Here is a 66043-nt window from a genome sequence, read left to right as displayed (position 1 = left end):
GCAATGTCAGGACCATGCGGCCTGCTAGGGTGACCAGACAGCAAGTGTGAAAAATCAGGACGGGGGGGTGGGGGGTAATAGGAGCCTATATAAGAAAAAGCCCCAAATATCGGGACTGTCCCTGTAAAATCGGGACATCTGGTCACCCTATGGCCTGCGGACAGAGGAGCATTTTGACACGGGAGGGCGACCGTTTGCGGTTTAACGGTTATGCCGCTTTAAACGTGTCGATCGTCAGCGTCTACTGTTGTAAAATAATTCTCATCTGGCCACCCCCCGCCCCCCGAACTGCCCCACGACTTCCCCCTACTCAGAAGATTTCAATCAATACAAATGGAAACGCAATGGTGAAACCCCATCACGGTGACAATTTAAATGGCTAGAAATAGATTTTAAAAAATGCTTAAAACTCGTGACTGGATGTGACAGTGAAAATTTAAATGGATAAAAACTGGGGGGGGGGGAATGTTTGAACCCCATAATTTTGTGCAGCTGTGAAAATGTCAATGGATACAAGTAGAAAAAAAATCCTTAATATTTGTGCAGCTGTGAACGTCTAAATCGGGGTGGCCAACCTGAGCCCAAGAAAGAGCCAGAATTTACCAATGTACATTGCCAAAGAGCCCCAGTAATACGTCAGCAGCCCCCCCATCAGCTCCCCCCTGGCTCCCAGCGCCTCCCACCCACCGGCAGCCCCGTGGATCAGCGCCTCCCCCTCCCTCCCCACACCTCTCGATCAGCTGTTTCGTGGGGTGCAGGAGGCTCTGGGGGGAGGGTACCGCAGGCTCAGGGGAGGGGGCAGGAAGGGGTGGAGGGGGGACAGGGCCTGCCGCAGAGCCAGGGGTTGAGCAGTGACCCCCCCCCCCGGCCCATTGGAAAGTTGGCGCCTGTAGCTCCAGCCCCGGAGTCGGTGCCTAGACAAGGAGCCGCAGATTAACTTCTGAAGAGCCGCATGCGGCCACCCCTGGGCTAAATGGATAAAAATTAGGGGAAATGCATAAAACGGTTTTGCACAAATGTCAAAAGTTCAATGCCTAGAAATAGAAAAAAGGCTCAAACCCCCGAATTTCGTGCAGCTGGGCAAAATTAAACGGATACACGTTGGACCCCCAAAATGCGTCAAACTCATCGTTTTGAGCAGCTCAAAACGTCAATGGACAAACGGGCAAAAAATGCTTGAAACAATTTTGTGCCACTGTGAACATTTAAATGGCTAGAAACAGAAAAAAATGCAAACCCCCAGTTTTGTGCACCTTTGAATATCTAAGTGTAGGAAAAATTCTTAACACAGTTTTGCCCAACTATCAACATTTAAATGGATCGAACGAGAAAAAAGGCTTAAAACCCAGAATTTTGTGCAACTGGGAACATTTAAATGGATAAACGGGGGGGGGGGGAGGGGAGGTTTAAAACCCATAATTTTGCACAACTGTGCGAATGTAAAGGGGTTTTTTAAAAAATCAGAAAAAAGTGCAAGATAAACCGTGCTCGGACCCGTCGAAAGTATAAAACCCCCTAAACACTGGTGTCTGCCAAGCCTAGTTTTGCTGGTTATCAAACGTCGCCGTGTGACAATCAGAGGCTCCTGTCGTTAAATAATTGTCCACCCCCCACTAAAAACCCTACAACTGCAGAAATGGCCCCCGTTAAAACGGGAACGAAATGCCTGAAGCCCCCATCCCCCACCCCGGTGGGAAGTGGGAGGTCTGGGGCGGTGGGGGGGTCACTCACAGTTGGCCAGGCTGTAGCCCATGTAGCCGTCCAGGCCCAGCTGCTGCAGCGTCTGGGCGAGTTGGCAGCGGCCGTAGTACATGCTCAGGCTACCCGGCACCAGGCAGGCCAGCAGGGCGAACAGCGCAAGAGCCTTCATCTCCGCAGGGCGAGGGGAAGCTGAGCAGTGGGGACTGGGCACCGGGCGCCCCGGCTTTATATAGCCCCGGGCGCTGCCCACGCCCCTGGTCAAGGTCACACCCCCCCAGCGCCGAGAACAACAAGGGCATCTCGGGTATGGCCAGGAGCCAGGACTCCTGGGTTCTCTCCCCAGCTCTGGGAGGGGAGTGGGGGCTGGTGGTTAGAGCGGGGGGGGCTGGGAGCCAGGACTCCTGGGTTCTCTCCCCAGCTCTGGGAGGGGAGTGGGGGCTGGTGGGTTAGAGCAGGGGGACTGGGAGCCAGGACTCCTGGGTTCTCTCCCCACTCTGGGCGGGGAGTGGGGGCTGGTGGGTTAGAGCAGGGGGGGCTGGGAGCCAGGACTCCTGGGTTCTATCCAGAATATGCCATTTCCTTTCTGGGACTCGCAGGCTGGGTCCCCCGTCCGTCCTCCTGGAGCTGGACGCATGCTCCAAGCCTCAGTTTCCCCAGAGAGAGGGGCTGCAGGGATGGATAAAAAAGGGGGGAAGCTGCAGGGACGGCGGCTCTGGTGCCTGCACAGAAGCAGCCATTGCTGGGGAGGAGCAGAGGGGGTCCTGAGCCCCCACAGCCCTCCGTCCCGGCAGGTGGGAGCGTTCCTGGCCGTTCTCCAGTCAACGCAAACAGGCTCTTATCTCGCCCAGGCACCGCGGGCCCCGGCCCAGCTAATCGGAGTCCGGAGGCCGAGCGCCTGGTGCCGTGTTTACAGGACACCTTGTGCCACTGCCGAGATTGGCACGCTGGGTGGAAACAGCATCAGGGGAGATCGGGGCCCCGTCGCGCCAGGCGCTGCACGGACCCACCCAAGGCCCCCGAGGCAGAGCCCCAGAGCACAGGGCAAAGGGGTGCGACGAGGGATCAAAGCAGGGCCAGGGATCGGGGCCGCAGGCAGCCAGGGAGAGCAAAGAGCAGCCGGGGTCCCCAGGATCCCGCCACACCGCTGCTAATCCACTGCCAGGGCGCGACCCCTGGCCGCATGCCGGACCCCCAGGGGTGACGCTGTGCCGGGGGGCCCCATGACTCCAGGATTGAGCCACCGGGCCCCAGCGCCTCTCCGGGAGCTCCCGCAGCGAGGCCAAGCCAGGTCCAACTTCACCATCGGTGCCAGAATTCGGGAACACCACAGGGCGGTGCTGGTCCAGAACCAGACAGGGGCCTGGCTGTTAGGGGAAACCTCGGGGCGGCCATTCCAGCGCCGGGGGGGGGGATGCCAGCCATGGGGCAAGGCCGGGGTTGGACCCACCTGCGCCCTGTCCGGGTTAAGGTCGGGAGCTCTGCTGCGCCCCCCGGGGGGTTACACCAGCAGAGATCGGGCTGCTCTGGAGGGAGGGGGCCAGGCCCAGCTGTTGGTTCGGTTCTGGGGAGCTGCCGCCAGTAAAACTCCAGCTGCAACATAGTCCCTGGGCCGGAGACAACAGAGCCAGGGCAGCCTTCAGCCTGGGGGGTGGGAGCTGGGGAGGTGTGGGTGGGTGGCCCCTGTCCCGGGGCCGATGGGAGCCGGTGCCCCCTAGAGGGGACAGGCCCCAGTCCCATTCCCCACCCCCCTAAGTCAGCCAGTCCCTGCCCTGGGGCTGGATAGAAGCTGGTGCCCCTAGAGGGGACAGGCCCCATTCCCCGTCCCTTGTTGGCTGTGTGCATGTTCTCTCCAGGCGCTGCACCGGCTCTGCACAGACCAGCGGCTCCGTTCAGCAGGGAAGGGGCCCGGCCAGCTGTACTGGCCCAGTCAGAGCGCCCCATAACAGGGACACTCAGACACGCAAGCCCCATGACAACGGACCAGCTCAGTGACTTTCCGTCCATCCCCCCCCAGCCAGATGACCCCTCGGCAACCCCTCTTTTATGCACCGATACGAACAAGTTACGTACTGCCGGGGTCAGTCACCACCCTGTGCCTTGTACCTGGCGGGTCGATCCAAACATCTCATCCGCCCCCCGGAGCTTATCTTTCCAAGGGCGCAGGGGGCGTTCACACCGTAGCTCGGTAGCGGGAGGGTCCTGGCACGATCCCTCCGGGGCGTGTTTACACCAGCGGCCGGTGCCTGGCCCCTTTTAGGAGCGTTTGTGGTTTTGCAGCCCCCGGTCTCACCAAGATCACGTCCCGGCCAGCGAACACGCGGGCAGGGCCTGACTGCGGCCCATAGGCCCTACGCCAGCCCTTCCCGACCAGGCCTCATATCGCAGGGTCCCTCTGCTAACCCCCTGGCTCCCAACCCACAGCCCCCGGCGCAGCTAATCGGAGGCCGAAGGGCTGGTGCTGCGGCTGGAGACACCCTGGGAATGCAGAGACACAGAGATCAAGATGTTAAACAGAGCCGGGCCGAGACGCTCCCCGCTGGAAACCCGCCCGTGGATGCCGAGGCCCCAGCTGCAGCGGCGTTTGGAGGCCGAGCCGTCGGCCACTTTGGAATAAACTCAACAGTCGCCGGGTTCGTTTTCAGTCAGTCGGGTTTTTTAATGACACTCAGCTGGAGGGACCGGCGAGCCCCCGGGTCACAGCTGGCATCAAACGCACGGGGACGGACTCCAAGGGGGCCAGCCCCGCGGGCTACCAAGGGGCTTTTCCTTTGCCAATCAGGGGCTCGTCTTCGGGACAGACGAGGGGCCGGGATCACGCCTGGCCCAACGGTCCGAGTGTCCCCAGGGGAAACCAGCGGCCGAGCGCGGCCATGGCGGGGGGGAAGGGACTATCCCGAGCCGAGACGCTGGGGTCAATCGAGGCAACGACTGGTCTTCAGAGCCTGCCACCGGGGCTAAGGAACCAGCAGCTGCTGGGGGGCAAACGCCCGTCGCCCCAGGGCCGAGGGGCAGGCGGGGGACAGCGTGGGGGGCGGGTGAAGTGGGCTGGGGGTGATCGGATGGGGCACCCAACCTGCAGCCTGCCCAGGGCTTAAATTAATCTGGGCTCCCCCCAGCTCCCTCCCCCCCTGCCTCGGGTTGAGTCCTGCTGCCCAGTTTGGATCCACCTCCCCCACCCCCCGCTCCCACACTGGTACCTCCAGGCCAGGAAGCCGGAGCCCCAGCCAGCTCCCCGAAACCCCAACTCTGTGCCACGCTGGATGGGAACTGACAGGAGTCCTGGCTCCCAGGATCCCTCTGCTCTAACCACCAGCCCCCACTCCCCTCCCAGAGCTGGGGAGAGAACCCAGGAGTCCTGGCTCCCAGCCCCCCCCTGCTCTAACCCACCAGCCCCCACTCCCCTCCCAGAGCTGGGGGGAGAACCCAGGCGTCCTGGCTCCCAGCAACTCCCACTCAAACCCACTGGACTCCACTCCCCTCCCAGAAACAGGAGAGAACCCCAAAGCCCCCCCGACTCCATTTCCTACCGCATGGCGGCCCCCAGTGTCCAGCCTTGACTGCCAGGGGAGAGCGCCCCCGGCCCAGCCCCCTGCCCCACTCCCCGCAGCACGGCGCCCCCCAGCGCCCGGGGGTCTCACTACAGATCCGGGCCCCCTGGTGCCTCCTCAGAGGCAGCGTCCGCGGCATTGAAGATCTTGGCCAGCAAGGAGCGGCTGGTCTGGGATTTCAACTGGATCTCCCGGGCCTTGGCCAGCTGCCCACGGAGCCGGCGCCCGCCCGCGCCTGCCTTGCGCCACTGGATCTCCTCCTCCGTGGGGCGCTGGACGAAGCCCCAGCTCTTCTCCTCGGCACCGGCAGGGGCGGCAGCGGCCCGGCGGGCGAAGCGCTGGCTGGTCTCCACACTGCGCAGGTAGAAGCTGGTCTCGCGCTTGGCCTGGGAGATCTCAGCCCGCAGGCGCTGCTGCCGGACCTGCCGCTCGTAGGCCAGGCGCTCGCTCAGGTGCGGCCACCTGAACCGGTGCAGGTACTGCGGGGACAGACGGACCCTCACTGCCTCTGACCGGCTGGACCCCGCTCCCCTCCCAGAGCCGGGGAGCAAACCCAGGAGTCCTGGCTCCCAGCCCCCCCAGCTCTAACCATTAGCCCCCACTCCCCTCCCCGAGCCAGGGAGAGAACCCAGGAGTCCTGGCTCCCAGCTCCCCCGCTCTAACCACCAGCCCCCACTCCCCTCCCCGAGCCAGAGAGAGAACCCAGGAGTCCTGGCTCCCAGCTCCCCAGCTCTAACCATTAGCCCCCACTCCCCTCCCCGAGCCAGGGAGAGAACCCAGGAGTCCTGGCTCCCAGCTCCCCCGCTCTAACCACCAGCCCCCACTCCCCTCCCCGAGCCAGAGAGAGAACCCAGGAGTCCTGGCTCCCAGCTCCCCAGCTCTAACCACTAGCCCCCACTCCCCTCCCAGAGCCGGGGAGAGAACCCAGGAGTCCTGGCTCCCAGCCCCCCCAGCTCTAACCACTAGCCCCCACTCCCCTCCCCGAGCCAGGGAGAGAACCCAGGAGTCCTGGCTCCCAGCCCCCAGCGCTCCAGCCACTAGACCCCACTCCCCTCCCAGAGCCAGGGAGAGAACCCAGGAGTCCTGGCTCCCAGCTCCCCAGCTCTAACCACTAGACCCCACTCCCCTCCCAGAGCCAGGGAGAGAACCCAGGAGTCCTGGCTCCCAGCTCCCCAGCTCTAACCACTAGACCCCACTCCCCTCCCCGAGCCAGGGAGAGAACCGAGGAGTCCTGGCTCCCAGCCCCCCCTGCTCTAACCACTAGACCCCAATCCCCTCCCAGAGCCAGGGAGAGAACCCACGAGTCCTAGCTCCCAGCCCCCCCCGCTCTAACCACTACACCCCACTCCCCTCCCAGAGCCAGGAAGAGAACCCAGGAGTCCTGGCTCCCAGCCCCCCCTGCTCTAACCACTAGACCCCACTCCTCTCCCCGAGCCAGGGAGAGAACCCAGGAGTCCTGGCTCCCAGCCCCGCCACCCTAACCACTAGACCCCACTCCCCTCCCAGAGCCGGTACCTTGATGTTCCACAGGTCGTAGTGGAAGCGGCTGCGCCGGCGGGTGCCCATAGGCGTGTTGTGCAGACTGGCGGCCACGAGCTTCGCCACGCGCTTGTCCCTGAACTCGACCCAGCCCTCCGTGTAGTTCTTGGCCTTGGCGCCAGCTTTCTTCTTCCTCTGCCGGACGAACCGCTCTGGGGGGACAGAGAGATCAGCCCCTGCCATACCCCCCGCAAGGCCCTTCCAGCCACAGGCCCGCCCGGCGCAGAGATGCAGCCACCTCTGGGGCGGGGAGGCCGGGGAATAGCCGCACATAACGCCGCGATATATTTTCACCCAGGCAGAGAAGGGGAGTCCGATATGCAGCCGGAGCCAGCGATTCCAGCTGAAGACGGGATTTTGCCAGGACGCCTGGGTTCGCGCCCCAAATATTGGGTGAAAACCAGCAAGGGAGATTTAGTGACTGAAAAGGGTCAGGGCATGTCTGGGTAACCGACATCCCCCTGTGCCCCTTCAAGTGCCCGGCCCTGACTGCCAGGGGAGAGCACCCCTGCCCAGCCCCCCACACTGCTCCCTGCCCCACGGTGCCCCCCCCCCAGAGCCCGGCCCTGACTGCCAGGGGAGAGCACCCCTTGCCCAGCCCCCCGCCCTGCTCCCCACGGCACAGTGCCCCCCAGTGCCCAGCCCCCCACACACTCTGTGGACTCACCCTCGGGCTGCAGGAAGATGCGTCCGACCTCCCCGTGGACGCTGAGTAGGTTTCGGACGTGCCGGGGCCGGAAGCGGGGCGGGATGTGCCCTAGGTACACGATGCCCGGCACGATCTTCTTACCCTGGGGAGGGTCGGGGGTTCCAGGTGGGGGGCTCCCCTCCTCGCCCACCTCCTGCCCGGCCCCCAGGAGGCTTCCGTCCTCGCCCACCTCCTGCGGCTCCTCCAGCATCCCGGGCGCTGCCCCCTGCCAAGAGGGAGGGGTTAGATCCAGCCTCAGGCCACCCCGACCTCCGTGCTGCCCCCACAGCCGCCCCACATTGCCCAGCTCCACAGCCCTCCATATGTCCCACCCCCACAGCCCTTTACCTGCCCACCCCATTCCCCACTCCCTAGCCCCCCATATCTCCCCCACATGTCCCTGTGTCCATATCTCCCCACTCCTCCACCCCATTCCCCACCCCTACAGCCCCCCATATTTCCCACCCTCCATTAGGGTGACCAGATGTCCTGATTTAATAGGGACAGTCCCGATTTTGGGGTCTTTTTCTTATCTAGGCTCCTATTACCCCCCACCCCCTGTCCCGATTTTTCACATTTGCTGTCTGGTCACCCTACCCTCCATATGCCCTGTCCCCGCCCATGCCCCAGCCTACAGATCCTCCCAGACCCCATGGGCTCTGCTGTCCTCCCCCCGCCCTCCCCCCGCCCCACATGCTCCAGCACCCCCAGCTCTGCCCCATCCACTCCCCCTTCCTCCCCACCCATCCTCTCTCCCGCATCCCCCGGCCCCCCGCCTCTAGGTCCCACAAGTCCCCCCCCCTCCGCCACCTGATCTCATGCCCCCCCAGACGTCCCCCTCCGCCCTACAGATCTCTCCCTCCCCCAGGCCCCCATCTCCCACGTGACCCCCAGCCCCTGCCGCCCTTCCCCCAACATCCCCTTCCCTCCGCCAGTCCCCTCCAGCCCCACGTGCTCCTATATCCCCCCCCCCCCCCCCGCCGCCGCCGCCGCCGCCGGCTGTTCCCAAATACCGCCCAGCCCCCCACGCCTCCATTACGTGACCCCAGCTCTGCCCCTCGCCCCCATCTCACTCACTCGTTCGCTCCCCGCTGGCCTCACTTTACGGCCCGGGAGCCGTGCGTGGGGCGACCGACCCGGAAACCAACGGCAGAGGGGGCGTGGTCAGAACGTTCAGGAGGAAATAGGGGAGGAGCCAGGGCGGGGAAAGGGGCGGGATCGGAAGGCCCAGAAGGAAACGGAGGCGGAGCCAGAACGTCCAGGGGGAAGCGGGGGCGGAGCCGGGGCGGGGTGAGAACGCCCAGGAGGAAGCGGGGGCGGAGCCAGAACGTCCAGGAGGAAGTGGGGGCGGAGCCAGGGCGGGGTTAGAACCCCCAGGAGGAAGCGGGGGCGGAGCCAGGGCTGTGAGGGGCGTGGCTGGAGGGAAGGAAGTTGGGGGCCGAAGGAGGACAGCACTTGGGGGGGTGGAGGAATAACCGAGGGGGTCGGGCCAGGGTAACGTGAACGCAGCCCTCCCCTGGCACCTGTGAGCCCTGACCTCTCCCTGCCTCAGTTTCCCCATCTGCCCAAGGCGAGGGGAGGGGGGAAGCGGTCACAGCCTCGCCCTACCTCCCGGGGCAGTGGGAGGATACAGACTGTGAGGGACTCAGCCATGGGGGGTGGACCCAGATCCTAGAGGGCTCTTAAGCAGGCCCTGATCCAGCGGCTGGCCGTGGCAGCTGGACGGGCGGGGAGTGGAAATGGGGGTGCGGCGTGTCCCAGGGAGGGGGATGAATCAGGGGACGGGAGGGTTCGCCCTTTAATTAGACCAAGGCACGTCAGCCCTCGGGAGACGCAGCGGCTGGAGAGGAGGCGAGACCGAATGCGTGTGGCAGGAACTGAGGTGACAGCAGGTGCCCCCCAACTCCCTGCTGACCTGATCTGGGGGATACGGTCCCTGCCCCAGCTGAGATCGGCGCTGCCCAGACACACAGCGAGAGACAGGCCCTGCCCCAGCTGGGATCAGGGCCCCGTCGTGCCGGGCGCTGCCCAGACACACGGCGAGAGACAGGCCCTGCCCCAGCTGAGATCAGGGCCCCGTCATGCCAGGCACTGCCCAGACACACAGCGAGAGACAGGCCCTGCCCCAGCTGGGATCAGGGCCCCGTCGTGCCGGGCGCTGCCCAGACACACGGCGAGAGACAGGCCCTGCCCCAGCTGGGATCAGGGCCCTGCCCCAGCTGGGATCAGGGCCCTGCCCCAGTTGGGATCAGGGCCCCGTCGTGCCAGGCACTGCCCAGACACACAGCGAGAGACAGACCCTGCCCCAGTTGGGATCAGGGCCCCGTCGTGCCAGGCACTGCCCAGACACACAGCGAGAGACAGGCCCTGCCCCAGCTGAGATCAGGGCCCCGTCGTGCCGGGCGCTGCCCAGACACACAGCGAGAGACAGACCCTGCCCCAGCTGGGATCAGGGCCCCGTCGTGCCGGGCGCTGCCCAGACACACGGCGAGAGACAGGCCCTGCCCCAGCTGGGATCAGGGCCCCGTCGTGCCGGGCGCTGCCCAGACACACAGCAAGAGACAGGCCCTGCCCCAGCTGGGATCAGGGCCCCGTCGTGCCGGGCGCTGCCCAGACACACGGCGAGAGACAGGCCCTGCCCCAGCTGAGATCAGGGCCCCGTCATGCCAGGCACTGCCCAGACACACAGCGAGAGACAGGCCCTGCCCCAGTCCTTCCATGTTGATTGGCATTAATTACATCCCCCTCCGTTCGTTCTTTATTAACCGAGTCCCATGCCGGCCGTTCCATTATCTTGCCGCGTGTCCGGAGAACGGGCCTGTAATTACCCGTGTCGTCCCATTCACCCCTTTTAAACACTGGCCAGACATTAGCTGTCTTCTGGGCCTTCCCCAGATGGCTGGGCTCCAGGACGTGTTGAAAATCAACGCCAGCGGTCCAAGCCCCTCCTCCTCCCATGCCTGTAGAGCCATATGGCGGATGGCTGGCCAGTCGACATCTGCCCCATCCACCCCACGGCCAGACGCCAGGACTCTCTGCCCCCCTTTTCCAAAGGACCTGGAGAGGCTGCTGAGAAGAGATAGCTCAGTGGTTTGAGCATTGGCCTCCTAACCCAGGGTTGTGAGCTCAATCCTTGAGGGGGCCATTTAGGGATCTGGGGCAAAAATCTGTCTGGGGATTGGTCCTGCTTTGAGCAGTGGGTTGGACTAGATACCGCCTGAGGTCCCTTCCAACCCTGGTAGTCTCTGATTAAGAGTCACAGAAACGGTCCTAGGGCTGGAGAAGATACTTGAGTGGGGAGATCGAAGGAGCACGGGCTGTTTTGTTTGGGAGATCGGGCGCAAGGTGGGTGGATAGCGGCACCTGAGCGGGGAAATCCCTGGTGCCAACTGGTCTTTAATCTAGAGGAGAAAGTCAGAGCGAGATCCAATGCCTGGGAGGTAAAGCCAGACAAATTCCAGTTGCAAACAAGGCGTTAAGAACCTAAGCGTGGCCGTGGTGAGTCACATCATGATCCGTCTAGCCCAGCTTCCCATCCCCGACAGCGGCTCGTGCCAGAGCTTCAAGGGGAGAGTACAGAACAGGGCAATTCTGGAGAGATCCATGCCCGGCTTCTGCCCGTCAGAGATTTACTGTCATCCGGAGCATGGGGTGGCTTCCTTGAGCATCTTGGCTGACAGCCATGGATGGATTTATCCTCCAGGAACTTCTCCAGTTCCTTTTTGAACCCCGCTATCCTTCTGGCCATCGCGACATCCCCCAGCAGTGAGTTCCACAGGTTACTTGTGCATTGTGTGAAGAATTCTCTATTCGCTTTTTCCACACACATCTACACCTCTCTCCTACCCCCCCCCCAAGTCATCGCTTTTCAAAGCTAAACAGCCCTGATCTTTTTAGTCTCTCCTTCTTTGAACGCCAGCCCCTCTGTCACCTTTGCTGCCCTTCTCTGAGCCTTTTCCACTTCCACTGGGCCCTTTCTGAGACGGGGTGACCAGAACTGGACCCAGTCCCCACGATGTGGGCGGCCCACGGATTCATACAGTGACATTATATTTTCTGTCGTGTTTCTGATCCCTTTCCCACTAGTCTCTGAGCCTTTTTTGACCGCTGCTGCATGTAGGGCTGGCGTTCTCCAAGAATCGGTCCACAGGGAGGCCAGGATGGTGTTCACGAGTGGCGGCGGCGGCTAATTTTGACCCCCTTGAATTATTTCAACGTTGCTCTTCCGAACCTTGAGTTTAATCCACCGCTGTGTGGCCTGGTTTGAGGCGATCCCCTTGTAGCTCTTCGCAGTCAGCTTTGGGCCTAACGCTAATAATCTCGGTGGTTGCCCCGGGCCTGGGGATGGGAACAAACTTCCTGGGGAAGTGGTGGATTTCCCGGCTGACCCAGGCTGGGAGAGCAGCGCCGAGCTAGTCTGAGAGAGGCGAGAGGTTCGGGGCCGGCTGGGAGGAGCTCCCCCAGACGGGGGGTCCCCAAGCTCGTGGGACCCTGTTGGAGAAGGTGGGCCAGTGCCAGGGGTGATGGGGCACTCACCACCCATCCCCAGGGGGAGCACAGAGCAGCAGTTTGCAGCTTTCACCAGTAGATGGTGCCCTGGCACCGCTGGCATCACCCATCCTTCCCAGACCCAGGCCAAGGACATGGCTACATGAACCAGAACTGGGGGTGGGGGCGTATCCCAGTTCAAAATATCAGGCTGGGAGCCAGGACTCCTGGGTTCTATCTCTGGCTCTGGGAGGGGGGTGGGGTCTGGTGGTTAGAGCAGGGGGGGCTGGGAGCCAGGACTCCTGGGTTCTCTCCCCGGCTCTGAGAGGGGAGTGGGGTCTGGTGGTTAGAGCAGGGGGGGCTGGGAGCCAGGACTCCTGGGTTCTCTCCCGGCTCTGGGAGGGGAGTGGGGTCTGGTGGTTAGAGCAGGAAGGGCTGGGAGCCAGGACTCCTGGGTTCTCTCCCGGCTCTCGGAGGGGAGTGGGGTCTAGTGGTTACAGCAGGCAGGCTGGGAGTCATGATTCTCGGGTTGATTGCCTCCCTGCCTGCCCTCAGTTTCCCTGTGGCTCTGCTGGGGAGCGAGGGCAGGAGGGCTGGGGAAGAGGCCGGCTAGCTCGGGCTGGGGACGAGCAACAGGATTACGCTGAGTGGGATTTCTCCTTCAGCCTGCATGGGGCTATAATCCCCTGGGCCATCCTGGCGGGAGATGGAGGAGATTATCTGGGTGGGGGTGCACGGCGGCTCCGGCCTGGCACAGAGACACCCGCAGAGGACTGGGCTGGGCTGGGCTGGCCTAAAAGCCATCGTGGGGGGACGGGGTGAGATAGCGAAGTGAAGGATGAGACTGAACCGGCCGGGGGTCCCCCGAGGCTGGGAATGACGCGGATGATGGGCTGGGCGAGCGGGGCTGGGCCTCCGTTGTCCATCCACTCCTATGGCCCGATGGTCCCACGGAGCATCGTCTGCCCCCTGCCTGCAGCCCTGGGGGCCCGGCAAGCCCGGTTCCCCTCCCCCGGGCCCTGGACTGGATCCAGGGGCCCATGCAACCTGGTACCAGAGAGCGAGAGGGGGGTGTATGGAGAGAGAGAGAGAGACAGAGGGTTGTGTATGGGATAGATAGATAGATAGATAGATAGATAGATAGATAGATAGATAGATAGATAGATAGAGGGTGTGTGGGGGGATAGATAGATAGATAGATAGATAGATAGATAGATAGATAGATAGATAGATAGATAGATAGATAGAGGGGGTGGATGGGGATAGATAGATAGATGAGGTGGATGGGATAGATAGACAGATAAGCAGGGCTGCGTGGGGATGGATGGGGAGCTGGATCCCGGAGCGGTGCATATGACACGGGCCAGCCGGCAGAGCAGCGATCCGGAGGGCAGATATAAATGTCTCGGGGGTTTAGCAGCCGATCCTGTTTAATAAGGACTAATGGCTGCTGGAATTAGGCCTGTGATTAGGATGGGGGGGGGGGGGGGATCATTTCCCTTCTACTCTTGCTCCTAATTCCCATCTCTCTCCTGTAATCCGGACCCCCCCGGGTGGCCCAGCCGGGCAGCTGTCTCCTTCCCCTGCTAATACAGCCAAATCCCTGCCAAGGCTGGCCTGTGCCCAAAGCCGGGCCCCCACCAGCAGCTGCAGAGCGCTCGGCCTTTTATTGTAATTAAGAGGGATGATTTAATTGCGAGCTGGAGGGGAGAGACGATGGGGGGAGGGGCAGGGGGCTACAGGGATGCACAGGGGTGGGGTTAGCAGCAGGGAAACTGGAGTGTTGGGTAAATTAATGGGGGCCAGACCCCAGCTGGGGTCCATGGCCTGTAGCTCCATTGGAGTCAATGGGGCAGATCCCAGCTGGGGTCAATGGGCCGTAGCTCCATTGGAGTCAATGGGGCAGATCCCAGGTGGAGTCAATGGTACGTGGCTCCATTGGAGTCAATGGGCCAGATCCCAGCTGGGGTCAATGGGCCGTAGCTCCATTGAAGTCAATGGGGCAGATCCCAGCTGGGGTCAATGGGCCGTAGCTCCATTGGAGTCAATGGGGCAGGTCCCAGCTGGGGTCCATGGGCCATAGCTCCATTGGAGTCAATGGGGCAGATCCCAGCTGGGGTCCATGGGCCGTAGCTCCATTGGAGTCAATGGGGCAGATCCCAGCTGGGGTCAATGGGCCATAGTTCCATTGGAGTCAATGGGCCAGATCCCAGCTGGGGTCCATGGGCCGTAGCTCCATTGAAGTCAATGGGGCAGATCCCAGCTGGGGTCAATGGGCCGTAGCTCCATTGAAGTCAATGGGGCCAGACCCCAGCTGGGGTCAATGGGCCGTAGCTCCATTGAAGTCAATGGGCCAGATCCCAGCTGGTGTCAATGGGCTGTAGCTCCATTGAAGTCAATGGGGCCAGACCCCAGCTGGGGTCCATGGGCCGTAGCTCCATTGGAGTCAATGGGGCCAGATCCCAGCTGGGGTCAATGGGCCGTAGCTCCATTGGAGTCAATGGGGCAGATCCCAGCTGGGGTCCATGGGCCGTAGCTCCATTGAAGTCAATGGGGCCAGACCCCAGCTGGGGTCAATGGGCCGTAGCTCCATTGAAGTCAATGGGGCAGATCCCAGCTGGGGTCCATGGGCCGTAGCTCCATTGGAGTCAATGGGGCCAGATCCCAGCTGGTGTCAATGGGCCGTAGCTCCATTGGAGTCAATGGGGCAGATCCCAGCTAGGGTCCATGGGCCGTAGCTCCATTGGAGTCAATGGGGCAGATCCCAGCTGGGGACCATGGGCCGTAGCTCCATTGGAGTCAACGGGGCCAGATCTATCTATTCCCCTACACATGCCTCTATCTAGAACAGGGATACAAAAAAAACCCTAGATAAGTTCATGGAGGATCGGTCCATCAATGGCTATTAGCCAGGCTGGGCAGGGATGGTGTCCCTAGCCTCTGTTTGCCAGAAGCTGGGAATGGGCGACAGAGGATGGATCACTTGATGATTCCCTGTTCTGTTCATTCCCTCTGGGGCACCTGGCACTGGCCACTGTCAGTGGACAGGACACTGGGCTAGATGGACCCTTGGTCTGACCCAGTGTGGCCATTGTTATGTTCATCAATTAATAGGGAGGGATTGTGTGGGGATAGATAGATAGATAGATAGATAGATAGATAGATAGATAGATAGATAGATAGATAGATAGATAGATAGATAGATAGAGGGTGGATGGGGATAGATAGATAGATAGATAGATAGATAGATAGATAGATAGATAGATAGATAGATAGATAGATAGATGCTGGGGGGTGCAGGAGGACGGTTCGATGGATTCCCCGGATTAGGGGCTGGGGCTGGCAGCGGCCCCCGGGCGGATGAGCGGTGGCTCTCCCTGCTTTAAGTGATGAATTAATGCAATTGCTTTTTTTCTCTCTGAGTGCCCGTCCCGAACAGCTGGTGTTTGTGAAGTGCTGTGTGCAGGGCAGGGAGGGGGGCGGGAGCCACCACCATTCATCAGGCCTCCGGGCCCAGCCAGTCCAATATCCCGCCCCCGATCCCGGTAGCCCCCCCGCCCCTGCCCCAGACCAATGGCTCGGAAATGGAGCGAGCTCAGAGTCCTCTGGCAAAGTGGTTTCTCTCTTTCTTTCTTTCTATGAAAGGAGCCTCCCAGACTCCCCCCTCCCAGCCCAGAACAGCCCCCAGGGCCAGGAGCACCGAGCGGCACAGACCGGATCAGAGCCAGCCCCCGCCTCCTTCCTCGGCTGCCCTGCAAACACCCCCTCCCCCATGGAGCTGGGGGTCCCGGCTCCTCTCCTTGCCCGTCACAGCCAAGAATCTGGCCCCTGGGATGTTTTATCTCCAGTGTTGGGGAGAGAACCCAGGAGTCCTGGCTCCCAGCCCTCCCCCCCCCCCCCCCCCAACCACTAGACCCCGTTTTCATGTCAAATGAGGTGGGACTTGCTCTGCTCAGTTCTTAGCAGGACAGTCCCCCCCACCAGCCCCACCCGGGAGATGGGATACTCCATTAGATGGGCCCATGGGCTGGGGAGAGTGGCTGGCTCAGGGGGGTGGGAAGGGGGCCCGGGGCCTGGCCCCTCCAGGGGGCACCAGCTCCCAGGGGAGGGGGCAGGGGGGGGCTCAGGGGTCCCTGCCGTCTGGGTCCAGCCTCTCAATCTAGGTCAGGTCTGTTCAGCCCCAGCTCTCCCGTCAGTCCCACCCCCGGGCCTGGCATAAGGGGGGAAGAGAGGAGGGATGAGAGAGGGGGAAAAAGTGAAAGAATGGGGGAGAGAGAGAGAGGGGAAAAGGGGGAGGCAGAGGGATGGGCAGGGCAGGGGGAGGCAGGGAGGTGGGCAGAGCCGGGCAGGGCAGAGGGGGGCAGAGTCGGGCAGAGCTGGGCAGGGCAGAGGGGGGCAGAGTCGGGCAGGGCAGAGGGGGGCAGGGGAATGGGCAGGGCAGGGCAGGGCAGGGGGATGGTCAGAGCCGGGGATGGAGGGAAGGTGCCAGCCAGCGGAGGGACGAATGCACTGCCCGTAGCCCTGCCCCCCCCAGCCAGTCCTCTCGACCCCACCCCACCCCCCACCTGGCAGCTCCCAGCTGTTCCCAGCGCAGCCGGGCGACGGGGACGGCTGGGGCGAGCCGGGGCTCAGCCGGTCCCAGCCAGGGGACCCCGACCTGCCTCCCCCGGGGGTGCTACAGACCGGAGCCAGCTGGCAATGCAGCTGGGGGCTGGGGAGAGAACCCAGGAGTCCGGGAAGCCCACGTCCAGGTGAGTTGTGAAGGGGAGTTGGGGGGTCAAGGGTGCGGCTCTAGGGAGACGTCGGGGGTCGATCTGGGAGAGACATTGGGGGGCTGGGGGCTCCATCTAGGCAGATGTCCGGGGGGGGGGGGGGTTGATCCAAGAAAGATGTGGGGGGAGCTGGGGGTTGTTTCGGGGAGGGGTCAGTGAGGTTGATCTGAGGTAGCTGTCAGGGGGTCAATCCAGGGGAGATGGGGGTGATATGGGAAGACATGGGGGGAGTCGGGGGACGATCTGGGGAGATATCAGGGGCCAGGGGTTCAGGGGAGTGGTCCGGGGGAGACATCGGGGGCCTTGGGATTCAGGGGCTCAGTCTGGGGGAGACCCCAGGAGTCTGGGGGTTCAGGGGGTTGATCTGGGGAGACATGGGGGCCTCAGGGGGTCGATCTGGGTAAGAAGTTGGGGGTCTGGGTGTTCAGGGGGATCAATCCAGGGGAGATGTTGGGGGTTCAGGGGGTCGAACCAGGGGAGATGTTTGGGGCTCAGGGGATCGATCCAGGGGAGATGTTGGGAGTCTGGGGGTCAAACCGGGGGAGATGTTGGGGGTTCAGGGGGTCGAACCAGGGGAGACGTTGGGGGGGTTCAGGGGGTCAATCCAGGGGAGACATTGGGGGTCTGGGGGTTCAGGGGGTCGATCCAGGGGAGATGTTGGGGGTTCAGGGCGTCAATCCAGGGGAGACGTTGGGGGTCTGGGGGTCGAACCGGGGGAGATGTTGCGGGTTCAGGGGGTCGAACCGGGGGAGATATTTGAGGGCTCAGGGGTCAAACCGGGGGAGATGTTTGGGGGTCTGGGAGTTCAGGGGGTCGATCCAGGGGAGACGTTGGGGGTTCAGGGGGTCAATCCAGGGGAGACATTGGGAGTCTGGGGGTCAAACCAGGGGAGATGTTGGGGGTTCAGGGGGTCAATCCAGGGGAGATGTTGGGGGCCTGGGGGTCAAACCGGGGGAGATGTTGGGGGTCTGGGGGTCGAACTGGGGGAGATGTTTGGGGGCTCAGGGGGTCGAACCGGGGGAGATGTTGGGGGTTCAGGGGTTGAACCAGGGGAGATGTTGGGGGTTCAGGGGTTCAAACCGGAGGAGATGTTGGGGGTTCAGGGGGTCGAACCGGGGGAAATGTTCGGGGGCTCAGAAGTCGATCTGGGGGAGATGTTGGGGGTTCAGGGGGTCGAACCGGGGGAGATGTTTGGGGTCTTAGGGGGTTGATCTAGGGGAGACATTGGGGGTCTGGAGGTTCAGAGTCTGCAGGGCCACGCTTCTGGTTCACATGGTGTATTATGGGGTGGGGGGGGTGCCAACTTCCCCCAGGTGCATTGTGGGGGGGCAGGATTCTGGTTCCTCCCGGTGCATTATGGGAGCTCCAGGCATCCCCCCAGCTCATTTAACCCTGGCACAGAGCCCTCCGGCTCAGCCCCTGCCTCCCGGACACCCCATCTGGGGCTGGGGGTCTACAGGGCCTTTGCTCTGCCCCGCCCCGGAGGGGGGGGCAGCCAGCCTCACCCTCGGAGTGTCGCGGGGAGCTGTTGACAAGGAACGGGCACAGGGGGGAGGGGTGGGAAAGAACAAAGGGGGTGGACAGATCAATCGACGGATGGACAGTGGGACGGTGAGATGGGGAGAAACTCACCCCACAGCCGCCGGGCGTGTGAGCGGGGAGGGATGGAGGGGTGCATGGGGGGATGGTGGGTGTGAGGATGGATGGGGTGTCTGGCAATGGATGGATGGATGGATGGATGGATAGTGGAATGGATGGATGGATGGATGGACGGGTAGTGGAATGGATGGATGGAGGGGCGGAGGGACAGATGGTGGGTGTGAGGATCGATAGCTACACTCCAGGCCAGCCCAGCTGCCCCTCCTCACAGCCTCCATCTCTCCAGGGCCATGGCGGGGAGGGTCTCGCTCTGGCCAGTGGTCGGGGGCATATGGGGGGCGGCGCTGGCCACGTGCCGGGGGACCCGGAACAACAAGGTGTCCCAGGGACGGTGCCTGAGTGAACCAGCCCCTGGCTCCCGGGGCCCATCCAGCCGGCGGCTAGCCCCATTTCCCCGCCCTCCTTCCCCCTCCAGGCCGTGAAACACTCGGGGCCACCCCAGCCATGGGGCAGCCATGGCCCCCCCTGCTGCTGCTGCTGTGGGGCTGTGGGGCTGGGGCCCAGCAAGGAACCCAGCCCTTCTCCATCCGGATTGAGGGGGACGTGACGCTGGGGGGCCTGTTCCCGGTTCACGCCCGGGGCCCGGCCGGGGTGCCGTGCGGCGAGGTGAAGAAGGAGAAGGGGATCCACCGCATGGAGGCCATGCTCTACGCCCTGGACCAGATCAACGCCGACCCCCAGCTGCTCCCCAACCTCACCCTGGGCGCCCGCATCCTGGACACCTGCTCCCGGGACACCTACGCCCTGGAGCAGTCGCTGACCTTCGTCCAGGCCCTGATCCAGAAGGACACGTCAGACGTGCGCTGCGCCGACGGCCGGCCCCCACTCCTCACCCGGCCCGAGCGGGTCGTGGCCGTGGTCGGCGCCTCCGCCAGCTCCGTCTCCATCATGGTGGCCAACGTCCTCCGGCTCTTCGCCGTGAGTGGCCGGGGTGGGGAGCTGGGGGAGGGGTCTCCTGGACGTGGGGGGATGGATAAAATCAGACTGATATCCCAGATGTACCCCAGTCACAGTGGTTCTCCCCCAGCTCCAGGAGGGGAGTGGGGGCTGGTGGTTAGAGCGGGGGGAGGGGGCTGGGAGCCAGGACTCCTGGGTTCTACCCCAGTTCTACCACCAATCTCCTTCCACCCTGGCTAACGGGTCTCCGCTGATGAGTCCGGAAGCTCCTGGGTGCCCTGGGTCTGTGCAGGGGCCAGATGCCCCCTTGGCGCCCCCTGTCCATCTCCTGCCCTTCTGCCCCCCAGATCCCCCAGATCAGCTATGCCTCCACCGCCCCCGAGCTCAGCGACAACAATCGCTACGACTACTTCTCCCGGGTGGTGCCGCCTGACTCGTACCAGGCCCAGGCCATGCTGGACGTGGTGAAGGCGCTGGGCTGGAACTACGTCTCCACGCTGGCCTCCGAGGGCAACTACGGCGAAAGTGGGGTGGAGGCCTTCGTCCAGATCTCCCGGGAGGCCGGTGAGGGGCTGTGGGTCGGGAGTGAGGGGCACGAGCAGAGCTGGGGGGGGGGGGCAGGGCTTGGGGGGGGCAGAGCTGGGCTAGCGGGGGCTGCGGGTCGGGAGTGAGGGGCACCAGCAGGGCTTGGGGGAGGCAGGGCTATGGGGGGGCACGGCTGGGCTAACGGGAGGCTGTGTGTCGGGAGTGAGGGGCACCGGCAGAGCTGGGGGGGCAGGGCTTGGGGGGGCAGAGCCGGGCTAGCGGGGGCTGCGGGTCGGGAGTGAGGGGCACCAGCAGGGCTTGGGGGAGGCAGGGCTATGGGGGGACAGGGCTGGGCTAGCGGGATGCTGTGTGTCGGGAGTGAGGGGCACCGGCAGAGTGGGGGGGGGCAGGGCCGGGCTAGCAGGGGCTGTGGGTCGGGAGTGAGGGGCACTAGCAGAGCTGGGGGGGAGGCAGGGCCGGGCTAGCGGGGGCTGCGGGTCGGGAGTGAGGGGCACCGGCAGAGCTGGGGGGGGGGGGCAGGTCCGGGTTAGCAGGGGCTGCGGGTCGGGAGTGAGGGGCACCGCTCCTCATGACGGGGGCTCCCTGTCGCCCCCTGCAGGCGGTGTCTGCATCGCTCAGTCCATGAAGATCCCGCGGGAGCCCAGGGCCGGCGAGTTCGACAAGCTGATCAAGCGGCTGATGGAGACGCCCAACGCCCGCGGCATCATCATCTTCGCCAACGAGGATGACATCAAGTGAGTGTGGGGCTCCCCCCCCCGGCCAGCCCCCCAGGAATTCAGGACTCACCCGCTCGCTGTCGCCCCCTGCAGGCGGGTGCTGGAGGCCGCGCGTCGCGCCAACCTGACGGGGCACTTCCTGTGGGTCGGCTCGGACAGCTGGGGCTCCAAGATCTCGCCTATCCTGCGGCAGGAGGAAGTAGCCGAAGGAGCCGTCACCATCCTGCCCAAGCGGGCCTCCATCGACGGTAACGGGGATCCCCCCGCCAGGCCCCCCGCTGCCCGCAGCACCGCACCCCCCAATCCCCCCACCGGACTCCCCGCTGCCCACAGCACCATGCCCCCAGTCCCCCCGCTGCCTGCAGCACCGCACCCCCGAATCCCCCCACTGCCCACAGCACCATGCCCCCAGTCCCCCCGCTGCCTGCAGCACCGCACCCCCGAATCCCCCCACTGCCCACAGCACCGTGCCCCCAGTCCCCCTGCTGCCCGCAGCACCGCACCCCCAATCCTCCCACCAGGCCCCCCGCTGCCTGCAGCACCGCGCCCCCCAATCCCCCCACTGCCCGCAGCACTGCACCCCCCAATCTCCCCGCCGGGCCCCCCGCTGCCCACAGCAGCACATCCTCCAGTCCCCCCACTGAACCCCGTGCTCCCCACCCCCTAGCACCCGGCCCTGCCTGCCAGGGGAGAGCGCCCCCTGCCCAGCCCCTACCCCATGGCGCCCCCCACTGACCCCCCCCCCCCGTCTCCCCGCCGCAGGCTTCGATCAGTATTTCACCTCACGCTCCCTGGAGAACAATCGCCGCAATATCTGGTTCGCGGAGTTCTGGGAGGACGATTTTAAATGTAAACTCACCCGCCCGGGGGCGCAGCCGGAGGAGGCCGTTCGGAAGTGCACCGGTACCAGGGGGCTGGGCCTGGGGGGCTGATCTCTCAGGGATGGACGAGGTTGGGGTTTGGGGCGGGGCCAATCCCCCGTGGGGAAGATGGAGACACTGACCCCCTGGTCCCCCCTCTCCAGCTAATCCCCCACGTGGGATGTTATCAGCCAGCTCTTAGGGGAGTCCAGGGGGTTGGGGGGCTAGGAGCTGATCCCACCACGGTGGGCGGATGCTGCCCGGACACCCCAAATCTCAGCTATCTGCCCGCTGAGAATGAGATGGGGATCGGGGCCAGCAGCCCCTAGAGGGGACAGGCCCCTGCCCCATTCCCCGCCCCCCGAGCCAGCCAGTCCCCGCCCTGGGGCCGATGGGAGCCGGCGCCCCCCTAGAGGGGACAGGCCCCTGCCCCATTCCCCGCCCCCCGAGCCAGCCAGTCCCCGCCCTGGGGCCGATGGGAGCCGGCGCCCCCTAGAGGGGACAGGCCCCTGCCCCATTCCCCGCCCCCCGAGCCAGCCAGTCCCCGCCCTGGGGCCGATGGGAGCCGGCGCCCCCTAGAGGGGACAGGCCCCTGCCCCATTCCCCGCCCCCCGAGCCAGCCAGTCCCCGCCCTGGGGCCGATGGGAGCCGGCGCCCCCTAGAGGGGACAGGCCCCTGCCCCATTCCCCGCCCCCTGAGCCCGTCTCTCCCAGGCGAGGAGCGCATCGGGCGGGACTCCACCTACGAGCAGGAGGGGAAGGTGCAGTTTGTGATTGACGCCGTCTACGCCATGGCCCACGCCCTGCATGACATGCACCTGGACCTGTGCCCCGGCGCCCCCGGGCTCTGCGAGCGCATGGACCCCGTGGACGGGCGCACCCTGCTGCACTACATCCGCGGGGTCACCTTCAACGGTGCGGGCTGCGGGGCGGCAGGGAGGGGCACTGGTGGGGGGGGTCAGGGCTGGCTGCGGGGCGGGAGTGAGGGGCACCGGCAGAGCTGGGGGCACAGGGCCAGGCTAGCAGGGGCTGCGGGTCGGGAGTGATGGGCACTGGTGGGGGGGAGCCCAGGGCTGGGCTAGCAAGGGCTATGGGTCAGGAGTGAGGGGCACTGATCGAGCTGCCTTCAGCCCCCCTTATTCACACCCCACAGGCAGCGCTGGGACCCCCGTCATGTTCAACGAGAACGGAGATGCCCCCGGGCGCTACGATATCTTCCAGTACCAGCTCACCAACACCACAGTGCCCGGGTACAAAGCCATCGGGCAATGGACCGAATACCTGCGCCTGAACGTGAGTGCGAGGGGGCGCCGTGTGTGCGTGTTCCCCAGCCGCCCCGCCCCAGAGGTGGCTGCATCCAGCGGCGGCTCCAGGCACCAGCGCTCCAAGCACGTGCCTGGGGTGGCAAGCCACGGGGGCCAGCCTGCTGGTCCCTGCGAGGGCGGCAGTCAGGCAGCCTTCGGCGGCATGCCTGCGGGAGGTCCACCGGTCCTGCGGATTTGGCAGCAATTCGGCGGTGGGTACGCCGAATCCGCAGGACCGGGGACCTCCCGCAGGCAGGCCGCCGAAGGCAGCCTGCCTGCCGTGCTTGGGGCGGCAAAAAAGCTAGAGCCGCCCCTGGATGCATCTCAGCCCTGGGCAAGCCGTCCCTCTGTGGCGTTATGGGTGGCTATTCCTCTGCAGCCCTGCCCCAGAGCTGGCTGCATCTCAGCAGCAGGGGAGTCATCCCAGTGCAATGTTATGTGCGGCTGTTCCCCAGCTGACCCACCCCAGAACTGGCTGCATCTGGGCCCTGGGCAAGCTGTCCCTCTGCAGCGTTATGTGCGGCTATTCCCCAACTGCCCTGCCGCAGAGGTGGCGGCATTTCAGTCCTGGGCATAGCATGCCTATGCGGCGTTATGTGCAGCTGTTCCCCAGCGTCCCCCCACCTCCCAGGAGGTGGCTGCATCTCAGCCTCAGGCAAGGCATCCCCGGGTGGCGTCATGTGTGGCCGTTCCCCAGCCCCCCTCCCCAGAGCCAGCTGCTGCCCGCGCTCTCCCTTGGCAGATCGAGGAGATGCAGTGGTCCGGGGGCCAGCAGGACATCCCCTCGTCCGTCTGCAGCCTGCCCTGCGGGCCGGGCGAGCGGAAGAAGATGGTGAAGGGCGTGTCCTGCTGCTGGCACTGCGAGCTCTGCGACGGGTACCAGTACCAGCTGGATGAGTTCACCTGCGAGACCTGCCCCTTCGACATGCGCCCCAGCCCCAACCGCACGGCCTGCCGGCCCACGCCCATCGTCAAGCTGGAGTGGAGCTCGCCCTGGGCCGTGCTGCCCATCTGCCTGGCCATGGGTGGCATCCTGGGCACCACCTTCGTGGTGGTCACCTTCGTGCGCCACAACGACACGCCCATCGTCCGGGCCTCGGGGCGGGAGCTGAGCTACGTGTTGCTGACCGGCATCTTCCTCATCTACGCCATCACCTTCCTGATGATCGCCGAGCCGGGCGTGGTGGTGTGTGCCGCCCGGCGCCTCTTCCTCGGGCTGGGCATGGCCCTCAGCTACTCGGCCCTGCTCACCAAGACCAACCGCATCTACCGCATCTTCGAGCAGGGCAAGAAGGCAGTGACGCCGCCCCGGTTCATCAGCCCCACCTCGCAGCTGGCCATCACCTTCAGCCTGAGCGCCGTGCAGCTGGTGGGGACGCTGGCCTGGCTGGGGGCCCTGCCGCCCCACAGCGTCATCGACTACGAGGAGCAGCGGGTGCCCAACCCCGAGGCGGCCCGGGGGGTGCTCAAGTGCGACATGTCCGACCTGTCGCTCATCTGCTGCCTGGGCTACAGCCTGCTGCTCATGGTCACCTGCACCGTCTACGCCGTCAAGGCCCGCGGCGTGCCCGAGACCTTCAACGAGGCCAAGCCCATCGGCTTCACCATGTACACCACCTGCATCGTCTGGCTGGCCTTCGTGCCCATCTTCTTCGGCACCGCCCAGTCCGCCGAGAAGGTCTGCGGGCCCCGGGGCGGGGGAGCACGGGGGCTGGAGGACCCAGGAGGCCGGGGAGCCGAGGGGCTGGAATTGGAGAGAGGGAGAGAGGGGAGGGGACCCAGGAGTCCGGGAGAGCGGAGGGAGCCCAGGGGCTGGAATTGGAGACAGGGAGGGGAGAGAACCCAGGCATCCTGGCTCCCAGCGGCCCCCGCTGGAGGGGACAAGCTCTGCGCCAGCCGCCCTGAACCCCCCGTTCTCTGCCCCCCCCCCCCCCCCCCCGCAGATCTACATCCAGACGACGACGCTGACGGTGTCCATGAGCCTCAGTGCCTCAGTTTCCCTGGGGATGCTCTACGTGCCCAAGGTCTACGTCATCATCTTCCACCCCGAGCAGAACGTGGCCAAGCGCAAGCGGAGCTTCAAGGCGGCGGCCACGGCCGTCAGCGCCTCCACCCGCCTCTCGCAAAAGGGCAGCGAGCGCCAGAATGGGGCTGATGCGGCCCCGGCCAGCAAATAGCGGGTACATGGGTATCGCCTCCCGCCCACGCTGCCACAGCCAGGGAGAGAACCCAGGAGTCCTGGCTCCCAGCCCCCACTGCTCTAACCCTCTAGACCCCACTCCCCTCCCAGAGCCGGGGAGAGAACCCAGGAGTCCTGGCTCCCAGCCCCCCTGCTCTAACCTCTAAACCCTCCTTTGTGCAGCATCTGTGGCCCCTGGAGAAGCGGTCAGTCGTGCTGCTCGTGCGACGGGTGCAGGGGGCTGAGGCCAGGGCGTGCTGAGCGTGCAATGAGCCTGCCCTGGCCCCAGCCAGCACCCCCAGCTCACCCCCAGTGCAGCCTGCTGCACGGCCAGGCCTCGGAGCGTGCGAGGGGGCTGGCTGGGGCACCCGGACCTCATCCATTGTGGGGCAAGCGTGCAAAGGCTCAGAGGAGCGCACGTGGGTCGTGAGGCTTGTGCAACAAACGTGCGAGGGTGGATGGTATCACAGGCACAAAAATGGAGTGTGACCTAATGGTTAGAGTGAGGGGGCTGGGAGCCAGGACTCCTGGGTTCTCTCCCCAGCTCTGTCTCCCTTCCCGCCCCCACCAGGTGGTCTCTTGTCTGTCCCCCCCGTCCAGTAGAGCAAACCTGACCTCCACTTCCCCTCCCAGGGCTGGGGAGAGAACCCAGGAGTCCTGGCTCCTGCCAGCCCCCCATCCACTGTAATCACTAGACCGCCCTCCCCTCCCACAACCGGGAAGCGAACCCAGGCGTCCGGGTCCTGGCTGGCTGCCTAGTGTTCCAATGACTCTAACGCTCTCTTCTCTGTCATTGCCAGGGCCCCCCATGCTGAGGAACGTGGGGTACCCGGAGCCAGGAACGTGGGGTACCCAGAGCCGACCCCCAGACCAACATAACGTGAGGGGGGCTGTAGAGCCATGGGGGGGCTGGGAGGGGGAACGGGGGGGGGGGGGCAGGAGCAGAATAAACCTGTGTTTTTCTACAGTGCTGCCTTGATTTATTTACAGGGGCTGGGAGCCAGGACTCCTGGGTTCTCTGCCCAGCTTCCCCCCCACCCCCAGCACTGGCTAACGAGTCGGGCTGGTCCGTTACGGGAGCAGGCCAGGACCCCAGAGCTTTTTCTACTCTAGTTCCTCAGCCCCGGCTGGGCCCCTCCCGTCCTCTCCCCACAGGGTATATTCCTTCACTCGCTTCCTTCTCCCGCTCACTTCTTCCTCGCCCTCCTATTGCTCGCTTCTTCCTTCTCCCGCTCGCTTCTTCCTCGCCCTCCTCCTATCGCTCGCTTCCTTCCTTCTCCTGCTCGCTTCTTCCTCACCCCTCTCCTCCCATCGCTCGCTTCCTTCCGTCTCCCGCTCACTTCTTCCTCGCCCTCCTATCGCTCGCTTCCTTCCTTCCCCCGCTCACTTCTTCCTCCCCCTCCTCCTCCCCCCATCACTAGCTTCCTTCCTTCCCCGCTCACTTCTTCCTCACCCTCCTCCTCCCATCGCTCGCTTCCTACCTTCTGCCGCTCACTTCTTCCTCACCCCTTTCCTCCCATCGCTCGCTTCCTTCCTCGCCCTCCTCCCATCGCTCGCTTCCTTCCTTCTCCCGCTCGCTTCTTCCTCCACCCTCTCCTCCCATCGCTCGCTTCCTTCCTCCTCCCGCTCGCTTCTTCCTCACCCCTTTCCTCCCATCGCTCACTTCCTTCCTCCTCCCGCTCGCTTCTTCCTCACCCCTTTCCTCCCATCGCTCGCTTCCTTCCTTCTCCCGCTCACTTCTTCCTCCTTCCTCTCCTCCCACCGCTCGCTTCCTTCCTCCTCCCGCTCGCTTCTTCCTCACCCCTTTCCTCCCATCACTCGCTTCCTTCCTCGCCCTCCTCCCATCGCTCGCTTCCTTCCTCCTCCCGCTCGCTTCCTCCTCATCCCTCTCCACCCATCGCTCACTTCCTTCCTCCTCCCGCTCGCTTCTTCCTCACCCTTCTCCTCCCATCGCTCGCTTCCTTCCTCCTCCCGCTCGCTTCTTCCTCACCCTTCTCCTCCCATCGCTCGCTTCCTTCCTCCTCCCGCTCACTTCTTCCTCACCCTTTTCCTCCCATCGCTCGTTTCCTCCTCCCGCTCGCTTCTTCCTCACCCTCCTCCTATCGCTCGCTTTGTTCCTCCTCCCGCTCGCTTCTTTCTCACCCTCCTCCTATCGCTCACTTTGTTCCTCCTCCCGCTCGCTTCTTCCTCACCCTTCTCCTCCCATCGCTCGCTTCCTTCCTCCTCTCGCTTCTTCCTCACCCTCCTATCGCTCGCTTCCTTCCTTCTCCCGCTCACTTCTTCCTCACCCTTCTCCTCCCATCGCTCGCTTCCTTCCTTCCCCTGCTCGCTTCTTCCTCACCCTCCTCCTCCCATCGCTCGCTTCCTACCTTCTGCCGCTCACTTCTTCCTCACCCTCCTCCCATCACTCGCTTCCTACCTTCTGCCGCTCACTTCTTCCTCACCCTCCTCCCATCACTCGCTTCCTTCCTCCTCCCGTTCACTTCTTCCTCACCCCCTCTTCCCATCGCTCGCTTCCTTCCTTTTCCCGCTCGCTTCTTCCTCACCCCCTCCTTCCATCACTTGCTTTATTCCTCCTCCCGCTCGCTTCTTCCTCATCCCTCTCCTCCCATCGCTCGCTTCCTTCCTCCTCCCGCTCGCTTCTTCCTCACCCTTCTCCTCCCATCGCTCGTTTCCTTCCTTCCCCTGCTTGCTTCTTCCTCACCCTCCTCTTCCCATCGCTCGCTTCCTACCTTCTGCCGCTCACTTCTTCCTCACCCTCCTCCCATCACTCGCTTCCTTCCTCCTCCCGCTCGCTTCTTCCTCACCCCCTTCTCCCATCGCTTGCTTCCTTCCTTTTCCCCGCTCGTTTCTTCCTCACCCCTCTCCTCCCATCACTCGCTTCCTTCCTCCTCCCGCTCGCTTCTTCCTCACCCCTCTCCTTCCATCACTTGCTTTATTCCTCCTCCTGCTCGCTTCTTCCTCATTCCTCTCCTCCCATCGCTCGCTCCCTTCCTCCTCCCGCTCGCTTCTTCCTCACCCTTCTCCTCCCATCGCTCGTTTCCTTCCTTCCCCTGCTCGCTTCTTCCTCACCCTCCTCCTCCCATTGCTCGCTTCCTACCTTCTGCCGCTCACTTCTTCCTCACCCTCCTCCCATCACTCGCTTCCTTCCTCCTCCCGCTCACTTCTTCCTCACCCTTCTCCCATCACTCGCTTCCTTCCTTTTCCCGCTCGCTTCTTCCTCGCCCTCCTCCTCCCATTGCTCGCTTCCTTCCTCCTCTCATCGCTTCTTCCTCACCCTCCTATCGCTCGCTTCCTTCCTTCTCCCGCTCACTTCTTCCTCACCCTTCTCCTTCCATTGCTTGCTTTATTCCTCCTCCCACTCGCTTCTTCCTCATCCCTCTCCTCCCATTGCTCGCTTCCTTCCTCCTCCCGCTTGCTTCTTCCTCACTCTTCTCCTCCCATTGCTCGCTTCCTTCCTCCTCTCGCTCGCTTCCTCACTCCTCTCCTCCCATCGCTCGCTTCCTTCCTTTCTTTTCCCGCTGGCTTCTCCCACTCCCTTCTTCTATTACTCGCTTCTTCTGTCGCTCACTTCTTATCTCTGTACCACTCACATCTCTTCATTTTTGTATCGCTCACTTTTTCTCCTCTTCCTTCCGTCACTCACTTCTCTTCCTGCTTGACTCCCTTTTTTCTTTTGTCTTGCCTTTTCTATCATTTCTTTCCTTTACCTTCCTTTCCTCCCTCCTTCTGTCCCCCTCACTTGCTTTCTTCCTTCTCTCCTTTTCCTCCCCCAGCTCTTGTTTCCCCATCACTGGCGTCTCGCGGTTCTCTGCCTGAGCCGCACAAAAGCGTCCCTGAAGCAGAAGCGAAGGCGAGTCCAGTCCCTCCCAGGCGTGGATGCACTCAACCCACCAGACACAGCGGCCAGGAGTAGATGGGCCCCGCAGGCAAACTGCATTATCTCCTCCCCCCCCCCCCCCCCCCGGTCCCAATGTGGGCTCCGCGCCGGCACGGCCCAGGCTGGGAGGATGGGCTGCAGCAGGGCACGTGGGGGGCAGCGTATCCATCCTCGGCCTCAGACCATCGAAACCCCACAACTCCAGCACTGCTGATGCTCTCGAGTTATAGCAACAATAGGAAAGCGTCAGCCAAGGGTTTAGTGGAGTATGTAGGGAAGGGGCTCAACAAGCGCTGAGATGCAGCCACCTCTGGGGCGGGAAAGCTGGGGAACAGCCGCACATAACGCCACAAGGACGGCTTACCTGGGCCAGATACCCCGACTCCCGACCCGTAGATAGGGACAGACTTACCACTTGGAAATTGCAGGCAGCAACATCCCCCCCAACCTCTCCCCCCCCACACCAGTCCCAGGAGCCACGGGGGCCGTGGCTTATTTAGAGGGGCAGAGAACAGAGCCCGAGCCCCTGAAATATTCATCGGTGCAAGAGAAAAACCCAGGGGGAGGCTGGGAAAGGGCACGGTGGAGCAGGGGAGGGGTCACTGGGGGTGAGTCCAGCAGCAGTGGTGGGGTCCATGGGGGCTGGTCAACTTCAGCTCTAGGGCACCAATTCACAGAGACCCCCCAAGTCTCCACCCCCACCCCGCCCAACCCCCCTTCGCCCTGCAGCCAGTCCTCCACCCCCCCCATGCTCCCACCCAGCCCCCTCTCTCTCCAGCACTGCCCCCCAACCTATCCCCACCCCCCAATCCTCACCCCCATCCTTCCACCCCCCATACCTCATCCACCCCACCCAATCTCAAATCAACCTGCCCCACTCCTCTAGTTCCATCTGCCCCCCACCATCCCAGGCCCCATCCCCCTTGGGGTTCTCAGCCACGCCTGGTTGAGGTGGGGGGATGATCCCAGCTGGGGGGGCAGGCCTGGGCTCCTCCCATCTGAGAAGGGGCAGGGAGCTCACAGACACACACGCACATGCACCCCACCCCACGCCCCATTAGCAAGTAAAACTGAATAGGGCAAGAGCCCCACCTTGTGGCCAGATGGGGAACTACATATGGACAGGCTCCCGGACAAAGCAAAGGGGGTGGGGATGGGGGCCCGGGGCCTTTCCCCTCTAGGGGACGCCAGTCCCGATCCGGACGGGGGGCACCGGGGCTGTAGGGTGGGGGGAAGGGTCAGTATCCGTCTCCCATGGGTGGATCGTGGGCTGCTTGTGGAACCCATCTGGTGCCCATCATCTAGGGCTCCCCCCAATGAGGGTGATCACAACACTTTACAAAGGTGTGTTTATTACAGGGCAGCTTAACCCCCCCCAGCCTCCCCCCCCACAAGGGGCTCTGGGGCCCAGAGGGGTGCTCAAATGTCCAGAGTGCTCAGGTATTCCAGCCAGTCACGCAGGGATGGCGTTTCCTGGGGGGGCTGGGAGGGGAGAGAGAGAGGCAGGTTAGAGGACTTGAAGGGGGGAGGCTGGGTCAACAGATGGGGAAACTGAGGCACAGAAAGAGGGAGGGGCAGCGAGCAAAGGATAGAATCCAGGAATCCTGTCCTGGGTTCCCCCCCAGCTCTGCCGGTGCCCCTCACTCCTGACCCGCAGCCCCCTGCTAGCCCAGCCCTGGGCTCCCCCCAGCTCTGCCGGTGCCCCTCACTCCGGACCCGCAGCCTCTGGCGGTCTCCCAGATCTCTCCCCATCCACTCACCTTCCAGGCCCCAGGGTCCCCAGGGCCATGCTGCCCTTGCACCGCCAGCAGTCGGACGCCCCCACTCCCCAGGTATCCCGGCTCCACCGCCAGCGTCCAGACGGCGGAGGGCTGCAGGAAGCGGAGCCGGCGCTCCTGGGGCTGCCAGTCGATGGGGAACCTGCAGGGCGGGAGGGAGGGGGACTCAGTGCTGCCCCCTACAAGGTGGGGGCTGGTGGGGTGGGGCGGGGGACAGACCTGGTCTGCAGGGCCTGGATCTCAGTCAGCAGTGGGGCCAGCCGGCTGTAGCTGTGCTGCAGCTCTAGGATGGTGCCCCGGACGTCAGCGCCGGGCGCGGGGGCTGGGAAGAGGGGACTGGGGCTCTGTGGGGCAGAGAGAGAGACAGACACACCGACCTCCGGGTCAGACCCAGCCAGCCTGCCCCCCCTCCCCCCAACCCTCCCCGGGTCCCACCCAGCCAGCCTGCCCCCCCAATCCTCTCCGGGTCCCACCCAGCCAGCCTGCCCCCCTGAACCCTTCCTGGGTCAGACCCAGCCAGCCTGCCCCCCTGAACCCTTCCTGGGTCAGACCCAGCCAGCCTGGCCCCCCACAACCCTCCCTGGGTCCCACCCAGCCAGCCTGCCCCCCTGAACCCTCCCCGGGTCCCACCCAGCCAGCCTGCCCCCCCCCCCCAATCCTCTCCGGGTCCCACCCAGCCAGCCTGCCCCCCTGAACCCTTCTTGGGTCAGACCCAGCCAGCCTGGCCCCCCACAACCCTCCCTGGGTCCCACCCAGCCAGCCTGGCCCCCCACAACCCTCCCCGGGTCCCACCCAGCCAGCCTGCCCCCCCCCAACCCTCCCCGGGTCCCACCCAGCCAGCCGTGCCCCCCCCCAACCCTCCCCGGGTCCCACCCAGCCAGCCGTGCCCCCCCCCAACCCTCCCCGGGTCCCACCCAGCCAGCCGTGCCCCCCCCCAACCCTCCCCGGGTCCCACCCAGCCAGCCTGCCCCCCCCCAACCCTCCCCGGGTCCCACCCAGCCAGCCTGGCCCCCCACAACCCTCCCCGGGTCCCACCCAGCCAGCCTGCCCCCCCCAACCCTCCCCGGGTCCCACCCAGCCAGCCATGCCCCCCCCCAACCCTCCCCGGGTCCCACCCAGCCAGCCTGCCCCCCTGAACCCTTCCTGGGTCAGACCCAGCCAGCCTGGCCCCCCCCCAACCCTCCCCGGGTCCCACCCAGCCAGCCTGCCCCCCTGAACCCTTCCTGGGTCAGACCCAGCCAGCCTGGCCCCCCACAACCCTCCCTGGGTCCCACCCAGCCAGCCTGCCCCCCCCCCATCCCCTCCGGGTCCCACCCAGCCAGCCTGGCCCCCCACAACGCTCCTTGGGTCAGACCCAGCCAGCCTGGCCCCCCTGCCCCCAGGCCATTACTCACCCGCACCCTGACGCTCCCATCCTCCGCCCAGCACAAGGTGAGCCTCAGCGGCTGGGGGTCGGGGGTCGCTGCCTGGGGGTCAGGGGTCATCAGCTGGGGGCCGGGCGTCAGCTCCATGTCGATTTCATCAGCAGAGGCAGAGACCAGCCGGACCCCTTGGAGGGTCTCCAAGAGCTGGCAGAGGGCTGAACTCCTGGGGGGAGAGAGCAGGTCGCCTGGGTTCCATCCCCGACTCCATGCAGGGGGGGGAGGTCTAATGATTAAAGCAGAGGGGGCTGGGAGCCAGGACTCCTGGGTTCTCACCTCTCCACCTTCTCCCTCCAGCCGCTGGCAACACACTCCTGGCTCTGGAGCTCCCCCTGCAGCCGGTGCAGTTCCTGGCGCTGAGCCTCCAGCCGGCTCCGCAGCAAAGCCGCCTGCTCCTCCACCTGCTGCTGCCGCTCCTCCAGCTGCTGCTGGATTGGGGGGGGGGGGGGGAGAACGGGACAGTGAAATGGGGCAGCTGCTGCTCTGACCAGTCCCACTGCTCCTCCCACAATCAACCCACCAGCCCTTCCTAGAATAGTCCCAACCACCCCCCACTTGTCCTCTCCCCCCACTGATTGGCTCCAAAAGGTCCCCCCACAGACCCCTGGGTCAGTACCTGCTCCTTCTGCCGTCTCTCCCGGGCGTCCCTTGCCTTCTTCTCAGCCTCATGTCTCTGTGGGGAGAGGGGAGCTGGTGGCAACGCTGGGGTCCCTGTGACCGCCTAGGCAGCTAGTGGCAGCAGTGGGATGGAAACTGCAGGGCCCCTCCCCCCAGGGGAGTTGGTGGCAGTGGTAGGATCCCTGGGGAGCTGGTGGCAGTAGTGGGATGGAAACCACAGGGCCCCTCCCCCAAGGACCAAGGGGACCTGGTGGCAGAAGTGGAATCCCTGGAGCTCCTGGGGCAGCTGGTGGCAACAGTGGGATCCCCACATTCACACACGCCCAGGACAGGACCATACCTGGGCCTCGTATTGCACCAGAGCCTCCTTCAGCCGCTGCGCCAGGTGCTGGCCCTTCTCCAGCTGGGCCAGCACACAGGGCACTGCCCCCTCGATGGCTTCCACCCGCTGCTGGTAGCCAGCCTTCAGCTCCTTCCACTGCTGCTTGGCTTGCACCATTTCGCTCCCTGGGCCGGGGAGGGTGGCAGGAGGGAAAGAGGCAGTGCATCAAACTGATGAGTCCTAGCTGTGAGCCACCATGGCTCTAACCCACTCTAGCCTCCACTCCCCTCCCAGAGCTGGGGTGAAAACCCAGGAGTCCGGGCTACTCACGGACGGCTGCCTCTGTGGTCTTCTGGTCAAAGGGGGCGGAGTCCCTCTGGTCCAAGAATTCCAGCAGGAATTTGACCACGTGGAGCTGGCTGCACATCCACTTCTGCTTCTTCCGTGTGTCCTAGGGAGCCATGGTAGGGGGAAATTACAGCCGGCGCCCCCTGGAGGGGAAAGGCCCCATTGCCCACCCTGAGTCAGCCAGTCCCACGCCCTGGTCAGGATGAGAGCCAGCGCCTCCTAGGGGGGACAGGCCCCGTGTTCCATTCCCCACTTGCCTGGGCCAGCCAGTCCCCACCCCTGGGGCTGGATCAGAGCTGGTGCCCCCTAAAGGCAGAGGCCCGCTGCCCCATCACTCACCACAGCATGCTCCACCAGGACTTTGGCTGGCAGCTCTGCCTCCAGCTCCTCTCGGGTCGGCCCCTCGAAAGCCAGCGCCTCATCCAGCTGGGCCAGGAGCCTGTGGGGAGGGGCAGGGAGAGGGTCACGGCCAGGGAGCGATAGGCCCAGCCTGCGAGGAGCCCCAGCCCCTAATTCGCTCGTACGATGGCAGAAGCCCAAGATTCCCGGCCCTCGTGCTCCTTTCTGAGCCACCGCGGATGGAAGGATTCCCGTGGCAGCTGATTCTGGGGTGGGGATAACACCCCGGAGGCTTCAACGCCTACTGCACCACCAACCTCATCTCCTTGCTTGGACTCCCCCAGGCCTTGATCTCTGCCCTAGAGGCAACACTCTGGCCAAATCTCCCCCTACAGAGCCCCAGTCCCACAGCCGAGCCCTTTCCACCCATGAGATGAAGAACCAGGGGAGTCATCTTTGCTCTACGCCAGCTTCCACCATGGAGACACTGGCCCCCTAAAGGGCCCCTCTCTCTTCTCCCGCCCCAGATCTCCTGGGTTCTCCCCCCATCCCTGGAGGGTGACTCACGCGCCCACAGCAAGAAAACCTCCAATGAAGCGGCCAACTCTGGCCCCAATAAGCTACCCGGGGCAATAAACTGCTCCGGCCATCCCACATATCCACTCCCTACATCGTACCCCAGCTCCGAGAGAATCACGAGCACTGAGGAAGTCTGGGACCTGCCCCGTCTATATACAGTGGCCAACAGTCACCCGGCGGATTCTCCTTAAGAAGTTCAGGCCACCACAAAGGAGTCCGGACTCAAGACACGGCAGTCAGAACTGGCCCTGCTTCCCATTGAAATCCAGGGATGGGAGCGTGGCCTTGGATGGATTTAGAGGGCACAAGGGACTAGCCCTGCCGTCTTAACCACGCGTAGCTGGCGAAGGAATTCAGGATGAGATCGGGGAGCCAGACATCGAGATATGAGAACTTTATTGAGGATTTAAATACTGACTAGGAAAATTGCAGTTTTCGAAAAAAAGATATGGACAAGCCAACCCCACATCGTGCCTACTTCTGACAGAGACCTTCTGATGAAGAGACAAGAAGAGTTTAGTGGAGGACGCCCCATAAGCGGGTATCTGCCACCCCAATGTGCCCACTAGACGTCAGACATTCACCTTACTTTAATACCCTTTCTCCTATCCACCCATTTGTGGCTGGCAGCCATGTTTAATTTGCTCGCCGGGCCCGGTCCACGCGGGGTGTTCCAGGTAACTGTAATTGGGGGACCCCAATTGCTACCACCAGCTATTCGAGGCTGGACATTCCCCCAGTGTTTCCAACAGGTTAACATGGCGAACCTCAGGGTTACGTGCACCAAAATTGGGGGGCAATTTTGTTAATTTGTGGTGTCCTTGTTTCTCCCCCAATACACACAACTAAGTCTTAGAACGTTAGGTAACATACTTAAACAGAGAGAAGATGGATGAGAAAATATCTGATATTGGACCAACTTCTGTTGGTGGGAAAGAGACAATAGAGCCTGAAGAAGAGCTTGAAAGCTTAAATCTCAAACTAATTACCAAGCCTATTTCATTATTTATAAGTTTATTCCTCAATAATTGCATAACAGCATCTTTAGCACCATTTTGTCACCGCCCTTTGTGACCAAAGAGGACACCGACATCTCGCGGGTGCGGCTGTGGCTAAAAATGGACATTGGCGTTCTCCGTGACACCAGATTTACTGATGATGGGCGATTCACAGAGATCGGAGTGGGGTACATGCTCTCCTGGTGAGGTCGTCCAGCCTCAGCGCCATGACAAGCAGGTGTTGGCTTTGAAATCAGCAACTGCATTGTTCCCAAGCTTGAAAGTCTACCTAAAGGCAGAAGTGACCATCTTATGGGTCTATGGTTGCCTTTGAAATGTAAGTACATTACCATGAGCAGCACGTACATCCCTACCATGAGAAATGCAGATGACGTGGAAAAAAAATTATAGTGACTTTGACAAACTCATCATGTCAACGTCAGATAAGCTAATCATCATGGACTTTTAACGCAAAGGTTGGAAGTAATGGGGTAATCTGGCGGAACGCCATTGGACACAATGGGACTCAGAAAGAGAATAGCAATGGTCGCACACACTAAGTAGCAGAGTTCAAGGGGAAATTAGCAATTGCAAACGGCTTTTTCCACCTATCTGACAAAACAAAAATGTCACAGGCAAGCCCAAGGTCCAAACAACAGCATCTTATTGACTGCATTGTTGATTGGCAGCGAGTTCGACAAGTCACTGTAGCCATGCATGGGGCAGACCACTCCAAACTGTTGTTAGTAATTCAAGTGGCACAGCGTAAGTCATCCTCTAAACCAGTCAGACGACTCAGCATAAAGCGATTTGAGCACAGATTAGTTTCAACATCAGGACAAGTTTTCCAAGATCTGGTCAATGGTGTAAGGTCAACAGAAGTGTCTCCATCTCCTTCAGGCCTGCAATGGTCTCCAGCGGGTCTAGCCAACAACCGGACAATATTAGTCCCCACAAAGTGCAACTCCAAGCTCATCTAGATCCATCAACATCTGGATTCAAATGTGGAACCGGAACCACTTCAGTGATGCTAATGGATGATCTATCAATGGATGAAGGAGAAATCTCCATTCTCTCATGCTCTGTGCCGTGTTCCTGTCAACTGTGATCTCGCTGTCTCGGCCAGGAAAGGCTGCAGGGTCCAGGAGAACGTTCTGAAATGGTTGGAGTCATTTTTAGAGTGACATTAGGATGGGCATCTTCACTTCCACCACTAGACCCCTCATGAGTGGAGTCCCATTAAAGGATCAAATCTCTGTCCACTCCTATCAAACACCTGTCAGACGACTCGGACTCAAGCCCTAACGACACGCAGCTAACTAGGCTTGGCCAAATTCATTCTTTTATGGATAGTAATGTTCATTTTTAAGCTTTATTCTGCAAGTTTTATCTAATTATGTTTTCACAGTCACACAAAATTTGGGAGGGTTGACGCATCTAATTGGTATTTTCACCCATTTAAATTTTCGCAGCCACGTGGCTTGATGGGCGTCTCAGCCAAGAACAATTTAACAATGGTCTCTAACAAGTTCTCAATGGGCATTTTTTGCCTCTCCGTAAATTTCGACACTCATCGGTGGAAATATTTAGTGTCAGTTTGGGTGCGTGCAGGCACAACCAACGTTTACCGCCATTTACAGATAAATATCTAATTTTCCATGTCTAGAGATGGCACCCAGATCTACTTATCCTCCACCACAGAGGACCAAATCTCCACCGGCTAGATGGCCAAATATTTGGGCAAGATCAGCCCACGAACGGAGAACAGCTGGACCCAAGCAGAGGCGATGCTGGAGGACCGAGCGGAGGAGTGCGAGGAGCTCCCAGACACCCCGCCGTCTCCTCCCGTGGTAGGTTCACGCCCACAGTTGCTCAGTTCGGAGGCTCGCGGCATGGCAACGCTTCCGACGTTGACGTTGCTGCTCAACTGGGAGACTCCAATCCGCGCCAGCAGACGACAACCCAGCCTCGGTTACACGATCGCCTCTCGGATGGAGCACGGCAACGCCGTCGACCTGGAGCCACCGGCGCAGAACGGGCAGGGCAGCCAGCCCGGCCGCGGCGCCACGCAGGGTCGCGGTCCAAGACTCGAGGCTGATCTTCGAGGCGCTCCAGGGTCAAGGATGGTCGAAATTGCCGGAGTCAGGGCAGGGTCGATGCGATCGGGACGGGACGGGCCCGGCGGGCGCCCAGGCGACGCGGTGTCCTCAGGGGCCTGCCTCGGACCCGTGTCCCTCGCCGAGCGCCGTACACAGAACCCCAACCACCCCCTCCGCGGGACACCCCCCTATTGAGGGGGACCCCAGCCCCCCCGGGACACACCATCGCCCCCCTATTGAGAGGGGGCCCCCCGCGGGACACACCATCGCCCCGCCCCATAGACGGGGAGCCCAGGCCCCCCAACTACTCACTCCCGGGCCTGCCCAGCCGCTGCCATCCCGCCACCGATTTGTTGTTCCAGCCGCCACCCGCGCTCGCGCCTTTTCCTTCAACGCTGTTGGCCCCGCCCCGGCCACCGAAAGAGCCAATCAGCAGGCGAGTTCCCTCAGGGGAGTCCCCGCCCAGACCTCCAAAGGCGCCAATCAGCAGGCGAGTTCCCTCAGGGAAGGCCCCGCCCGGGCCTCCGAAGGAGCCAATCAGCAGGCGAGTTCCCTCACGGGAGTCCCCGCCCAGACCTCCGAAGGCGCCAATCAGCAGGCGAGTTCCCTCAGGGAAGGCCCCGCCCGGGCCTCCGAAGGCGCCAATCAGCAGGCGAGTTCCCTCAGGGAAGGCCCCGCCCGGGCCTCCGAAGGCGCCAATCAGCAGGCGAGTTCCCTCACGGGAGTCCCCGCCCAGACCTCCGAAGGCGCCAATCAGCAGGCGAGTTCCCTCAGGGAAGGCCCCGCCCGAGCCTCCGAAGGCACCAATCAGCAGGCGAGTTCCCTCAGGGAAGGCCCCGCCCGGGACTCCCAAGGAGCCGGCGACAAGGCGGCCCCCTGGAGAGTGGCCGCCATGTTGGAGCCGGAAGAAATGGGGGCGGCCATCTTGAAACGGAGGTAGCAGGGGGCAGCCATCTAGGAACCACGAGAAGGGGGGTGTTCAGGTGGGGGCGGCCATCTTGGAACCATGGGGGCCGCCATGTTGGCATAGGGCAGGATCCTGAGGCCGCCATCTTAGGAGAGGCAGGAGGCTGGGGGGGAGGGGCAGGGGAAGCTACTGGCCGGGTTGGGAGGCTCCAAATTCTCTGTGCGCAGCGGGTGGGGGGAGGGAGTCAGGACGCCTGGGTCCTAATCCCAAACCCGCTCCCGGCCCGGAGATAACCCAGGAGTCCTGGCTCCCAGTCCCTCTCCTCAGCCCACGGGGAGGGGCGGGGCGGGGCGGGATCCAGGTGAGCCGCAGGTGTTGGCCCCGCCCCCGGCTATAAAGCACCTGCCCCCAGGTGCGGGTGGGGGAGGAGCCGCCATGGCCTGGACGCCTGAGAGCCGCAAGGGCCGAGCCCTGAGCGCCAGCAGCTGGGACCCCCCCGCCTGGAGGCGATTCCAGTAAGAGGGGGACAAGCAGCCCCCCCCCCGAGAACCCAGGAGTCCTGGCTCCCCCCTCCCCCCCCCGAGAACCCAGGAGTCCTGCAGCCCCCCCCCCTCTTGAGAACCCAGGAGTCCTGGCTCCCCTCTTCCCCCCCCCCCCGAGAACCCAGGTGTCCTGAGGGCCCCCCCTCCCTGTTGAGAACCCAGGAGTCCTGGCTCCCCTCTCCCTCTGCCCCCCCCCCCCCGAGAACCCAGGAGTCCTGGCTCCCCTCCCTCCCCCCCCCCCGAGAACCCAGGAGTCCTGGCTCCCCTCCCTTTCCCCCCCCCCGAGAACCCAGGAGTCCTGGCTCCCCCCTCCCCCCCGAGAACCTGCGGGCCCCCCTCCGCCTTGAGAACCCAGGAGTCCTGGCTCCTAGCCCCCCCCCCGCCCCGCTCTAACCACCAGACCCCCCCCCCGAGCCGGGGGGAGACCCCAGGGTAAGAGCCCTACCACTGCTGCAGTGCAAGTGGATCCCCTGGAATTGTGCAGGGGATTTTTCATGCAGAACCCAAAAGCTACCGAGGTGCAATGGGGCGGGGGGATGGCGATATGGCTGTGCATTGGGGTGGGGGGATGGTATTTAGGGTGCAGTGGGGGCTGTGCATGAGATGGGGGATCATAGGCTCCTCGACCCGTGGGGTGAGAAGGGACCGCCAGGGGCACCTAGTCTGACCCCCGACCACGCCGCAGGATTTAAACTATCCAAGACAGATGGCTCCAGCCTCCGCTCGAAACCTTCCTCGAAGGAGCTTCCACGACCTCCCGAGGCCTCGGTTCCATCGTCCTCCTGCTCTTCCCGGCCAGAAGTTTTCCCTGAGATTTAATCTCAGTCTGCTGTGCTGTAGTTTGAACCCACGGCCTCTCGTCCTGCCCTCTGGGGCAAGAGAGAACCACCTGTTGCCATCTTTTCTATGGCAGCCTTTGGAGTAGTCGAAGAGCGCTCGCATGTCCCCCCTTAATCTCTTTTCCAAACTGAGCGTTCCCACTTCCTGCAGCCTTTGCTCACGTGGCTGGTGTCTCACCCCTTTGATCGGCTTTGTCGCTCGCCTCTGGATCCTACCCAGTGTCTCCACATCCTTTCTGTGCATTGGTGACCAAAACTGGACACCGTCCTCCAGCTGCGGCCTAGCCTGGGCCGAGCAGAGCCGTCCTGTCACCTCCTGGGACCTGCAGCCACGCCTCTGTTAATGCAACCAAAAATTGTACGTGCTTTTTTTTTTTTTTTTTGCAACAGCATCTCATTGCTGACTCATGTCGAGGTTGTGATCCACCACAACTCCCAGCTCCTTCCCAGCAGCGCTTCTGCCCAGCTAGTTCTCCCCCGTTCTGTACTGGTGCACTTGGTTTTTCTTCCCAAAGTGTAGCCCGTCTTCACTGAATTTCATTTTGTTGGCTACAGCCGAGTTCTCCAGTTTATCAAGATCCCTCTGAATTGTAGCTCTGTCCTCCAAAGTGTTGGCAACCCCCCCCCTCGCTTTGTGCCATCTGTAAATTGGATCAGTCTGCTCTGTATACCTACCTCCAGGTACTTAATAAAGATGTAGAACACCACCGGATCCAGGACAGATCCCTGCGGATCCTCACTTGAGACCTCCTTCCAATCCGACATCAGTCCATGAACTGTTACACTTTGTTTGTGATTATTTAACCAATTCTGTATCCGCCTAATGGTAGTTCTGCCAAGCCCGCATTTCTCCAGCTTACTTATCAGACTGTCATGTGGGACATGTCAAAAGCAGAGCTGTCAATTAATTGCGGTTGACGGCAAGTGATTAACACAAAACAAATTAACTAGATTAAAAAAACAGTGGCGATTAATCACACTTTTAATCGCACTGTTAATACCAGAACACCAATTTCCATTGATGATCAATATTTGGTGATGTTTTTCCAGATTTTCAACTCTATTTCAATTACAACGCAGAATACAAAGTTTACAAGGTTCGCTTTGCAGCAGTACTTTTGATTACATGTAGTTGCACTGTAAAAAAGATAAACAAGAGAAATAATATTTTTCAGTTCACCTCAGCCCAGTGCTATAGGGCAATCTCTTTATCCTGCAGGTGCACCTTACAAGTGTTTAAAAAAAAAAAAAAAAAAAAAAGTTACATAATTGCGCTCAAAACCAAAGCAATCTAAAACTTTAGCGCTTGCAAGTCTACTCAGTCCTACTTCTCATTCAGCCAATCACTCAGATGAACTAGTGTGTTTACACTTCCGGGCGATCATGCTGCCCGCTTCTTATTTACACTGGTACCTGAAAGAGAGAGAACAGGTGTTTGCCTGGCACGGTTGTAGCCAGGGTCGCAAGGTATTTCTGGGCCAAACATACAAATCATGTGTGCCCCTTCGTACTTCGACCTGAAGTGAAATTGGGATTCAATCCTTGTTTAATAGTGAAATTAAACCCGCGATGGAGTGCCACTGTGTTTTTTGTTGTTGTTGTTTTTTAAATCTCGCGATTCACTGCAATTTTTTTTTCCCATCGGTTGACAGCCCTGGTCCAAAGCCTGGCTGAATCATAGAATATCAGGGTTGGGAGGGATCTCAGGAGGTATCTAATCCAAGCCCCTGCTCAAGGCAGGACCAATCCCCAACTAAATCATCCCAGCCAGGGCTTTGTCAAGCCGGGCCTTAAAAACCTCTAAGGATGGAGATTCCACCACCTCCCTAGGGAACCCATTCCAGTGCTTCACCACCCTCCTAGTGAAACAGTTTTTCCTAACATCCAAGTCCAGGTATAAAAATGTTTTTTCGAGCTAATGTTTAAAACGATCTTCCCAGGTTACGGAAAGCGTTTCTGTACATCTGGGTATAATGCTTCAAGCATCCCAAAGTACAAAGTGGGGTTTGCAAGTCATAAAATACATCTAGTCCATCATCTGCAATATCCCAACGGCTGGTTAATCAATTGAACGGTGCAGTGAAAATATTAGCACCCAACTATTGGGGTACATCATTCATCCCAAGTTCTACTGAGGTGTAGATGGTCCCTCAGTAACGGAGACTTTGGGATAGGCGGCCCCTTGGGAAATCTCATCCACCGAGCAGGATTTCAGTTGCTTTCCTGACTTCGCTTCTCCGTCTCTCTTCTGGTCTCCCCGATGTGGGGTGATCTGTCCCCGCGTTCCCCCCCTCCACCAAACCGGTTACCCCCACCCGTCAAAGGAGGAACTCAAGCTGGTGGGGCAGGCTTTGTGCCGGGCCCGGCTGCTGGCCATCAGCCCGGCTCTTCCAAGGCCGGGCAGCTCCGCTGCTTTGCAGGTTGCTCTGGTAGCAGCCCAGGCCCCGGTCCTGCTCCAGCCAGGTGTTTGCAAATATTGTCTTTCGCCAGGGGCTGGGACATTGCTTCAGCGCCCTGGGGGGCTGGTGCCCGGGGTGTAGAGGGGGGCTGGTTGCAGGGGAGATGGCGGGTGGGGGGCTGGGTGCATGTGGGGCTGCTGTCTGGGGGTGGGTGGGGGCCTGGTTGCATGGGGTGCGGGGGGCTGGTGCCTGGGTGCAGGGGGGGAGGTGGGGGCTGGTTGCAGGGGGGGGGGGGTTGGTGCACGGGGGGGCTGGTGCCTGGGTGCAGGGGGAGGGGACCGCTGCACTATTGGTTGATAATCCCCCCCCCGCCCTACACACACCCAGGCGCATGCGGCTGCGGGGCGGGGCGGGCTCCGTGGCCGCATCCGCCCCCAGCCGCTGCCGGCCCCGGGATTGAGGCCGGGACCCGCCCCAGGTACCAACCCCCCCCGCGGGTTTGCATCGCAGCGGCCCCTCCCCCGGATTGCAATGGGGGGGGCTCGCAGCAGGGCCCCCCCGCCCTGGGGTGCGACGCGATCCGTGCTGGGGGCGGGGCGGGGGGGGCTGCACCTCAATCTACCATGAGCAGCCCCCCCCCCCCCCCGCTGCTCTCCCTGCCTCGCCTCCCCCGCCCTAGCAACAACCTGAGCCAACCCATCATACTCCTGCCCCCCACCCCCATCCCATAATAACCCCTCCGGGGGGTCCCTCCTGGCCCCTGCACCCCCCCCGGCTGCAGGGGAAGGGGGGGCTGGGACCCCGAGGGGGCAGGGAGGGGGGTGACGGGCCCCCTGCCCCCTCTGTGCCGGGGCTGGGGGAGCCCCAGGGTTGGCTCTGTGCCCCCCTTTGCCCCCCCAGGCTCCCCCTGGCCAGCCCCCCCCCGCTGACTCTGTGCCCCCCTTTGCCCCCCCAGGCTCCCCCTGGCCAGCTCCCCCGAGGCGCCGGCCGGGACTGGCATGGCCGCAGTGTGGCAACAAGTGCTGGCTGTCGACGCGAGGTGAGGCGGGGGCCGGGCGGGCTCTCCCCTGGGGGGCACTGGGCTGGGGGTCACAGGGAGGCTCTTCCCTGGGGGGCACCGGGATGGGCAGGGGGCTCTTCCCTGGGGGGCGCCGGGCTGGGCGGGGTCACAGGGGGGCTGGAGGGGGTCACAGGGGTGCCGGGCCGGGGGCTCTCCCCTGGGGGGTGCCGGGCCGGGGGGGATCACAGGGGGGCTGGGCAGGGGGCTCTCCCCTGGGCGGTGCCGGGCTGGGGGTTACAGGGGGGCTCTCCCCTGGGCAGTGCCGGGCTGGGGGTCACAGGGGGGCTCTCTCACGCAGGTACAACGCCTACCGCACGCCCAGCTTCCCGCAGTTCCGCACCCAGTACATCCGGCGGCGCAGCCAGCTGCTGCGGGAGAACGCCAAGGCCGGGCACGACCCCGGCGCCCGCAAGCTGTACCTGCGGCTGCGCGCCCAGCTCCTGGCGCAGCGCTACGGGCCCCTCTCTGAGCAGAGCAGCTTCCGCGCCTACAGCAACAGCATCGTCCGCAGCAGCCGCACCACGCTGGACCGCATGGAGGTACGGGGGTGGCTCACCCAGCGCTAAGATGCAGCCACCTCTGGGGTGGGGCAGCTGGGGAACAGCTGCATATAACACCGCACGGGGGTGGCTCGCCCATGCTGAGATGCAGCCACTTCTGAGGCATGTCATCCGGGTGACCTGTCCATCTTCCCCTAGGACTTTGAGGATGATGCCCGGGCGTTGGGGGCCCGTGGCCATCGCCGCTCCGTCAGCCGCGGCTCCTACCAGCTGCAGGCGCAGATGAACCGTGCGGCGTACGACGAGCGGTGAGTGAGGGGGCGCCCGGGATGGGGGTACTCTGGGGGCGGTGCCCGCGCCTGCACCCCCATATCTCTCCGGGGCTCTGGCATGACAACCCCCAGAATCTGCCGTGACGCTGCCCGGCTTCTGCAAACCCCGGCAGCACTGCCCAGCCAGGTGGCACCGCGGCCCTGGACCTGGGCTCTGCTCCCAGCCGGTGGCAGAGCCCCCTGGCTGCCCCTACGCATAGGAGCCGGAGGAGGGATGTGCCGCTGCTTCCAGGAGCTGCACGGACCAGCCCCAGACCCCGCTCCTCGGCCGGGACGCCCGAGCGGGGCGAGCCCCGGACCCTGCTCCCCGGAGGGAGCTCGAGGGCTGGATTAAAACATCTGGAGTGCAGGATGCGTCCCCCGGGCTGTAGTTTGCCCACCCCTGGTGTAGTGGTTAGAGCATGGGGTTGGGGGCGGGCCGGGAGCCAGGACTCCTGGGTTCTCAGTGGCCGGTTCTGACACCCCACCCCCCCCCCCCCCCAGACCTCCCGGCAGCGTAGTGCCCACGTCGGTGGCGGAGGCCAGCCGGGCCATGGCCGGGGACACGACGCTGAGCGAGAACTATGCCTTCGCCGGCATGTACCACGTCTTCGACCAGCACGTCGACGAGGCCGGTGAGGGGTGGGGGGGCTGCTACCCACACCCCCTTCAGGGCAGGGGTCCCCTCGGAGCGAGACGGGGGACCAGCCCATGGAGTGGGAGGGGACTGGAAGTGGGGGACACTGGGTCATGGCATGTGGCCAGGACAGGTGCCCGATTGGGGGGCGGCTGTGGTGTGGAGAGCGGGGCCTAGAGGACAGCCTGTGTGGGGCAGAGGGGGTGGAGACACCGGAAGGGGGGGCATGCTCCCTGGGGGGGGCAGGGGTTAAATTCAAAGGGGGGCAGGGCCCTGTGGGAGGGGGCGATGGCCCCCCACCCCCCCTCACACCCCCTGCCTCCCCAGTGCCCAAGGTGCAGTTTGCCAATGACGACAAGCACCTGCTGGCCTGCTGCTCGCTGGATGGCACCATCTCGGTGTGCCAGCTGGCGCCCGCCCCGCCCGCCGTGCTGCGGGTGCTGCGGGGCCACAGCCGCGGCGTCTCCGACTTCGCCTGGTCCCTGTCCAACGACGTGCTGGTCTCCACCTCGCTGGACGCCACCATGCGCATCTGGGCCGCTGGCGAGGGCAAGTGCATCCGGCAGATCCCCGACCCCGACGGCGCCGAGCTGCTCTGCTGCGTCTTCCAGCCCATGAACAACAACCTCACTGTGGTGAGCGCCCGCCCGCCTGCCCCCCAACCCGCCCCCTAACCCACCCCCCAGCCCTCTGCCCCGGCCCCCAACCCGACCCCGACAGCGCCGAGCTGCTCTGCTGCGTCTTCCAGCCCATGAACAACAACCTCACCGTGGTGAGCCCCCAACCTGCCCCCTAACCTGCCCCCCAGCCCTCTGCCCCGGCCCCGACGGCGCCGAGCTGCTCTGCTGCGTCTTCCAGCCCATGAACAACCACCTCACCGTGGTGAGCGCCTGCCCCCCAGCCTGCCCCCCAGCCCGCCCCCCAGCCCTCTGCCCCGGCCCCCAACCCGACCCCGACGGCGCCGAGCTGCTCTGCTGCGTCTTCCAGCCCATGAACAACCTCCTCACCGTGGTGAGCGCCCGCCTGCTCCCTAACCCGCCCCCCAGCCCTCTGCCCTGCCCCCCAACCCGACCCCGACGGCGCCGAGCTGCTCTGCTGCGTCTTCCAGCCCATGAACAACAACCTCACCGTGGTGAGCGCCCGCCTGCCCCCTAACCCGCCCCCCCAGCCCTCTGCCCCGGCCCCCAGCCCGACCCCGACGGCGCCGAGCTGCTCTGCTGCGTCATCCAGCCCATGAACAACAACCTCACCGTGGTGAGCGCCCAACCTGCCCCCTAACCCGCCCCCCAACCCACCCCCCAGCCCGCCCCCCAGCCCCCAACCCGACCCCGACAGCGCCGAGCTGCTCTGCTGCGTCTTCCAGCCCATGAACAACCACCTCACCGTGGTGAGCCCCCAACCCGCCCCCCAGCCCTCTGCCCCGGCCCCCAGCCCGACCCCGACGGCGCCGAGCTGCTCTGCTGCATCTTCCAGCCCATGAACAACAACCTCACCGTGGTGAGCCCCCAACCTGCCCCCTAACCTGCCCCCCAGCCCTCTGCCCCGGCCCCCAACCCGACCCCGATGGCGCCGAGCTGCTCTGCTGTGACTTCCAGCCCATGAACAACAACCTCACCGTGGTGAGCCCCCAACCCGCCCCCCAGCCCTCTGCCCCGGCCCCCAACCCGACCCCAACGGCGCCGAGCTGCTCTGCTGCGTCTTCCAGCCCATGAACAACAACCTCACCGTGGTGAGCCCCCAACCTGCCCCCTAACCCACCCCCCAGCCCGCCCCCCGGCCCCCAACCCGACCCCGACGGCGCCGAGCTGCTCTGCTGCGTCTTCCAGCCCATGAACAACAACCTCACCGTGGTGAGCGCTAACCTGCCCCCTAACCCGCCCCCCAACCCACCCCCCAGCCCTCTGCCCTGCCCCCCAACCTGACCCCGACGGCGCCGAGCTGCTCTGCTGCGTCTTCCAGCCCATGAACAACCACTTCACCGTGGTGAGCGCCCGCCTGCCCCCTAACCCGCCTGCCCCTCGGCCTGCCCCCCTAACCCGCCCAGCCCCCAACCCGACCCCGAAGACGCCAAGCTGCTCTGCAGCGTCTTGTGGCCCATCAGCCCCTCCCCATGGGATGGGGCCGGGGGTCCCTGCGGGGGGGCAGGGGGCTGACGGCTCGGAGGCTCCCCCCGCAGGTGGGGAACGGGAAGCACAACCTGCACGTGGTGAACATCTCGACGGGGAAGAAGGTGAAGGGCGGGTCGAGCAAGCTGACGGGCCGGGTGCTGGCGCTCTCCTTCGACGCCCCCGGCCGCCTGCTCTGGGCCGGCGACGACCGCGGCAGCGTCTTCTCCTTCCTCTTCGACATGGCCACGGGTGAGCCGCCCCCGGGGCGGGCGGGGGGGCTGGGCTCCCCCCACCCCCCTGCCCTAACCGCCGCCTCTGCCCCCGCCCCACAGGGAAGCTGACCAAGGCCAAGCGGCTGGTGGTGCAGGAGGGCAGCTCCATCACCAGCATCTCAGCCCGCTCCTGGGTCAGCCGGGAGGCCCGCGACCCCTCGCTGCTCATCAACGCCTGCCTCAACAAGCTGCTCCTCTACCGGTGAGGGGGTCTGGGGGGTGCCGTGGGGCAGGGCCAGGCGCCGGGAGGTCCCTTGGGGCAGTGGGGGGGTGCTCTCTCCTGGCAGTCAGGGCATGCTGTGGGGCAGGGTGGGAATGCTCTCCCCTGGCAGGCAGAGCTGGGTGCCATGGGGAGGGCAGGGGGTGCTTTCCCTGGCAGTCAGGGCTGGGTACCCGTGGGTGGGGCAGGGAGGCTCAGTTGGGGGGCCCGCCCCAGCTCACGCCTGCTTTGCCCACAGGGTGGTGGACAACGAGGGGACCCTGCAGCTGAAGAGGAGTTTCCAGATCCAGCAGGACTCCCACCCCGTGCGCAGCATCTTCTGCCCCCTCATGTCCTTCCGCCAGGGGGCGTGCGTGGGTAAGAGCCGCCCCCCAGAGGGGCCCATGGGGCAGCCCCCTCTGCTGGGTCCCCGTCCCCTCAGCCCCCACAATCCCCTGGGGCGTGGGAGTCAGCCCACGGTTTCTCAAGCTTGCCGCTCAGCTCCCTCCCAGAATCCTCTGGAGGAAATCAATCCCCTCGGTTCTGACCCCCAGAACCCCTGGCTCTGCTCCTCCAGGGGGTTTCTGGGGCAGGCTCCACCCCCCAGGTGGCTTTGTGCCCCTGGCTCCGCCCCCCAGGTTCCTGAGCCAGGCTCCGCCCCGAGAGGGCTTGGTGGCACAGGCCCCACCCTTGACTCCACCCCTAAAGAGATCTACCTGCCAAGGCCCTGCCCCACCCTGGGGTTCTCAGGGCTGGGGCCCCGCCAACTCTGCCCCTCGGGTTCCTGACTCCGCCCCCTTGCAGTGACAGGCAGCGAGGACATGTGTGTCTACTTCTTCGACGTGGAGCGCGCCAGCCGGGCCATCGTGAACAAGCTGCAGGGGCACAGCGCCGCCGTGCTGGGCGTCAGCTTCAACTGCGACGAGAGCCTGCTGGCCTCCAGCGACGCCAAGGGCATGGTCATTGTCTGGCGCCGCGAGCAGAAATAGGGGCCCCGGACCCACCACCCCGCTCCCCCCAGAGCCGGGCTCCCTAACCCTGGCGGCTGAGGGGCCTGGGTGCCCTCTGACCCCATGTAACCCTTTGTGGTCCTTGCCCCCCCGCGTCGTGTCTTCTCCCTTGGGGTGGGGCCCCCCTGTGCTTCGCCCGCTTCCTCCCTCCCTCCTGCGAGCCAGGACGCCTGGGTTCTCTTGCTGGCTCTGGCCGGGGGGGGGGCCTCAGGCTGCTGGTGGGACTGGGGCAGGTCCCAGAGCTGCTGGCCCCCCTGCTGGTAAGGGGTTACATTATTTCCCCTGGGGGGGCAGGCCGCCATTGCTGCCATGTGTGGGCAGGTTGACCTACAGCCCTGCTTGATGCTGCTGGCTCTGCCCAGATCCCCGGGGGGGCCTCTGTGCGCGGGCCCCCCCCCAGCCATAGCCGTGGTACACGCAGGCAGAGGCAGCCTCTCGGAGTCTGTTCCCTCGGGCTGCCCTCGCTCCCCAGGGGTACGCTGCTGGCATGTCCCTTTGGGTCACAGCGGCCGCAGAGCCTCCGGCCTAGATAGCAGGACGCCTGGGTTCCATGGCTGGGCCAAAGTCCCTGTGCCTCAGTTTCCCCATCAGTATAAGAGGGTGAACGATACTGACAGGACCTGAGAGCTGCTGCTGGAAAGCGCTAGCAGAGGCCAAGTGTTACTAGGGGCTCCCTCCTCTGCCTTGGTGCCTGCTGCCTTCTGCTGTCCCCAGCCCCCCGACTCAATACCCCACAGCCCCCAGGAGGCCTGGTTCTCACAGGGGTGGATTCAGGCAGCTGAGGTCCCTGCCTTGTGCCAGCGGTGCTGGAGAAGGGCTCCCGTGCTGATGCCAGCATGGGAGGGAGGGCCAGGGCTGGACATATCTGCGGCCTGTGGAACTAGGGCCAACGGGCCCATTTAACCCTCACCTTCCATACAAATAACATCTGGGGTTTGGACCAATCCCAAATGTGAGAGTATAAAAGGACAGTTTGCCCAGCACTGAGATGCAACCACCTCTGGGGCGGGACAGCTAGGGAACAGCTGTGTATAACGCATCATGGGGCAGCTTGCCCAGCACTGAAAATGCAACAACCTCTGGGGAACAGCCACACAGCAAAACTGTCGGCCAGTTTAGGACAGGAAGTGAAGCAAACTCCTCCATCTGAGTTAGTTAAATCCAAATAATCTTTTCTCTGCACTAGCACCCCTCAGTGCTGGGGAAGAGCGGCCCCCCCCCTCCCCACTGGACCCCGTTCTCCAGCCATTATAACCATGGGGCACTGTTCCTGCGAGCCAAAAGAACCAGATACCACCACCAGTTGCAGAATCAAACCATCTAATTGCCTTGATCGCAGACATCAGCCCCGCTGCCCCCCAGCCCAGCTCCCTCCCCTCCCCTCCCCTCCCCCCCAATCAAAAATACCTGGTAGAAAAAGTCCTTTTACAAAATGCCCCAAATCAGTTTAAAAACACCCCCCCCCGCTGCTTTGCCGGTTGCATAGGGACGCAGGGTCAAGTGCGGCTTCAAGTTGAAAATTCCTGGATCCCCCCCAAACCGGCAGCTTCCCACAGGAGGCCGTGGCGCTCGATACACAGTAGACAGGGTCTTTACAGGGCCGTGGCAGAGCCAGGACGGCTCCGGCTCCGGCCTGGGAACCAACTGATTAAAATCCATGACAGCTGTTCCTATAAACCCCCCCTTGACGGGAGGGGGGAAGCGGGCAGGTGAGGTAAGTCCAATGGGGGAAGGGTGGGCATGGGCCCCCCAGAGCCCTGCACGGTGGCGGCCGTGGGTCCCAGACCCCCGGCAGGGCACGCAGGGGCTAGAAGAGGTACTTTCGGCAGGACTCGGCCCCGCACTTACACTCGATCCGCACCCGCTTCTTGGGGGAGCCGGCCAGGCCACCGGCCCGGCCCAGGTTGGAGTCCATCCGTGTGCTCTCTGCATCCACCGGGTCCACTGTGGGGGAGGAGAGAAGGCATCAGGGGGAGGATCCCACCCCAGGGCCCCCCCAAGCAGTGGGGCCAGGCCCCCCCCGGCGGGCACTCACCCTGCATGTTGTAGTCGAAAGTGAGCTCCTCCCCGGCCCGGATGTGCCGCGTGGCGAAGAGGGCGATGCGCGGCAGCCGCTCATCCAGGTTGTCTATGAACACGTTGTACACCTGCAGGTTGGGGTCGCACTGCGCCGGGGGGGAGGGGGCAGGTGAGTGGGGCCAGACAAAGCTGCCATAGCCCTGCACCCCTCACCCACATGCCCAAATACCCCTTCCCTCGCCAGGTGCCACCAGCTCCCTCCTCTCTGCCCCTTGCCCAGCCCTTCTCCAGGGACCCACCCCCCAGGGTGGAGCAACTGAAACTGAAGCAATTTAAATCACCACTTTGAATTGGCAAGCAGGGACCCCGGATTTTCAACCCCCTTTTGCGTCGGTCCTTTTCAATTCTCTCCCTAGGGAAAAGCCGAGGCTCGTTGGTTGGCAACCGTTAAAACATGGTAACTGGCAACTAAATGTCGCCTTTGCCCCAAACCTGGCCCTTCTTTTCACTAACCCTCAGGACACGCTACATTTACACACATTTATTTAAGCAATTACGTTATAATTTATTAATGAACGATCCGATTCAAATAGAATTAATATTAATACATTATATTGTCATTTAGAAATACCCATAGGTAGGATAATATGATGTATTAATATTAATGAATTATATTATCATATTAACATACAGCCTAGATCTCCGCTTGGAAGGATTTGATTTTTGTTGGTCAGTGTCGGTAAACATCAGTTTCACCGCACACCCACAAACGTGATCGAAATTGAGGGCTAGGCAAAGTAAGAAAAATGCGGCTTGAAGGATATTGACTTTGACTATCTTGACATGTGGTGTTCTAACAGCTATAAAATTTTAACTTTTTGAATCTCAGCATCTACTGTCATTATATAATGATCGCCTGACCTACCCTATTGTCTAACCCCCCATCTCTCTCTCACACACAATGTCCAGCAACTGTGAATATTTAAATCAGGAAAAAATTATTAAAAATAAACATCAAATTTGTCCATCAAAATTATAAAAAATGAATTCTGCCAAGCCTACTTATATCATCATTCATTAATCTTAATACATTATATTAGTGTAATTTGTGAATGTTAATATTACACTAATGCAATGTATTAAGATGAATTATATAATATATGTTATATATTTATTTGGATTCTTAAATTTTACTTTTTTATTATGTTAGAATTTGGTGAATGACATTTCTTATTCAGGTTTTTTTTTGGGGGGTGGGGTTTCAACTCATGGTTTGTTGAAGTTTAATTTGGATGGAAACTAATGAAAAATGCACAAAAAGATTTTAAATTGTCTTGCTTTAATTCGTTCAATAAAACGACCATAAAATGTGCAGGATGCGTATGGAAAAACAAAAGTAGAGATTATCAAAACAGGGTTTGCATTTAAAACTGAGCTACTGTTAATTCCATGAAAACTACCTTCAAATGTGCTTGATGCATAAGAACAAAAATGATGTTTATAAAAACATGGTTTTGCATTGAAAACTGACTGAATTATTTTTCATTCATTAAATAAAACCTCCCTTCAACATGCGGGGTGTAGAAGAAGAAAAAAGTAGTTTATCTACAAATGTTTGCGCTTAAAACTAAGTTGTTTTTAGTTGGACAAGGTGGGTGAGGTAAATATCTTTTACTGGACCAACTTCTGTTGGAGGGAGGGACAAGTTTTCAAGCTCCACAGAGAGCTTCTTCAGGTCTGGAGAAGGTAACCAGAGTGTTATTTTTAGTTAATTATTTATTTATTTAATTATTTCTAATCAGTTCAATAAAATGCCCTTAAAATGCACTGGAGGCAGAAGAAGAAAAAAGTAGTTTATCAAACCATGTTTTGTACTGAAAACGAAACAGGTATTTTTAATCAGTTTGATAAAACTACCTTGAATGTGCTGGATACAGAAGAAAATAGGAATATCAAAACGTGGTTTGCATTTAAAATGGATTTAGTAAACAAATGGAGCGTTCAGGGTAATTAGTGAATTTAAACTGATTGTTTCTAGTCTCCAGGTCCTTCAGGATTTTAGATCTAGTAGATCTCGTCCTCTCCCACCGAGTTTTTATTTAGAGACTGGAAGAGGAAACCAAGCGTTCCTGCTTTGCCAGCTCCTGATCGGTTTCTTAACTTGCAATGGACTGGCCATTGAACTGAGCTCGGTGAATAAACTGAACTGAAGCAAATATTCTCCCTACAAAATACGTGAGCCGAGCCAGCGATTTCCACCAGTTCACCGCTTCAGCTTTCTTCCACCCCTCCACAGCACACATGCCCGGCTGTCTAGTGAATGTGATTTAAATGATGTCCATAGATTCTCATAAAGTGGGGGCCTTTACATACGTTGTCAACGTTTCAAACTTTGTTTTAAATCATTTTTTCTTCTAAGAAAAAAAAAAAACGCCTATTTAATTTACATTAAAAAAAATCGGGGGGAGAGGTATGTTTTTTGTTTGTTTTTCAATCACTGATTTTTGTCCACACCCAGGCTTCCCCCAGCCCCACCGTTCCCCATGGGCTCCCCCACGCGCCCCCACTCACGCTGTGATTTACGAAGTGTGAGATGTTGCCGTAGTAGGCAGCGTCCACTGTGTAAACATCCTCCACGTAGTCCAGATCAAAGAGGTAGGTAGCACCCTGGCGGTCGTAGATCTGCCCTCGTCGCTCCGCCTCTTCTGATGTGATGATCTGGGGGGGACGGGATGGGATGGGGTCATGCCGGGAGCACAGCACTGGGGGACTCTGTGTGGCTGTTGCCCAGCCGCCCCGCCCCAGAGGTGGCTGTATCTCAGCACTAGGGAAGCATCCCCGTGCGGCAGACATGCGGCTGCTGTCCCCCGGCTGTCCCGCCCCAGCAGTGGCTGCATTTCCATGCCAGGTGAGCCCCCCGCCCTGTGACGTTATGTGCAGCTGTTCCTCAGCTGCTCCGCCCCAGAGGTGGCTGCATCTCAGCGTCAGGCGAGGCCCCCCCCATGACATTATGTGCAGCAGAGGTGGCTGCATCTCAGCGCCAGGTGAGCCATCCCCATATGACACTGTGTGTGGCTGTTCCCCAGCTGCCCCGCCCTAGAGGTGGCCGCCTGGCGCTCCGTACCTCTCCCACATACTCCATGACGAAGCTGTTCTTGCGGATCTTCTCCAGGGTGCGCACGCCCCAGCCGCGCCCGTTGGCGGTCCGGAAGATGCACAGATCGTAGCGGATGCCCCGCTGCACCACACGGTTGGAGCACTCGGCCCCGCAGCAGCAGCGGGCGTTGCACTCGTAGATGGGCAGCCCCGCCCGGATGCGCACCTGGCCCAGCTCGTTGTAGGCGAACTTGTGACGGGAGGCGCCGGGGCAGCAGCAGCCGCCGGCCGCCTCCGCCAGGCAGTCGCGGCACTCGCAGCCCACCGCCACCTGGGTGAGGGAGATGCCCTCGCCCACCTTGTACTCGTTGATGTAGACGAAGTCCCGGGGCGGCCCGTCGAGATCCACCTCGTTCTCCACCACGATGCGCCCCTTGTGGTTGCGCTTGGCGTTCAGCTGGCGCTCCCAGCGCCACAGGGCCCGCCGCTGCTTGGCTTTCTGCACCACGTAGTTCGCCACACCCTGGTCCAGCCAGCGGGCGTTTTTCTTGGGCTTGCCGTCCCGCCGGATCCAGGCCTGCTCCAGGTCCTTGTGGAACTGCTTCAGCAGGCCCACGCAGCGCAGGTTCTTCCGCGGCTCCCAGGTGTTCTCCGACTCCGGGTAGCCGCGCCACTTCACCAGGTAGAACTCCTCCTCCTGCCACCAGAACCTGCTCGTCAGCGGGCGTAGCCACGCCCCCTCCCAGAGATGGGACCCAGGAGTCCGGGCTCCCAGACAGCTCCCCGCCCCATCCCCTCTGTGACCCACTAGACCTCCTCTCAGAGCCAGGAAGAGAACCAAGGAGTCCTGGCTCCCAGCCCCCCCTGCTCTAACCACTAGAGCCAGGGATAGAACCCAGGAGTCCTGGATGGCTTTCACTGGGTCATCCCCACTCCTGTACCAACCACACTCCTCTGCCCGGTTGTTTATGCCCCAGGCCCCGTTTCTGAGCCCACCCGGGGGAGGCAGGTGTGGAGCAGGGTATCCCTACACAGGCAGAATCAGTCTTGGGCGGAGTCATGTGTTTGGGGGTGCCAGGCAGAGGGGGCCTGGTGTGAGGAGAAGGGTGCTTGGGGAGGAGATCAGGTTAGAGCACTGGTGGGGAGGGGGGTGCCAGGCAGAGGGGACCAGGATGGGGGGCACCAGGGAGAAGAGATTGGGGCTGTATGAGAAATTGGGGGCGGGGGCAGGGGGGATCCTGGCTGGGGGGGAGAAATTGGAGGGCAGGGGGGGGGGAGGGATCTGGGCTGCAGGTGGGGAATTGGAGGCAGGGGGATCTGGACTACAGGTGGGGGGGAATCTGAGCTGCAAGGGGGAATGGGATCCAGGCTGCGGGGGTAATTGGAGGCAGGGGTTTTGGGGCTGCAGGGGGGGAATTGGAGGTTGGGGGGAATTGGAGGCAGGGGGGTCCGGGCTGCGTGGGGGAATTGGAGGCAGGGGTTTCTGGGCTGCGTGGGGGAATTGGAGACGGGGGTTTCTGGGCTGCAGGGGGGGAATTGGAGGTGGGGGGGGAATTGGAGGCAGGGGGGTCCGGGCTGCGGGGGGGAATTGGAGGCAGGGGGTTTTGGGCTGCAGGGGGGAATTGGAGGCAGGGGTTTCTCGGCTGCAGGGGGGGGATTGGAGGTGGGGGGGAATTGGAGGCAGGGGGGTCTGGGCTGCGGGGGGGAATTGGAGGCAGGGGTTTTGGGGCTGCAGGGGGGAATTGGAGGCAGGGGTTTCTGGGCTGCAGGGGGGGAATTGGAGGTGGGGGGGAATTGGAGGCAGGGGGGTCCGGGCTGCGGGGGGGAATTGGAGGCAGGGGTTTCTGGGCTGCAGGGGGGACCCAGGCCGAAGGGGTACTGGACGTGGGGGTTTCCCAGCTGCGGGGGGGGGGAATCCCGGGAGGGATCGCAGGCTGGCACACTCACCCGCACTCTCTTGTAGTCGCACAGGAACTCCACCTCGAAGTGGCTGAGGTTCCTGCGGGTGATGCCTAGCGAGGGGCAGCGAACCCTCTCCAGCCGGCACAGGTCCTGCAGCTGGGACCATGAGGACTTGCAGCACACAGCACAGCCTGCGGGCACACGGGGCAGCGTTAGGGGGCTGGCACCGGCCGGGCAGGGAGGGGAGGGACCCCAGGGAAGGGGGGGAATCACTGTGTATGGGGGGAGCCCAGGGCTCGGCTAGCGCGGGCTGCAGGTCCGGAGCGAGGGGCACCAGCAGAGCTGTGACATCGGAAAGGGCCAAAGTGCAAGGGGGCGACCAGGGGTCACAGCTGTGGGGGGGGTCACCGTGTCAGGGCGTCAGCAGGAGGATAGCAGGGCGTGTTGGGGGGCTGCGTGACTTAGAGGGGGTCCCCTTGCATCAGGGAGATTGGCCTGAGTGTCTGGGGGGGTCACACTGCATTGAGGGTTTCACCAAAGGGTACGGGGGGGGGGGGGGGGAGTCACCACATCGGGGGACTGGTGAGCCTACCGGGGAGAGGAGGTCAGCCCGAGCACGCGCATGGGGAGTGGCTCACCCCTTGTCCGAGAGTTGCCCCTCATCCAGAGGTTGTCATGAGCACGTGGTTAGCATGAGCGTACAGGGAGAGGTCACCATGTCTAGGGAGGATTGCCGTGAGCGTCCGGGAAGGGGTCACCCTGCATCGAGGGCTTGGTGTGTGTGTCCGGGGGGGGTCACCCCACATCAGGGGCTTGGTGTGAGCTTACAGGAAGGGTCACCCCATGTCAGGGGATTGGCGTGAGCATACGGGGGAGGTCACCCCACGTCCGGGGGGTTGGCGTGAATGTCCAGGGGGTTGGTGCGAGCATCCGGGGGGTCACCCTGCGTTGGGGGGTTGGCATGAGCGTATGGGGGGTTCACCCTGTGTCAGGGGGTTGGCGTGAGCATACAGGGGGTTCACCCCACATACAGGGGGTTGGCGTGAGCGTATGGGGGGGTCACCCAGCATCGGGCGCTTGGGTTGGGCGTACGGGGGTCACCCCCATGTCAGGGGGTCATTGTGGGCATAAGGGGGGGGGTCACCCCATGTCAGGGGGTTGGCGTAAGCGTCTGGGGCAGGTCACCCCACGTTGGGTGGGTTGGCGTGAGCATCCGGGGGGTCACCCTGCATCGGGGGGTTGGCATGAGCATATGGGGGGGTCACCCTGTGTCGGGGGGTTGGCGTAAGCGTCCGGGGGTTCACCCTACGTCAGAGGGTGGGCGTGGGTGTACGGGGGGTTCACCCCACGTCAGGTGGGTTGGCGTGAGCTTCCGGAGGGTTGGCGTGAGTGTCCGGGGAGGGTCACCCTGCGTCAGGGGGTTGGCATGAGCATATGGGGGGATCACCCTGTGTCAGGGGGTTGGCGTAAGCGTCCAGGGGGTTCACCCTACGTCAGAGGGTGGGCGTGGGTGTACGGGGGGTTCACCCCACGTCAGGTGGGTTGGCGTGAGCTTCCGGGGGGTTGGCATGAGTGTCCGGGGGGGGGGGTCACCCTGCGTCAGGGGGTTGGCATGAGCATATGGGGGGGGTCATCCTGTGTCAGGGGGTTGGCGTGGGCGTACGGGGGGGGTCAATGCCAGCCTACAAAGGGGAGGTGCTCTGTGCTAGTGGGGTGGGGGCACCCTTAGGGTCACGTGCGCCCCTCCCCCCCCAGCGGGGGCAGCGCCCCTCCCCCCCACTCCGCCCAGCCCCGTCTCCCGCCCTGCGCGCGAGGGCAGCCCCCTGAATGTTCCACTCGCGCGCTCTCAACCGGCCCCCTCCTTCCTTAACGGTCGCTTCTGCTGCCGCCTCGCGCGCCGGGAAAGAAGGAGGCCGGGGGGGGGGGGGGGGGGGGAACTAGCTCCGCGCTCGCGCCGCTCCACATAGAAGCCGCCGCCCCCTCCCCCCCGGACGCCTCTCCCGCCGCGCGCCCAGCCCGGCCTCGCGCCACGCTCCGCGCGCGCCGGCTTCCCTCGCTCACCTTTTAAATTTTCCGCCATCTTTTTTTTTTTTTTTTTTTTTTCCCCTCCAGCCACTGGGGCCGCCCGAAACTTTTCCTCCCAGGGGGCGTGGCCAGAGGGGTGGGGGGAGAGCGACGTGCCCCGCCACTCCCCGCCGCGGCCGTTCCCATTGGGCGCCCCGGCCTGATTGACGCGCCCCGCCAGCCAATTGGCGCTGGGGGCGTCGGCCACGGGCGTCATTTGCATCTCCCAGAGTGCTGCGCGCCGCCGTGCGACCGCAAGAGTCGCGGAAATGGCTCACAAGGCACCTAATTAACCCGTTTCAGCCCAGTCTGCCCCACAAGCCGCCTGGTGGCTTAGTTGAGGGGCTTTTCTGGCGCCGTACTGGGTGAAGGGGACGGCAAAGGACCCTCACCCTATCCGTAAAATGACACCTCAGCCTAAAACAACATGTAGCCCCTCCCCCCCATGATTCTGCCCTCCCATCAATGAGCACCCCTGGTTTGCCCTGATCCCCTTGCTCTGGCACCAGAGTCACTGCCTGGCACTAACGGCAAGGCCACGGGACAGGGTGGCGTCACCCAGGCGCCAATGTCAAGGCCAGGAGGGTTGGCATCACCCAGGCACCAACGTCAATGCTGCAGGGAGGGGGATGGCGTCACCCAGGTGCCAATGCCAAGGCCTGGAGGGTTAGCGTCACCCAGGCTCCAATGTCAATGCTGGGTGGGGCAGGTTGGCATCACCCCGGTGCCAACGTCAAGGCCTGTAGGGTTGGCGTCACCTAGATATCAATGACAAGGCACGGAGGGTTGGTGTCACCTAGGTACCAATGACAAGACCAGGGGAAGGGGTGTGAAATTCAGACGCCAATGACAAAACACAAAAGCCCCCTTGGAAATTGGGGGTCCAAGGGTTTGGATCCTGGGTTGGCACTCTGAGTTGTTTTACTGACGCGGGAAAGGCAAGGACTGATTGGGGGGGGTCACGCTCCCTGGCCTCCCAGCTGGTTTTATTGGGGTGGGATGCAAGGCCTGGTACACCTAGAGAGGAAAGGCCCCATTCCCCAATTCTGTGCCCCAGAGCAAATCCCCCGTGTGTTGGGATCGCTGCCATGAAAGCGACTGGAGAAACAGTTGATAGAGTTGTTTAATAAAGATCAAAGGAGTAACAATCGCTTTGACTGGCTACTTGAGACCATGTCTGAGTTTGAGGCTATTGACTTCGTCCATCTTGAAGAGACTTTGTGTTTTAAAGCTTTCGCTTTTTGAACTCAACCTCATGAAATAATTAGTCCCTGACCCCCCGCACCCGCATCATTTCCCACCTTCGAAATAAACAGTGATACGAGCCGTCAAAATGATTGAAAAATAAAAGTCAAACTCTGCTCCGTCGAAATGATCAAAAAACAAATAAAAATCAGTTTCTGCCAAGCCTTGAGATGAATAAGCCGTAACTCACGAGCAAGTTCTATATTGCGGGTGACGACGACGCCATTATAACAAGACATTAGTCTAGAGTGGCTGCTCCGGTCTATGCTCAAAATTGAGATCAACCTAGCTATGGCGCTCGGGGTGTGCAAAATTCACCCCCCAGGGCACCATCGTCAAGCCGACCTAACACACAGGTATAGACACAACTAAGAATTCTTCCGCCGACTTAGCTACCGGCAAGATGGATCAACTACAGACCCCTTCCATTGCCGCTGAAAGTGTCTACACTAAATCTTCTCTAGCTGTGCCACCACAACACGTGGCGTAGACACGGCCTCAGATCAAGCGCTCTGGCTTCTAGTCCTGTCACTCAGACATTGACCCAAACCAATGGGTTTTAATCCACCCCAAAATCTGCGCTGATGATCCGTGCTGGGCTCTTGAGCCCCACATCGCCAGCTTGGTTCCAACTTGGCTTGTTTTTTCAATCGGGCTGAGATCAAAGCATGGAGCCAAGTTGGAAGGAGATCGGATTGTTTCTGATGCCAAAGAGGTCAGTGGAGACCAGGGTATTGCCAAGCCCTGGGTTTTGAGGGGGTGATGGGGGCAGATAGGGGAAGCTGGGGGCTTGGGGAGGGGAATTCTGGGTAAAAGATGGGGCAGCATGTCAAGCGGAGAGCTGTCTTTATTGCTAAGGGGCCAGGTGGGCTGGGGGATCACCCAGGGGAGTGGGGCACAGCGCCCAGTGCACAAGGGGGGGAGCTTTTCTTGCTGGGGACGGAGCTCAGTCGTCCCATTCGTCATCGTCCTCCTCGTCCCCGCCGTTGTCCTCGCCTTCGTCTGCGGGAGGAAGAGGAGGGTGAGTGGCGGAGGGGGCAGGGGGTGGGGGAGGAGGGGCACGGCACCCACCCCCCGCCGCCGAGGCGGGATGGGGCCACTCACCCGAGGAGTGGATCACTTTGCTCCGCTTCTGCATGACATGCATGAGCGCCCCCACCAAGCCCTCTGAGCTCTGAGCGGGCGGCGGGGAGTCCAGCATCTCGGGGGTCTGCAATGCAGGGAGGGGTCAGGGCCTGCAGCACCCATCCCCTGCACCCACCTACCCCCTGGCACCACCAGGGCCCTCATCACAGACCCCCCTGCACCCACCCACCCCCCTGGCACCGCCAGGGCCCCCATCACAGACCCACCCACCCCCCTGGCACCGCCAGGGCCCCCATCACAGACCCCCTGCACCCACCCACCCCCTTGGTACCACCAGGGCCCCCATCACAGACCCCCCTGCACCCACCCACCCCCCTGGCACCGCCAGGGCCCCCATCACAGACCCACCCACCCCCCTGGCACCGCCAGGGCCCCCATCACAGACCCCCTGCACCCACCCACCCCCTTGGTACAACCAGAGCCCCCATCACAGACCCCCCCTGCACCCACCCACCCACCCTCCTGGCATCGCCAGAGCCCATTTCCCCCACCCTCACACCCAAAGCCAGCTCTAACTCCCCCCTCACAGCCCCACCCAGCCAGCCGCCCCCTCCCCATCCCTGCTCCCCTCTCTCACCCCCTCCATATCTCACACCTGCCCCCAACTCCCCTAGCCCTCCATCGCCCCCTTCCCCACCCACCCCAGCCACCCTGTCCCCCTCCCTTCCCCCCACTTCCTCCATCCCTGCCCCCCCACTCAGCCCTCATCTCCCCTCCTCCCTTCCCCCCATCTCCCTCATCCTCACCCCCCTCCCTGCCCCCTATCTGCCCCACAGCTCACCTTGTTGAGCTGTATGCCTTGGCGGATCTGGTCCAGCAGGGCCCCACGACCCTTTGCAGGGGGAGCAGGCTGGCCCCCTGGAGAGCTGACCCCCCCTGAAGGAAGTGGGGGAGGGGGACAAGGCCCTGAAGAGACTGGGGGCGGAGGGGGCGGGTGGGGGAGGAGGGGGTGGGGGGGCTGCCCCAGCAGCAGGCGGAGGGGGGGGGCGGACCAGACCGGGAGGCAGGGGGAGGGGGCCCACGAGGGGGGGGCAGATGGCCCCTGGGAGGCTGGGAGGGAACGGGCCCCCTATTTGGCATAGATGAGGGGGGTGGGGGGCCGCCTGGGATGGGGGGCAATGGGCCAGACCTGCCCCTCGCTGAGGCAGGGGGTGGGGGAGGGAGGGGCCCAGACCGGGTCATGGGGGGCGGAGGAGGTGCTGGACCTGTGGGGAGAAATGAACTGCAATTAAAGCCCAGCCTGTAACGAGGCTCTTCCCCCGCCCCGTTCCCTGCGGATCCCAAAGCGCCACATGGGGCGGCTTGCTCGGGACTGAGATGCAGCTGCCTCTGGGGCAGGGCAGCTGGGGAACAGCCGCACATAACGCCGCACAGGGACGGCTCACCCAGCGCTGAGATGCAGCCACCTCTGGGGATGGGGAGCTGGGGAAAAGCCGCACATAACGCCGCACAGGGATGGCTCGCCCAGCGCTGAGATGCAGCCACCTCTGGGGCAGGGCGGCTGGGGAACAGCCGCACATAACGCCGCACAGAGAGAGCTCACCCTGGCGTCTCAGCTCCTCCTTCACAGCCTCCAGCCCGCCCTGGCCTTCGATGAAATCGTAGATGAGTTTGGAGGTCTCGGCGTCAGTCAGCTGCGCCTCGCTGATCCCGGCCTGTGAGAAGAGCGTCTTCAGGTCGGGGTCCAGGTTATTCACCTAGGAGAGAGACGGATGGAGGAAGGTGGCTCAATCCCCGGGCGAACACCCCCCAAGTTCAAGCCCCCACTCCCCGCCCCCAGCTGCAGGTACCCAGATGGACAGAGCACAAAGCTTCAACCCCTGAAATCCAGGGATGGGGGTTTTATGGATCATGCCTTAAATTAGCCCCCCCCAGCAGCCTCGGGGGACCCCCTAATACTGACCGCCTAAAACCCTAACCCACTGGGCAGAGCAAGCGGCTGGGAGATGTTCCTGGAGGGATCCGACTGGGAGGTGATGTCAGCTGCCCCACCCCAGAGCTGGCTGCATCTCAGCACCAGGCAAGCCTTCCCCATGTCGCGTTATATGGGGCTGTTCCCAGCCACCCCGCTCCAGAGCTGGCTGCATCTCAGCGCCAGGCGAGCCTTCCCCATGTGGCGTTATATGGGGCTGTTCCCAGCCGTTCCACCCCAGAAGTGGCTGCATTCAGAAGTGGCTGAGATCAGTGTCATGTGACGCATCCTCTTGCAGAGTCTCATGCCCAAATTATTGGGCCGCTGCCTTTGAGGGCCGGGGAAAAACCCCATGCCGTCCAGAGCCCGTGACACTGGCTGCCTCGGCCAGACTTCCCGACAAGCTGCAGCAAAAAAGGGACAGTCCCGGGAGAACCTGGCAATCGATTTTGCAGGCCAGATCACCTAGCCGCCAACTGCGGCATGCCACAGGCCCGGTGTTAATTCCCAGTTGAGCCCCAAGGAGAAAACACACTGTCTGGAGTCCGAAAAACATCCTGGGGCTAGGACCGCGCCCTGCCCCTTGTGCCATCCAGCAGCGCCTCTGGCTGGCTGCGACTTGCCCCTTTCCTGTGGGCACGCACCAACCTCACCGCCAATAACGGCCACGCTGTCAACTCCCCGAGCAGCTTGGGCGGGCGGGGCGGGGGGAGCTCGGAGCCAGGATCTGACCCCAGGGGAGGGCAAATGTGCGTTGGGAGAACAAGATGAGTTTGGAAAAAGCTGGGGGGACGGAGGGCCACAGGGAGGCGGTATCTTGGGCAGTCCTGGCTCAAGCAAACCCCAAATTTGCCCCCATAATGCTCCATGGGGCACTGAGATGCAGCTACTTCTGGTGCGGGGCAGCGGGGGAACCGCCACACATAACGCTGCATAGGGATGGCTCACCGGATGCTAAGATGCAGCCACCTCTGGGGCGGGGCAGCCGGGAAACAGCCACGCACACCAACTGAAGCCCGGTCACACCCCGCATCACGCCTGGTAGCCACAAGCAGAGTGAAACCCGCCCTCCCCACTGTACACAGACATGGCTAATGCCGAAACTTTACCCCACGGCCTATCCTTGGCCCCCTTCCCAGCCCTTCTGATCCCTGGGACCCCAGGGTCAGACCCCCACCATGCCCCTGTCTCTGAAGCTACATACGTCAAAGCCGGTGTTGGGGTCCCATCCGACGTGGGTGACATGCCTGGAAGGAGAACAAAGATTAGCCAGCTCTAGAGGGGGCCAGGTCCCGTGCCCCATTCCCGCCCCCCCGAGCCAGCCAGCCCCCCGCCCTGGGGCCAGACAGGAGCCAGCACCCCCTAGAGGGGCCAGGCCCCGCGCCCCATTCCTGGCCCCCCTGATGCCAGCTCTCACTTGAATCCGCTTGGGGCGCCGATGTCGGCCTTGGAGATCTTTTTCTTGCCCTTCTTCTTCTCAGTGGCCGTGGGCACCGGCAGCCCCCGGTACCGGGACGAGGTGATGTCCGGGTTCTGGATATCCATCGTCACCAGGTTCAAGGAGCCGGAGGGGGAATTCGGCTGTTTGCTGGGACCTGCGGGAGAGAGAGATGGGGCTGTGGGGAGCAGGGTGGGGGGCTGGGCAGGGGGTGCTCTCCCCTGGCAGTCAGGGCTGGGCGCTGGGGGGCGCTGTGCTGTGGGGAGCGGGGTGGGGGGCTGGGCAGGGGGTGCTCTGCCCTGGCAGTTGGGGCCGGGCGCTGGGGGACGCCGTGGGGCAGGGAGTGAGGCAGGGGTTGCTCTCCCCTGGCAGTCAGGGCCGGGCGCTGGGGGCGCTCTCCCCTGGCAGTTAGGGCCGGGCACTGCGGGGGTGCCGTGGGGCAGGGGGCTCAGCAGGGGGCGCTCTCCCCTGGCAGTCAGGGCCGGGTGCTGGGGGGCACCGTGGGGCAGGGAGTGGTGCAGGGGGCGCTCTCCCCTGGCAGTCAGGGCCGGATGCTGGGGGGCGTCATGGGGCGGAGGGGTGGGGGGCTGAATTAACCCTTTCAAGCCCCCCACCTCCAAAGCACTTACCATTCATGTCTCCCCCGGGCATTGGGGATCGGGGCAGCGTCGTCGCCCGTCGCTCTAAAGGAGGCAAAAAGAGCCGGGGTTAGACCCATGTCACCAGCCCCCCCACCCCCAGTGGGAGAGCTTGGTGGGGGGGTCTACCCCTAACCTGCCCCTCCCCCCCATTGCAAAGGACAGTGGGATAGAGGGGGACTCACCTTCATTGACCGGGGGAGGTGGCGGGGGGAGCTGCCGTTTCTCTGAGGAAAGAGGAGAACATGCACTGTGACCCTGGCACGGGCTGGCTCAGGGGGCCGGGGAACGGGGCACAGGGCCTGTCCCCTCTAGGGGGCACTGGCCGGCTCCCTACCCCTCCACGTACCCATCCGCTGCTGTCGCTTCTGGACCTTCTCCTCCACCAGCGCATAGAAGTCGCGGGCCTCAGCCTCGTCCGCAAAGTTCAGCCCGGCCTGGCATTCCTGAAAGCAAAAGGCACCTCGCTGGTCCTGGGGGGGCCCAGAGCTGGGAGAGAACCCAGGAGTCCTGGATCCCAGCCCCCTGCTCTAACCACTAGACCCCACTCCCCTCCCAGAGCCAGGAGAGAACCCAGGCATCCGGGTTTCCAGCCTCACTTCTTATTGGTAGCCCTCAATTTTCTCCTTCTTTTCACCCCCCTGTCTCTGAACTGTTGTCTCCGGGGGCAGGGCTATGTCTGGCAGCCCCGCCCCACTGATCAAACCCCCCCCCCCCCCCGTCCCCCTCTGGGGCAGATACTCACGTCCCCAGGGAAGGTGTGGAAATAGGGGGTGACGGCAGAATAGACCAGCTGGCTGGAGAGCTCCAGCTCCCATGTGAGCCTCCTCTCCTGCAAGAGAAAGGGGAACCCCGGTTAGCACCCCGCCAGCAGGGGGCGCTGGGAGCCAGGACTCCTGGGTTCTTTGCCCGACTCTGGGAGGGGAGTGGGGTCTAGTGGTTAGAGCAGGGGGGCTGGGAGCCAGGACTCCTGGGTTCTCTCTCAGCTCTGGGCGGGGACTGGGGGCTGGTGGTTAGAGCGGGGAGGGCTGGGAGCCTGGATTCCTGGGTTCTCTCCCCGCCTCTGGGAGGGGTGTGGGGTCTGGTGGTTAGAGCAGAGGGTTGGGGGCTGGGAGCCAGGACTCCTGGGTTCTCTCGCCAGTGCTGGGAAGGGATGGGGAGCCGCCGGGGGGAGGACAGGGTCTCACCTTGAGATCGAAGAGGCGGATGAAGTAGGAGCGCCGGGGGTTGTCCTTGACCAGGCACAGGACCCCGCAGCCCTGCTTACCCCACACCTGGCTGTTGGGGGGCATGGCCAGGTACAGCTGGGCCACCGACGTGGCCAGGGTCTGGCACAGAGACAACCGAGTTACAGAGAGATCGCCCCTAAGATGCAGCCAGCTCTGGGGCGGCTGGGGAACAGCTGCACAGAATGCCGCGGGGGGAGGGCTCGTCCGGCCCTAAGCGTGGCCCCCCGGGGCTACCAGTTCCTGTCTTGGTTTCCGATGTTGGCTGAGGCTCCGGGCTCCCCAGCGTCACTGCGCCGGGCCCCTCACAGCCCCCGTCAGCACCGCTCACCCCACTTCCTCCTGAGCGGAGGGGGAGGGATGCAGCAATGAAGGTGCCCCTTACTCCCGACCCGCAGCCCCCTGCTAGCCCAGTGCTCCCCCCCCCACCTCTGCTGGTGCCCCCCACTCCCGACCCGCACCCCTTACTCACCCAGCCCTGGGCTCCCCCCCCACCTCTTCCAGTGCCCCCCACTTCCAACCCACATCTTTCTATCCCAGCCCTGGGCTCCCCCAAGCTTTGCTGGTGCCCCTGCTCCACTGCAGCCCCCTGCTAGCCCAGTGCTCCCCTGTCCCCAGCCCGGCTGGTGCCCCCCACTCCCGACCTGCAGCCCTGGGCTCCCCACCCTCAGATCTGCCAGTCCCTCTCATTCCCGACCTGCAGCCCCCTGTTAGCCCAGTCCTAGTCTGCTCCCCAACTCTGCCGGTGCCCCTCACTCCTGACCTGCAGCCCCCTGCTAGCCCAGCCCTGGGGTACCCCCAGCTCTGCCGGTGCCCCCCAACTCCTGACCTGCAGCCCTGGGTTCCCCCGCAGCTCTGCCGGTGCCCCCCACTCCCAACCCCTAGCCCCTGGTGTCAGCACCCTCTGGGCCTCATGCCTCACCGTGCATTTCCGGCCCAGGAGCTCAAACACCTGCTGGTTTTCATGATCCCGGAGGAGCTGGGAGGGGACGTTCTCCTGCTGCCCTCGCGCCCCTGACCTGGACCCCCGGCTCATGCTGGCTCCTGGCTCCAGCCCCCAGCGGGTTCTCGGGGTCTCTCCCCTCCCTGAGCTCGCCCCAGGGAACTTCCGCGTTGCGGGGACTTTTTTCAACAGGAAGCGCAGAAAAAACCACCGACCAACGCTGAGCGCCCGGGGCCTGGGGAAGTTGGGCTCTGCGAATGGCCCCAGCCAGGGCTGGGAGTGAGGGGCACCAGCAGAGCTGGGGGGCAGGGGGGAAACCTGGTGACGGTTGGGGCCGGCCTGCCTCTCCGAG

At 62.8% G+C, this 66043-nt stretch overlaps 7 protein-coding genes across 7 annotated transcripts in view; 2 read left to right on the top strand and 5 right to left on the bottom strand.

Moving 5' to 3' along the window:
* LOC135895034 (lysozyme C-like) overlaps nt 1-1870 on the bottom strand; it is a 3865-nt gene extending 1995 nt beyond the window's left edge. The window contains exon 1 of the mRNA XM_065423083.1: nt 1732-1870. Within this exon, the coding sequence (XP_065279155.1) occupies nt 1732-1870 (139 nt within the window). The remainder of the gene's footprint in view (nt 1-1731) is intronic.
* Nucleotides 1871-5338: 3468 nt separating this feature from the next.
* Nucleotides 5339-7687, bottom strand: ABT1 (activator of basal transcription 1). Its single transcript, XM_065423090.1, has 3 exons — nt 7456-7687; nt 6765-6940; nt 5339-5728 (listed from the first exon to the last, which is right to left on the bottom strand). Exons 1-3 carry the CDS (start codon nt 7685-7687, stop codon nt 5339-5341), a joined length of 798 nt encoding a protein of 265 aa, XP_065279162.1.
* An 11152-nt stretch (nt 7688-18839) lies between these two features.
* LOC135895031 (metabotropic glutamate receptor 6-like) lies at nt 18840-24894 on the top strand. Its single transcript, XM_065423076.1, has 9 exons — nt 18840-19313; nt 19640-19856; nt 20437-20572; nt 20648-20802; nt 21317-21457; nt 22128-22328; nt 22567-22706; nt 23460-24395; nt 24661-24894. Exons 1-9 carry the CDS (start codon nt 18840-18842, stop codon nt 24892-24894), a joined length of 2634 nt encoding a protein of 877 aa, XP_065279148.1.
* Nucleotides 24895-30195: 5301 nt separating this feature from the next.
* Nucleotides 30196-37616, bottom strand: ZWINT (ZW10 interacting kinetochore protein). Its single transcript, XM_065423065.1, has 10 exons — nt 37591-37616; nt 33603-33702; nt 33246-33366; nt 32934-33100; nt 32592-32648; nt 32252-32403; nt 31949-32141; nt 30774-30898; nt 30537-30696; nt 30196-30258 (listed from the first exon to the last, which is right to left on the bottom strand). The coding sequence occupies exons 1-10, from the start codon at nt 37614-37616 to the stop codon at nt 30196-30198; spliced, it is 1164 nt and encodes a 387-aa protein (XP_065279137.1).
* Nucleotides 37617-42963: 5347 nt separating this feature from the next.
* WDR13 (WD repeat domain 13) lies at nt 42964-49292 on the top strand. Its single transcript, XM_065423084.1, has 9 exons — nt 42964-43004; nt 43324-43564; nt 43724-43833; nt 44341-44471; nt 44801-45108; nt 46650-46830; nt 46914-47055; nt 47312-47430; nt 47857-49292. The coding sequence occupies exons 1-9, from the start codon at nt 42964-42966 to the stop codon at nt 48039-48041; spliced, it is 1458 nt and encodes a 485-aa protein (XP_065279156.1). The 3' UTR covers nt 48042-49292.
* A 475-nt stretch (nt 49293-49767) lies between these two features.
* Nucleotides 49768-57159, bottom strand: SUV39H1 (SUV39H1 histone lysine methyltransferase). The gene is made up of 6 exons (XM_065423077.1): nt 57141-57159; nt 55125-55270; nt 53206-53874; nt 52653-52799; nt 50098-50227; nt 49768-50006 (listed from the first exon to the last, which is right to left on the bottom strand). Exons 1-6 carry the CDS (start codon nt 57157-57159, stop codon nt 49870-49872), a joined length of 1248 nt encoding a protein of 415 aa, XP_065279149.1. The 3' UTR covers nt 49768-49869.
* A 2062-nt stretch (nt 57160-59221) lies between these two features.
* On the bottom strand, nt 59222-65784 carry WAS (WASP actin nucleation promoting factor). Its single transcript, XM_065423088.1, is given in 13 exon segments — nt 59222-59390; nt 59493-59598; nt 60316-60468; nt 60470-60521; nt 60523-60739; nt 61078-61231; nt 62651-62693; nt 62864-63084; nt 63679-63749; nt 63872-63968; nt 64268-64354; nt 64710-64850; nt 65671-65784. Coding segments are annotated over 13 exon segments (1512 nt in total). The 3' UTR covers nt 59222-59334.
* Nucleotides 65785-66043: the final 259 nt, after the last annotated feature.

The sequence above is a fragment of the Emys orbicularis genome, assembly GCF_028017835.1.
Source record: "Emys orbicularis isolate rEmyOrb1 chromosome 21 unlocalized genomic scaffold, rEmyOrb1.hap1 SUPER_21_unloc_2, whole genome shotgun sequence".
NCBI lineage: Eukaryota > Metazoa > Chordata > Testudines > Emydidae > Emys > Emys orbicularis.
Note: the sequence above shows the minus strand (reverse complement) of the source record. Positions and strands in the feature narration are given on the sequence as shown.

What these genes read in the sequence shown, in the direction of transcription:
- SUV39H1 (XM_065423077.1), bottom strand. An exon ending in TCATGGAGTATGTGGGAGAG is followed by an intron (nt 52,800 to 53,205) that starts GTACGGAGCGCC and finishes CGTCCCCCCCAG; the next exon opens with ATCATCACATCAGAAGAGGC. An exon ending in CACACTTCGTAAATCACAGC is followed by an intron (nt 50,228 to 52,652) that starts GTGAGTGGGGGC and finishes CCCCCGGCGCAG; the next exon opens with TGCGACCCCAACCTGCAGGT.
- ZWINT (XM_065423065.1), bottom strand. Translation starts at nt 37,616, where the DNA reads ATGGCAGCGGCTGGGCAGGCCCGGGA. An exon ending in TCCTGGTGGAGCATGCTGTG is followed by an intron (nt 33,367 to 33,602) that starts GTGAGTGATGGG and finishes ATGGCTCCCTAG; the next exon opens with GACACACGGAAGAAGCAGAA. An exon ending in ATCCAGGCCCTGCAGACCAG is followed by an intron (nt 30,697 to 30,773) that starts GTCTGTCCCCCG and finishes CCCGCCCTGCAG; the next exon opens with GTTCCCCATCGACTGGCAGC.
- WDR13 (XM_065423084.1), top strand. Translation starts at nt 42,964, where the DNA reads ATGGCCGCAGTGTGGCAACAAGTGCTGGCTGTCGACGCGAG. An exon ending in GTGCTGGCTGTCGACGCGAG is followed by an intron (nt 43,005 to 43,323) that starts GTGAGGCGGGGG and finishes TCTCTCACGCAG; the next exon opens with GTACAACGCCTACCGCACGC. An exon ending in CCACGCTGGACCGCATGGAG is followed by an intron (nt 43,565 to 43,723) that starts GTACGGGGGTGG and finishes ATCTTCCCCTAG; the next exon opens with GACTTTGAGGATGATGCCCG.
- ABT1 (XM_065423090.1), bottom strand. Translation starts at nt 7,687, where the DNA reads ATGCTGGAGGAGCCGCAGGAGGTGGGCGAGGACGGAAGCCTCCTGGGG. An exon ending in CATCTTCCTGCAGCCCGAGG is followed by an intron (nt 6,941 to 7,455) that starts GTGAGTCCACAG and finishes CTGTCCCCCCAG; the next exon opens with AGCGGTTCGTCCGGCAGAGG. An exon ending in ACGACCTGTGGAACATCAAG is followed by an intron (nt 5,729 to 6,764) that starts GTACCGGCTCTG and finishes CTGTCCCCGCAG; the next exon opens with TACCTGCACCGGTTCAGGTG.
- LOC135895031 (XM_065423076.1), top strand. Translation starts at nt 18,840, where the DNA reads ATGGGGCAGCCATGGCCCCCCCTGCTGCTGCTGCTGTGGGGCTGTGGG. An exon ending in ACGTCCTCCGGCTCTTCGCC is followed by an intron (nt 19,314 to 19,639) that starts GTGAGTGGCCGG and finishes TCTGCCCCCCAG; the next exon opens with ATCCCCCAGATCAGCTATGC. An exon ending in CCGCCCAGTCCGCCGAGAAG is followed by an intron (nt 24,396 to 24,660) that starts GTCTGCGGGCCC and finishes CCCCCCCCGCAG; the next exon opens with ATCTACATCCAGACGACGAC.